This window comes from Danio aesculapii, chromosome 3, assembly GCF_903798145.1.
Source record: "Danio aesculapii chromosome 3, fDanAes4.1, whole genome shotgun sequence".
NCBI lineage: Eukaryota > Metazoa > Chordata > Actinopteri > Cypriniformes > Danionidae > Danio > Danio aesculapii.
Window position 1 is genome coordinate 18,578,300 of NC_079437.1, and position 72,089 is coordinate 18,650,388.

Below are 72,089 nucleotides of genomic sequence, written 5' to 3' on the forward strand. Positions count from 1 at the left end.
TCTCGTAAACACACTGTAGACATACTTGACCGTCCTTTTGTCAGTGAATTATTTCAGGACTATTTTTGTCCTTTCACTTTGTCATATCTGCCTTGCCTGCTTGGCAAATGAGCAATTTGACATTCCAGAGTTAAAACAGTGGTTAGGACTTTGAAGGAAAGAATTTGTCTTTGAATATTCAGAAAGCACATGATGAGTAACTGTCAGAAACACACACACTCACACACTAATCCTCTTACACTTAGTCTGAGCTGCAGGGCTCGGTTCGTCATGACTGTTGCTGGCAGACTCATACCTGCTGCTGTCAGAAGCTCATCATTCCACATCTTTGTGTGTGTGTGTCTGTGCATGTGCATGTATTTGTGTGTATGTGTAGTGTGTGCGTGTCTGTGTGGCTGCATGTATGTGTTTTTGTGTGTAGTGTGTGTCTCTATATGTTCATGTTTTTTGTTACAGCCTGATTCCAAAATTGAATAAATTAATTTATTTCCTAAAAATTTAACACACAATACCCCATAATGACAATGTGAAAAAAAGAGTTTTTGAAATTGTTGCGAAATTGTACAAAAAAAAAAACTACTGAAAAATAACAAGCACATAAATATTCACCTTTGCACAATACTTTTTTGATGCACCTTTGGCAGCAACAGCCTGAAGTCTTTTTGAATATGATGGCACAAGCTTGGCACACCGGTCTTTGGGAATTTTTGCCCATTACTCTTTGCAGTACCTCTCAAGCTCTATCAGGTTGGATGGGAAGCGCCGGTGTACAGCCATTTTCAGATCTCTCCAGAGATGTTCAATAGGATTTAGTTCTGGGCTCTGGTTGGGCCACTCAAGGATATTCACAGAGTTGTTGTGAAGCCACTTCATTGATATTTTGGCGGTGTGCTTTGGGTCATTGTCCTGCTGGAAGATGAACCGTCTCCCCAGTCTGAGGTCAAGAGCTCTCTGAAGCAGGTTTTCATTCAGGATGTCTCTGTACATTGCTGCATTAATCTTTCCCTCTATCCTGACTAGTCTTCCAGTTCCTGCTGCTGAAAACATCCCCACAGCATGATGCTTCCACCCACATGCTTCACTGCAGGGATGGTATTAGCCTGGTGATGTGAGGTGCATTGTTTTCTCCAAACGTAACGCCTGGTATTCACTCCAAAGAGTTCAATTTTAGTCTCATCAGACCAGAGAATTTTGTTTCTTATGGTCTGAGAGTCCTTCAGATGCCTTTTGGCAAATTCCAGACAGGAAGTGGCTTCCGTCTGGCCACTCTACCATACAGGCCTCATTGGTGGACTGCTGCACAGATGGTTGTCCTTCTGTAAGGTTCTCCTCTCTTCACAGAAGAACGCTGGAGCTCAGACAGAGTGACCATCGGGTTATTGATCACCTCCATGACTCAGGCTCTCCTGACTCAGGCTCTCCTGATCACTCAGCTTAAATGAGGCCCGCTCTAGGAAGAGTCTTGGTGGTTCCAAACATCTTGCACTTATGGATGATGGAGGCCACTGTGCTCATTGGAACTTTTAGAGCAGCAGAAATTTTTTTGTAACCTTCCCCAGTCTTGTGCCTCGAGACCATTCTGTCTCAGGGGTCTACAGACAATTCTTTTGTCTTCATGCTTGCTTTGTGCTTCAACATGCACTGTCAACTCCAGGACCTTATAACAGGTGTATACCCTTTCCAATCATGTCCAATCAACTGAATTTACCACAGATGAACTCCAATTAAGCTGCTGAAACATCTCAAGAACGATCAGTGGAAACAGAACGTAGCTGTGCTTAATTTAGAGCTTCATGGCAAAGGCTGTGAATACTTATGTACATGTGATTTTTCAGGTTTTTTTATTTTTAACGTATTTGCAACAATTTCAAAATTGTTTTTTCACCTTGTCATTATGGGGTATTGTGTGTAGAATTTTGAGGAAATAAATGAATTTCATCCATTTTGGAATCAGGCTGTAACAAAAAATATGGAAAAATAAAGTGCTGTCAATACTTTCCAGATGCACTGTGTGTGTGTGTGTGTGTGTGTGTGTGTGTGTGTGTGTGTGTGTGCGTGCGTGTGTGTTTGTGTGCGTGTGCGTGTGTGCGTGTGTGTGCGTGTGCGCATGCATGAAGTTTGTGTGTCTGTGCATGTGCACATGTGTCTGTTTGAGTGCATGACTTGTGTTAGTGTATGATCCTGTGGTTGTGCTTGTCTCTCTCTGTGTGTGTGTGTGCGTGTGTGCGTGTGTGCGTGTGTGTGTGTGTGCGTGTGTGTGTGTGTCAGTATGAGTCAGTATGTGAACGTGCTTGTGTGCAGTACCCAATAAAAAAGAACATACAATTTAACATCCAATACGATTTGAACTCAAACAGGATTAATTGGAGCACGTCCTTCAACTGTGCTTCGATGAGCAGTGTGTATGTGAACACCAGTTCAAATATATTTCCCTGTTTGTTCAGATGGATGGACTTCTTCAGAAACCACAGCAACAGCATTCCCCTCATGCTCGGCTCTGTTGTGATGTCACAAAGGGCTGTACACAGTTGCCTTGGCAATGACTGCATATTTCTGATATGAAGCCCTGGTGGGTTTTTTTCCTCTTTCGTGTATCTAACTGGCTCTCCGAGAATTTGCATACAGAAATAACCACTGTTTGCTGCATCCAGAACGTTGTAATGCTGCACAAAGCCGGATTTCTTGAGTTGCTTCTCTTTGAGGTTGGATTATGGTTTTATTCCAAATTGGAAGAGACGTATAAAGCACACAGTACTCCCCATTCTCCTGGCATCTACACTTTAAATGCGAGTGAAAAGACTTTGAAGCTAAATTATAATTGTTAACGTGCACTTTTATAAAGCCCACTAGGAACAGTTGTTTGTTTTTGATTACATTTAGTAGACTCAAAGCAAATCTACGCAGAGAGGCGTTGAGAGAGTTTAAAAGCAGTTCAAATGCATTTTAAAGCCTCATTCACTCAGGCTTCAGTTTTTTTTTCTGTGTACAATAGTTGACAATTGGATCATGAAAGCTGATCAAAATTAGACCAGAATTGTTGTTGTTTAATAGCTTTGATTAAAGGTTTGGATCAACTTCAGATGTTGACTACTGTATATCAAAACACAGTAGAACCAGAAAAAGAGGATCAATGCTGAAAACAATTATGTGGCGTAATAGTTTTTGTTGAAACCATGACTAATTTTGATCAGGGATCCGTTCTTCATACCTCGCTTAAATGATCTAAGATAAATTGACAGATCCTGGATCTTTTAATCTTGATAACTGATCTCTGGCTAATTTGGTTCTTCAAACAAGTTCGCGAATCAGATTAAAATATCTTTATGAATTGATTTGAGATCCCTGCTTGTGTAGTGAAGGACAAATCTATTGATCCTCAAAACCATGATTAGCAATCCAACAATTGGCTGACGGCACAGCAGCGTAATGACATTCATTCATTCATTCATTCATTTTCTTTTCGGCTTAGTCCCTTTATTAATCCGGGCTTGCCACAGCAGAATGAACTGCCAACTTATCCAGCACATGTTTTATGCAGCGGATGCCCTTCCAGCCGTAACCCATCTCTGTGAAACATCCATACACACTCATTCACACACATACACTACGGACAATTTAGCCTTCCCAATTCACCTGTACCGCATGTCTTTGGACTGTGGGGGAAACCGGAGCACCCGGAGGAAACCCACGTGAAGGCAGGGAGAACATGCAAACTCCACACAGAAACGCCAACTGACCCAGCCGAGGCTCGAACCAGCGACCTTCTTGGTGTGAGGCGACAGCGCTACCTACTGCGCCACTGTGTCGCCTAGCGTAATGACATCTGATTAATATTCAATTATCCATGAGAGCAAAATTACATAAAATTCATAGTAAAGAGTAGAGCTCTGCGATTTGGGGAAAATATCCTATTGCGATTTTTATTTATTTTTTCTTCGAACATCGTGAACTTTCTGTCACTACAGTTTAAAAGAGTAGTTCACGCAACAGAATTATAAATATATCAAAAATGACTTGAAGATGAGTTTGGAATGACTTGAGGATGAGTAAACAATGACTCGACACTCCCTGTCTGTAATCTAGAAGATTAGTAAATCTCTCAGTTCTCCCGTAAACTATTGAAATTGTTGCTCATATACCCCTTCTGTCCTTTAGACAGCATTTGCGTTGGTGTTTCACTATAGTGTGAATGAAGTCTTTGTAAAGTCAGAGCATGACTGATGGTGCTGTCACACATGTAAAGGAGCGAACAGCAGAAGTCACAGATGTCTTTGTGGCACTAACGCTGATGCTAATCGCGGCTAAAGCTGGCCAAAGATTCTCAGAACTCCAGAATTCCAGAGATTTAGTGCCACACGAATGAGCGTGTTTCAGATCCGTAATCTCCAGAGATGAGAATTTTTTTTTTTTGTAATACTAAACATCAAAGCTGTCCAAACATTAAATCCCAAATCATTGTTTTATTATTATTCCTTTGCATCAGCTTTACACACTTAGGTCTGCTGAGTCATAACACAATGATAAAAATAAAAGCAAACTTGAAGTTAATAAATAGAACTCCTCTGTATAATGTATTCACACAACTGTACAGTCCCGTAGGCCTCAGTATGAGCCTCAGTGTCCCGTATGTTCAGAGAATCTGTTTTATACCGATGTGCAATGGTCTACTACATGATGGTGCAGCTCTTGGCTCTGTCCTCCCTGAGGGTGGGTGTGGCTTCGAGGGGCGTGGCTTGTGAGTTGACTGGCAACAGTGGCTGATTGGATATGCGTTTGAGAGTGCGGCGCGAGGTGCTCCTCTTCAGGCTCGGGGCAGGTTCACGTCTGACTGACACAAGTGTGGTGATGTGAAAGACGTCCCGTACGCTGTTTACGCACATTCGGGATGAACACTCCACATATGCATCTGCGCCCAACTCACGTGCTCGGAGACTCCCCTGGTGGACAGAAAGGCAGATATTCAGTTGTAATACACTGTTGAAGTCAGAATTATTAGCCCCCTGTACATTTTTGTACTCAATTTCGGTTTAATGAAATGAAGATTTTTTTTCAACACATTTCTAAACATTATATTGTTACTATTTTCTAATAACTGATTTATTTTATCTTTACCATGATGACAGTAATATTTTACTAGATATTTTTCATGATACTAGCATTCAGCTTAAAGTGCAATTTAAAGGCTTAACTATGTTAATTAGGCAGGTTAAGGTAATTTGGCAAGTCATTGTATAACAGTGGTTTATTCTGTTGCCAATAAAAATATATTGCTTAAGGGGGATAATAATATTGACCTTAAAATGTTTCTTTTTTTAAATTCAAAACTGCTTTTATTCTAGACTAAACAATAATTTATATTAAAAAATTATAATAATTTCAAGATAAAACAAATAAGACTTTCTCTAGAAGATAAAAATATTCCAGAAAATACTGTGAAAATTATCTTGCTCTGTTTAACATAATTTGGGAAATATTAAAAAAAGAAAAAGAAATCACAAGAGAGCAAAAAATTGTGACTTTACTGATATTATTATAATTGGGGCTGCACTATGGAATCATTTTTGTGCCAATAAGAATGAACGTAACTTTATAAAACTGAACGTAACTTTCCAAGAAACGATCAAAAATATGCCACTGCAAAAGAAGAAAAACACAATGAAAACAAAAAAATGAACTCAGTCGCACAAATTTAACATGCTCTTCAAATATGCTTCATTATTTGTTAATGATTTTCAAAGAATCGTTTTCGCGAATCATGGATTTTGAATGCGTTGCCACAGTTTTCGCTTACGCTTCGTAAATTTTCGTTTGCTGTTTTGGCACAAACTTCTCGTGGGGGCAGGCTTAACAGCGATCTACACTGATTGGCTAATGAGCTTTTGATGGACAGTTGCTCTCTGACCTGGAAGCGCAGACGGTGACGTCAGTGGCGCGCATATCGGAAAGTTGTTGCGGTGTGCAATACGTCGTGCTTTATGTTAAGTATTAATGTTAGTATTTTACCTACGGTCGTCTCTTAGTTTCTAAAGATGACCTCCCGGGAGAGACACGGAGTGGTGCCATCATCTTCCACCTCAGCTTGTCCCTCAGGGCAGCTTGAAGTAAGTTCGTGTTGCTAAAGTAACGTTTATCAATAACAACAATAAAAGTTTTATTCATGTACAGTGTGCAACAGTTCTGGCTTTTTTTTAACAATTTTATTGTTTAAATGTTGTGTTTAGAAACGTTATACATTTTTGGTTTATTGTGTAAAAATGTGTAATGTATATCAAGATACAGTGTATAACAGTTAGATGTCAATATAAATAGATATTGCCTAATTGCCTTCTTTTCTTTTAATGCTACTTTAATGCCTTGATGTAGAATATAAAGACCAGTTTGATACCTGCACTACAATGACACGTCCTTACATATTATAAGTACAACTGTATAAAACAGCAATCTAACTAAAAATAAAACAATTAAACTACATGACATAACATCAGTGCACTGCAAACTTGTGAATAACAACAATAACCCGCAAAATAACTGTTGCACACTGTACATGAATAAAACTTTTATTGTTGTTATTGATAAACGTTACTTTAGCAACACCAACTTACTTCAAGCTGCCCTGAGGGACAAGCTGAGGTGGAAGATGATGGCACCACTCCGTGTCTCTCCCGGGAGGTCATCTTTAGAAACTAAGAGACGATTGTAGGTAAAATACTAACATTAATACTTAACATAAAGCATGACGTTTTTTTTTTTTTTTTTATTGCAATAATAACAATGCATTACAACAAATACAGATACAGAACAAAGAAATATGGTACAATCAATAGAAATATTACTTTTTGGGACAAGAGAAATATAAGAATTTTATAACAAATATAATATAGGTAAAGCACAGAAAGACAACAAGAAAGAAAATGAAACAAACAAAAAAAAAGGGAAAAATACTTGAGGGCACATGACATAAAACAAATTATTGCAGAAAATTAAATAAAGCACAAGTTTTATAAGTTTTGATAGCTTTCTTGTTGTGAGAGTGTGTGATAGTTTTTAAATAAAGTATCAGTTCTCGTTTAAAAAATAAAAAAATTGGCTTACATTGAGTATATTTGCATTTGTGTATAAAAAACTTTCCAATAAATAAAGAGCTTTATGCAAAAAGATGAATTATGAAAGTGTTTACCTTTTATTATAAAACCCCACAACAACATGTTTATAGGTTAAATAAAAATCACCACAAACGTTTTGGACAATTAGAGAATTAACATCAGACCAAAACGATTTAACAAAGGGACACTCCCAAAACAAGTGAGCAACAGATTCAGAAGAAGTCTCACAGAAAGAGCAAGAGATGTCTATCATTTTTGAACTTTTGTTAAAATTGTTTAACTGGGTAAAACCTGTGAATGATTCTAAAAGAAATTTCTTTAATTTTATTTGTTAAAAAATAATTTTGGGGGAGTGACCAGACATACGACCATTTAATATCATCAAAGAGGTTGTTCCAATAAGAAATAGAAGAAGGATTTGAGATGACCAGGTCTAAAAATAAAGATCTGATTTTATGATTGGATTTTTTAGTGGAGAAACAGATAGATCCAACAACAGTAGAAACAGGACTAAGGGAACAAGCGGAAATCAATGAATTATTATTATTATTATTATTATTATTATTTCTAAAAAGCATACAGATTTCAGAGGAAATGGCCTTACAAACGATATTAAATTCTTTTTTACATAAAGCACGACGTATTGCACACCGCAACAACTTTCCGATATGCGCGCCACTGACGTCACCGTCTGTGCTTCCAGGTCAGAGAGCAACTGTCCATCAAAAGCTCATTAGCCAATCAGTGTAGATCACTGTTAAGCCTGCCCCAACGAGAAGTTTGTGCCAAAACAGCAAACGAAAATTTACGAAGCGTAAGCGAAAACTGTGGCAACGCATTCAAAATCCATGATTCGCGAAAACGATTCTTTAAAAATCATTAACAAAGAATGAAGCATATTTGAAGAGCATGTTAAATTTGTGCGACTGAGTTCATTTTTTTGTTTTCATTGTGTTTTTCTTCTTTTGCAGTGGCATATTTTTGATCGTTTCTTGGAAAGTTACGTTCAGTTTTATAAAGTTACGTTCATTCTTATTGGCACAAAAATGATTCCATACTGCACGATACTGGGAAAAAAGGCAGTATTGTTGTTCAGTGTTGTGATCATTTTTTCTTACGACATAGCTAACTTGAGTAACGGTATTTTTTCAGCCATTTAAAAAAATATTTATGTTATAATCATACTAAAATAAACAGGTAATAGATGTTTTTCTGAGCAAATTATATTAAAAAACTATATCAAGGTGCAAGCCTTTAGACGAGGGCTGTCCAAACTCAGTCCTGGAGGGCTGGTGCGCTGTGTAGTTTAGCTCCAACTTCCTCAGTACACTTGCCTGGAAGTTTTAGTATACCCAGAACGGGCTTGATTAGCTGGTTCAGGTGTGGTTAATTGGGATTGGAACTAAAATATGCAGGATACCGGCCCTCCAGGATTGAGTTTGGGTACCACTGGTTTCGATTTAAAAACACCACAAATGACTGAAAACCTTGGGGGAACTTCTGATTCTTATTGGCTGTTGTTATTGTCTTCTCTTGTCTGCCAGTATTAGGTATTTATTTTTAGCTCTAGGTTCACCTGTTAGCACCTACTGGAGAGGTGGAGATGAAGTAAATGCCTCATCTGATTGCTCAGATTTGCATAAACAACCTATGCATATAGCACTCAAATGCTTGGCACATAAAACTAATTACGTTTCAAGAGTTCACACTTATATATTGCTTGAAGCTATTAGCAGGTTTGGCATGCTGTCCTGGTAGAGAACTCAGAGCTTAGAGATAACTGAGCCCAGGGCTCCCGCCAGGTCTTTTAGCATGTAAGGGGGTCCAAAATCAGGTATCTTGAGAGCTCCCCTTAGAAAAAATGAAAAAGGAGGAGATGGGGTGGAAGGGGGGATTCTTCCAAAACGAAGATACAGCAGTAGGGTGAAAGCAGTCCATTTATTGTAGGCTTGGATAAATCTGATTGGATTATTACTGTTTACAGATGAGAGACTAGACGTGATCAATCATATTACGTGCTCCTCTCGAAATTAGTTTAAAAACTTCACTTATTGCACTTCCCTGCGATATGGATATTGCATACTATTATCAGGATAATGATAATTTTTCGATAAATTGTGCAGTCCTAGTTCAGCATCTTAATTTCTAGAATTTTAAAAAATATTTTTATTTTATAACATATTTATAACATTTATGTGTATTTCTAAAGCTATACTTTGTATATCATCTTTTCATCAGATTACAAAAAAATTGTTAATGCTTATGCAAGGTCTTTCTAATGCAGCATCTTTAAGCGGGACAGTAAATTTGACCTTTTTTTTTCCCTGTTTTTTTTTTCTTTTGAAAGTCATGAAAACACTATAGTGGAGTTTTTCTTTTGTTATTTGAGGAAATTGTAATGCAAAAATAGATTTGTAGTGTATATATAAAGTGTTACATAATTTAGCTTTATATAAAGCTTTTTTTTATAAACAGAATCAGTTTTACTGCAAAGTGAGATTCACACACACAAGGAATTTGTTTAGGCTACAGAAGCTTCCAGTATACATAAAGTGACAAGTGACCAACACAAAATAAATATGAAAAAAAATTAAATAAAAATGATAAACATTAAACAGATGCGGTTAGTCAAGAAACCTGGATGTTGAGTTGTATGTACAGATTGTTATAAATATACAGGTTATAAGGTGCTGTGTACAAGTGCGAATGTAGAAGGTATTGCATTGTATATTGATATAAGGTGCTGTGTACAAGTGCGTATGAGAAAGTATTGCACATATTTATTGCACAGTAGGGGAATATTTAACTGTTCATAAGGTAGACAGCCTGAGGAAAGAAACGTCCTGTGTCTGGCTGTTTTTGTGCTTGGTGCTCTGAAGCGCCAACCAGACGGTAACAGTTCGAACAGGAAGTGTGCTGGGTGTGAGGCGTCCAGAGTGATTTTGCGAGCCCTTTTACTCACTCTGGAATCTTAGGTGGTTATTTCTTAGTTGTTCAGTAATTTGTTAACATTAAAAGTAACAGTAGTACACTAATAAAGTTCAGTTGTTGTTTTTAACTACCATTTACATACCTTCTATAATAATTGTTGTTGTTATGCAAATAAAGAAACACAGATAGACAGAGGGAGAAAAACATGCAGAGGGAATATTAATGGGTCAAAAAACAAACAAACAATACAACACATTAGTTTAAGTACCAATTCCCACTAACTAGTGGCTTATTATATCTTCTATTATTAAGATATTGGCTCTTTGTTATTACTTATAAATTGCATATTCTGAATGATCTTATTATACATCCATATTTCTTTAACCCAACCAATAACTATTAATAAGTAGCAAATAAAGAGTTTATTTAGGTAAAACTCATAGTTAATGCTTTATTAATAGCTTTAATTGTACCCTAAAATAAAGTCTGACTGCTATGTCTTACTGTTTACATTAGTTAATGCAATGTTGTCTTATTGCCAAGTGTTACCTATTGTGCTTTATTATTCTTTTGAACAGTCTGAAAGCAGTATACAAAAATACAGTTTAAGTAACAGTATAATGACAACCGTTCCAGCTTGTCAATATTGTGATAATAATACTGAATGTCATGATAAAAGCTTCAGAAATGATCACAAAATCTAAAAATTGATACTGTCAAATGCTTAGTCACTGTACTGTCAGAATTATTCAGGAGCATTTGCTGTCTCATTCCCCCATCAAAAACACAATTCTCTTGTCACTGTTTTCTCGCTTGCGCTCTACAAAAGAAAACCCTTTTTGGTGTTTGTATGAATTAGCCTACAGCAAAAAAAAGACGAACCAAATGTCAAAGCAGAAAATAAACACGCTCTATCGTTCCCTTGGCTGTTTTTCTTCACCTCCCTTTAGACTGCAAAAGTGCCAGAAATGTCTTACATTATCAAATAACTGGCAAACTGAATGGGATCAGTGTATAAACAACACATTTTATCAAAATAATCATTCTGGGTTAAAGTTGCATTTTTCTTTTAACAGTCGCTGTGATCAGATCATGTATAAATAATGCTGAATAATATTCCAGAATCACATTCAAGCTCTTATTATCAAATGAAGATCTACCACTGTGATCCAAATGCCATGACAGCATTGGTTTTCTAGTGTTTAAAAGATATTTTTATATAAATTATTTATGTTGAAGGGGCTGAAAGAATTATGTTTACATACCAACCGGTTGTAATGAAACTTGTAATGAAACTGATGAAAAAAAGACTTTCCTAGGGCTGAGTGATTTGGCGTAAAATCAAAATCTCGATACATTTAACATTTTAACTTGATTACGATTAATAAACGAAATTTCTTTGCCCTCATAGTTCACTGACAGGCTTTATATAATAAATATGCTCACATTTTACAAGTGAGAGATTTTTAAATGAAGGGTGGATTACTTGATTTTAAAATAATTGAAAGAAACGCACACTATCTACTATTTATGATTATTTATTGAACATTAACGTTGAACAACTGAAATTAACACACATATTGCCTAAAATGAACTTTTAATGAATAAATAACTTTTATATAACTTGCACTTGGAAACAAAATCAATTATTTTCAATGTTTTACATATTAAAAGAAAATAAACAGTATCTCTTCTAAATCGAATAACTCTTGTATATCCTGTAAATAATATTTTAAACAGTGCATTTCTTGCATCTTCTGTAAACAAGTATTTTAATGTAAATAATAACTTTAATGTAATGGAAAATATGCCGTTTCAAGGCATCTCTGGTGCAGCTTCTAATCATCGTCAATGTAGTGCAAAGTAAGGCTCAAGAATGGGTCCATCATCTCACTTGACCAGAGATCAGATGTGGCTGCAAAGTGGCCGCAGAAGTATAAATCAGCCCACCACAGTGCGGTCAACAAACTCCACACGGTAGGGAAAGTAATTAATAACATTGACCAGGAAAAATTCTATCGATTATAAGTTCTGAATGTCAATTTATATTACTTTTCGATTAATCTCCCAGCCCTAGACTTTTCCCATCTTCCGAGGTTGTCCTAGGTTTATATGAAGGGCTTGGAATGCTTCCTTACCTGCTGTTTTCTTACTGCAGTCTTTTTTTTTGGTTTGCTTTTGCTGTGTTTATTTTGGTCAGGCACATATTTGCATACACATATTAACTTAAATGTCATCCTCAGCGCTTGTCCGGATGTTTGTTTCAGTACTCTATGCATTGTTCATGCTATTTGTTTGTTTTAATGACAGCAGTAAAAAACTGAACAATTATTTGAACTGTACAAGCTAAAAATTTACTTTTATTTTTATATCTTTTTTTATCCACAAAGTGTGCAGCTTTTATCACTGCAATGTATCTTGGGCTTAATTACTTACTAAATAAAGTATACTTTTATACTTGACCTTTACTTAAGAATACTTTTTCCTAAGGATGTATTTACTGACTTACCAAGATCAGTCTTGTACAGTCAGGGGGAGTATTGCTGCTCTGACAGCCAAGTTGGGTCAAAGTTAGGGATGTTCGATCAGGATTTTTGCAGCTGATATTGAGTACCGATTCCTTGTCATGGTGATCGGCTGATACTGAGCACCGATTCTAATGCTTTAAGCTTTATAATGCATTGAGCACATTTTCCCTCTAAGTATGAATCTTAAGAGAAGATCTTGCCTTACCTAAGAGAATAAATCAAGGATGCTGCATGTAATACTTTAAACATGTCTCTTATAACCAGGTGTGATCGTGTCATGGCCAGAAGCAGCTTTACAGAAAAATAGTTCATCCATTTTACTCTGGCTTAGTCCCTTATTTATCATGGGTTGCCACAGCGGAATGAACCGCCATAGTAAATAATATAACACTAATTTAAAAATTGTTATGAAAAATTACAATGCAATTTGGAAACACTGCAAATGATGAAAGAAGAATTCAACAGGACTCAATCAGGAACAAGATTGCAGCGTATGTTTGATGCATAAGAATTAAAATGCACACCTATAAATCCAAAACTTCTTTACTAAAGGGAAATAGTTATATAAACTACTGTTTATAGCAATGAGTGTATTACAAGAATTTATATTATAAATATTCATGTTAAAAAATAACTTAAGTTTAATTTATCTAATAATTCCAGCCAGCTTTTAGCAACTTTCCAATATTGTCAAAACAGAACTTTCAGTTGTTCTTTGTGTAAAAAGGCCTAAATACATGCAGGACCATTCAAATATTTTGCTGGTCTCCAACTAATGAAAGCAGATCACTCAGAGAAAGAGGGATTTGCACTCGCTATATCTTTATTCGTTTAACTGAAGAAATATAATGCTTAGAACATGACTGTGCCTCTCGCGATTTGTTGTCTTGCTTGGAGTATTTTAACTCATTTTGGGGGATCACAGGGCCGGTATAAATTAGTGGGAGACTCACGGAGTTTCCGAGACAGGTCAGGTTGGATGAGACGCTAGATAGGGGTCAACGCGTCACAGCATCTCAAGACACTGGAGATACAATGGCTGCACTTGCAACAAAGAACGCATCGCTCGCGCAGGTCGCGCCAATAAACTAAACAGAGGTCCCATTGCATCTGTATATATTTTAGCTGCTGTGACCGAGCGCATTAGGCTCCCACACATCATTTACCTTTGTTTTGGCTGCTGTAGCTATGCATAATATACGGAAGTGCACCTGCGTCTTCGGTCCTGTCAGATGTGGCGCGCAGTCTCATTCCCATACAGCTGAGAGTGGCTGTGTAGAACTCCACTGTGCGCGATTCAGAGCAGGAATATGTAAACGCGGGATAAATATAATTATATAGGTTTAAATGGCTTTTTTATATTTTTATGTTAGCTGGTATGGCATTAAACAAGCAGCCATGTTCACCTTTCTTTTGTTTTCACACTTTTTGTTCATATTTTAATGGCGCATTCATCAGGTAGAGAACAAAAATATCACCTGAAACTCTCATCGAATATTTTCCCCATCAAAAGGTCAGTAAAAATACATCCACGTCTATTTGTCTTCTGCATCTAATGCTTAAAAAAAATAAAAGTAGCAGGACACAGAATTGCGCAGTGTATTCTTCTCATTACAGAGTAAAATTATAGAGAAACTGTGTATTTGCTAATGAAATGTTGCTACAGAGGGTTGACCTGCTCAGAGCATTAATGTAACAGAAGAAACATTTTCTACTGCTCTCTCTTTCTCTCTCTGCAGTTCAGTTTCTGTGTATAATTATAGAGCTTTCTTTTAGTGTCTGTGTGCACTTAAGTTTCAGATACAATTTAAGAGCGGTTGATGTGATGTTTCAAGCTGTGATATTGCAGTGTGCAATGCTATAATTCATCTAAACATATTTTGAACACCATTTTCTTGTACTGCCACAGGAAAGTAAATATATTTACAATAGTATTTATTTTTGCTAATGTGACATATACCTAAAGTTGATGCACAACTTACAACAATGGCTGTTTGACTTAATGCTTGACTGTGTGTTCTTGAAATTCTGTTCTTGTAATTCAGTTTGGACTCTAGAAAAAGCACATTTCGATGAACCAAGATAACAAACTCTGAAATTATACAGATAAAAATGATAACTTGCTGTTATGACAATGGCAACAGGTATGTTTACCTTAGAGAAGAACTGCTTAGATGTTTTTGTTTGTTTAATAATTAAGTTTCGTTTAGATAATACATTGCATTTTTGATTTCCCAGAAGATTTGACATGTTGCATAAGACCATTCTGTAATACTTTTGCATATTTTTATATATATTGTTTATTAGGGACCGAGCACCAACGGTACGTAGGCAATATTGCAATTGCTTCGTTTATTAGTGTTCTTCTCTAGAATGAATCAAATTTTTGAGGGTGTAAACATGCTCAAAAACTCAATAAACTTTGCACACACACCAGAAGTGGCAAATACTTACCCACTTCTGAAACCTATATCAAGCGTTGAGTCAAAATACCTCAACAGCACAACCTATGCACGTTTGACGGAGTGGCCCCCGAGCTACGTTTCATGCACTCGTATGAAAATTTGCACACACTTCAAACATGCCAATACCTACAAAAAAATCTCTTGGAGCAAAATCCGAAACCGAACAGGAAGGCAGATATTTTTAATTATTATTATTTTTAAATGCTTGCTGCTCACTGCCATAATATGCACAAGCTGGAAAAATACATTTTTGTAAGTTTCAATTTGTGGACAACAACAAAGAAGAATAAAAAGAGAGAAGCATGCAGCATCTGAACAGCATGGTGAGTAAATCAACATGTCATTTTATTTTCTGGGTTAGCTATCACTTTAAATGGCTAGTTTTTGTCTATATTATTAAACTTGTGCAGTAGCTTTTGGGTAAACACTAATATGTTACTGTGTGTACACTGGTTTGGGTGGTTTATGAGGATACAAATTTGTATAATAACATGTATGACCTATTAAAATGTTGAGGCGGTTTATGAGGACATGTTTTGACCTAAAAATCATATCTAACTGGTTCTTTTCACATTTAAAAATTGCAAAGTTTGTGGTAGGGTAAGGTGATATTGTAATTGGTTTTTACAGTATAAAATACATTATACATACCTTTGGAGAGTCCTCATAAACCACCAAAACCAACAGGCATGTGAGTGTGTGTGTGTGTGTGTGTGTGTGTGTATATATTCACTCACCTGTTCATGAGTGACAGGTATGAGTCTCTGTTTGGACAGTTCCCTTAAGGTGCTGACATCTGTTCTCATATCCAGCTTACAGCCGACCAGCACCAGCTTTGCATTGGGGCAATACTCCTGAGCCTCCACCTGCCACTGAAAGAGCCAGACAAACAATCTGTAAGTCACTATAGACATAACTATCTTTTCACCCTCTCACCTGCCTGTCAACTCAAGCCCATCTACTGATCTACAGCTTCACGATGATAGTGTTCGGGGTTCAACAAGGGTATATAAAGATGATCAATACCGAAATTATTGGATCCAGGACCACATAAGTGTTTAATTATTTTCTTTGAGATTTATACATCACCTAAAACCTAATTAAACATTTTTTTTGGAAATCTGGAGTCTGAAAGTTTAAACAAAATCCAAATATTGAGAAAATCACCTTTAAAGTTATCTATATGAAGTGCTCAGCAATCGATATTATTATTATTATTATTATTATTATTATTATTATTGTTTTTTTAAATATATAATTTACAATAGGAAATTTACTAAATATAATAACAGAATATGATCTTTACTTAATATTCCTTTGAGTTTTGGCATAAAATATTTTTTTACCCATACAATGTATTTTTGGCTTTTGCCAAAAATATGCCTATTCTGTAAGTATGTAAAACGTAATACTGGTTTAATGCTACAGGGTCACATATAGACTTTAACACTACAGATTTCTATTTCAAATTCTGCAAAAAGCATTTTCACCTAAATATTAAGCAGCACAAGTGTTTTCAAAACTGATCATTATTAATGCAGGATCATTGATGACACTATAACTTTGTGCACTATAACATTGATAACACTATAAATTATGCCGAAAATCCAGCTTTCACATCATATGAATTATTATTATTAAGTTTATATTAAGTTTTCTATAATAAAATAACTCGAATAATAATCAAATAAAATAATAAAAAAGGCAAGGCAAGTTTATTTATATAGCACATTTCATACACAATAGTTATTCAACATGCTTTACATAAACAGAAATAAAAGAAGAAAAAAAAGAAAACAACAAAGAATATGATTATTAAAAACAGATGAAATTACAGATTGAAATGTGTTAAAACAGGTTTTAAATGAGTGAAAAAGAGCACAGTGCTTATTTGGTAAAAGCACAGCTAAAAAAATAAAAAGCTATCATTATTATTAAAAATACTAAAAGAAATCAATTAAACATAATACATTAATTAATCAGTATTAAATCAAATATCTGACCATAAATATTGTTCAAGAAATCTGTTCAAGAATCTTTTTCTTTCTGTCTGTCCATCCTTATCGCCTTCTTTCTCCAACTGACAACCAAGCATTAAATCCGCATCTGTCTATCTGTCAGTTCCTCCACCTACCCTCCTCCTATCCAGCCTCTACCGTCCATCTAATAATACTCTGTAGATCTCAATATTTAATATTTTATTATTATTATCATTAATATTTTATTTCGTTTTCCAGCCAATGCTTGCAGTAGTTGTTTATGCTGTAATACAGTGAGGAACACCGCTCCGGCTGCTTCCTGTAATTTATGTGCACATAATGGCTGCATAATGTAGTTGTGCGCGCATCTGAGAGAGAATTAGGAAAGCAATTTGAATGGCTATTGTCTGATTACTTACAAACACTCGCACTGATGCACATCCAAATCCAATCAGACAATATTTACACCCGTTTTTCCCACTCACTATACAGGACATGCAGTTAAAGGGATAGTTCTACAAAAAACAAGAAGTTAAGTGGTTCCAAAACTTTTAGAGTTTCTTTATTTGTGTTGATCACAAAAGAAGATATTTTGAAGAATGTTGGAAATGGGTGGAATTTACATCTATAATCCTATCACAATGTTGTGATCAGTCATGTCTGGTCCCTGAACTATAGACCTTTTTCTTCATTGCTGCATGAAGGGCACCAATGAAACCAGCGTCTTCTGGTCGGATGCTTAGAACTTCCCTTTACAGCGTTTCTCAACTGATCATTTGCAATCCGAAAGTGTGTGTCAGTGCCGTTTTGAGTGGCGTATGGAGTGTTTTTGTGATGCACAAATTTATTTTGAAAGATGTGTGCTAATGCTGTTATGCTTTTGTCAGATGTGGTTTAAGCGCGAGAGAAAAACATTCTCCTAATTCAACGTCTGCCATCAGATAAGATGCTTGAACATAGCATCATTGCTCCCGACCTGTTAGCTGTTATACTGTACTCAGTGGGCTTTTCAATGCGCAAACACATCACACACAATACATCACTGCATTATAGAGCAAACTATATCACTGGCATGAAACTTAACAGGTATGTAGGTCATGCGATTTCCAAAAATGACCAATAAAAAGTACGTTACTGATACTCTGCTTGCTGATTTGCATGTTGATTCTAATCGGGAGTGGTTTATGTTTGCTTTAGTTAGTTTATATTATGTATTTCCCACCGTATGTGTTTTTCTGTCATTTTAAAACGCCACTTTATTTTCGCTTTGTGCCACTCTTTCAATGTGTTGGTGGGACAGGATGTATGTGTTTCAAACATTTTGGTTAATTACACTAGTTTGGGTTGGTTATATATTTGAAAGACAGAGAACATGATCACTTTTGCGATGATGATGCTCCATTTAAATGGCAGAAGATGCCATCTGACGGTAAGAGTAAATGCCGCGCAACAGTTGTTTTTTATTCCCATTTGATCACAGTTTTAAATAACCAGTCCAGGAGGTGGCGCTGATCAACAGCAGTATTAGTTCAATGACATTAAAAGCAAGTAAAATAGATTAAACCTATCCTTTCAAAGCTGTCCAAATGTAACCGTTTATATGCATCAAGCATATCCTCCTTATACAAATGCACAAAGCGTAATGGGTAATTTTGCATTCTATGAAAAAGGTCTATACCAGGGATGTCGCTAGACCCCATTTACCGGGGCACATGCCCCAGTAAAAATCACCAGTGCTCCAATAAATGCTTTGAGATACAATTTACTTTGTAAAAGGAACTCAGTACAATTCACTCAGATCTTTAGGATCAAATAAACTAGAAATTCCAAGAATTCAGTCAAAGCAGGGTGAATCAGCTTACAGCTACTACGCCCCTCACTGCTGGAATCAGCTTCCAGAAATGATCAGATGTGCTCCAACATTAGGCACATTCAAATCAAGACTGAAAACACATCCGTTTAGCTGTGCCTTTACTGAATGAGCACTGTGCTTTTTCATTCTTTTTATCTTTTTATCTGTTTTTATGCTTATTTATTTTTATTTTTTTTTACCATTTTTATTATTTGTGTTTATTTTTTATTCCTGTTTGTGTAAAGCACTTTGAATTGCCACTGTGTATGAAATGTGCTATATAAATAAACTTGCCTTGCCTTGCCTTTTATGCAGCTGTATTTATTAAGAGTGGTAATCCCAGAATAAAGACGTTATTCTCTCTGTGCAAATGAACCAACGCTGATGAAAGCAATGTTGTTTAATTAAAAAGCAAACTGAGCATGTGCGCAGAAAACAACAACATACTTGCGCACCTTACTCCGCTCCCAGTGTAAGTCCCGGTTGTGAAAACGCACGCCGAAAAAATAGCTGCGGCGCTCATGCGTGGTGAAACCAGCATAACAGCTTTTATGCAGAGGTGTCGGCACGCGTGAGTGTTGCAAGTCGACAAAACAAAGTTTAAATAATATGATGGTGATCTTATTTAGACTAAGCATGGCTCCTGATAGATTTTTTTGTATGAAGCAAAAAGGATGATGAGTCAGGGAGGTAAGACTTTATAAACCTTATTTTCGGCCATGAGTCGGGTTTAAGACGACACATAACAGATAATTCTATAAAACATCTTTTTTTGTATTCTGTTGAATTGTCTATAGAATTTCATTCTAAGAAAATTAATAATCATGCAAAAGATTTCTTAAATTGTTTTAGAATCACTCCAGTTGTCTTTAGATTTTCCAGTTACATTTAGCATCAATTTATATTATTTATTTAGAATAATAGTTGTATAATAACAATAATAATGTTATTTATTTATAATTTTTTTTGGCTTTATATATATATATATATATATATATATATATATATATATATATATATATATATATATATATATATATATATATATATATATATATATATATATATATATACACACACACACACACACACACACACACACACACACACACACACACACACACACACACACAAATGAAGTCAGAAGTATTAGCCCCTTGAATTATAAGCCCTCTTTTATTTATAACACATTTCTAAACATAATAGTTTTAATAACTCATTTCTAATAACGGATTTATTTTATGTTTGCCATGATGTCAGTAAATATTTTACTATATATTTTTTAAGGCACTTCTATACAGCTTAAAGTGACATTTAAAGGCTATTATTTATTTATTTATTTTGGAGAGGGGGGCCTGTGCCCCAGTAGAACTTTATGTCTAGCAACGCCCCTGGTTTATACAGTCACATCGGTGTGATCAGCTGCTAAATTCAAATCTGCTTTTCCATAATGACTCGCACTGACCTGCTGAAACGATGGCCGAAAAATAGGTTTTTCAAACATATAATGTTTACTTTAGGTATCAGACATTTAAATACACATAAGTACTAGCAATTTATAACATTTATTTATTTGCAAAACACACGCTGATGCCAAATAGAGGTGGCCCAGCTAAACTACCACTTAGTTGCATGTGTTTCAGGAAAAGTTGATGAATTAACATGTTGTAAATCCAGCAGCCCTAATGTCTACTAATGTAACATAATGGTCCTCATCACCTCTCATTGATTGAGTAGCATCATTATCAAGCTGTTTAGATGATAATCTACATGTTTTACATGTTCAAAATTCATATTTGAAAATCAAATATCAGATATTTCACAAAATAATTTGGATTTTTGTCAATATTCATGCAATTCAAGTTTAGTTGCATAGCACTTTTCATAATAATTCCAATATTTGCGAATATTGGATATATACATATCCAATATTCCAAAAGTTATTATTAAAAGGGAAGAAAAAAATGATAAATGCTTGTGTGTCATGTAATAAAACTTACGAGTTGCCATGGAAACTTTATTGCGTTGTGTTCTAAAAAATGTTCACATAAAAACACACGCAGGGGCGTCAGTGGGAGTATTTAAAACTTGTGTGTGACAGAAAAAAAACACTGAAAGAGAATGGCTACCCATTTCCAACATTCTTCCAAGTATCTTCTTTTGTGTTTAACAGATAAAAGAAACTAAAACAGGTTTGGATGGTGAGTAAATGACGACAGAATTTTAAGCATTGGGTGAGCTATCACTTTAACAAACACAGCTTCAGATTTCTTTTACACCAGTGTTTTCAGGAACATTCCTGCTAATGCAAACCATCCATAGCCAGTTACACAGACAGTTCGCCTGTGTGTGAGCATGCATCGTGCATTTGTGTGTGCGAGGGTGCAAAGGTTCAGCTATCTCAGCTATGTCACCATTTCACAGCTTCTGAATGTGTGCAGCCATCCATCAAACAGTGCTGTGATCTTTAACCTTAAATGCCACCGTTAACTGACCAATCAGAGGTCATTGCCTGCCTCTCAACATTCCACAGCAGCCGTTAGCCCCGCCCCTTTTGTGGAAAGGGTAAATGATGAAATGCGGAGCCAATCCTGGATTCATTTTTGGATAATTATGTCAGGTTAAATCACTCTCTAATAATAATAATAATAATTATAATAATAAATCGATGTTAAAAATGTAGCAGTACTTAGAATTAACACTCACCAAGCATTAATTTTGATGTTGACGACTATATAAAAAAGTTACTTGTCAGTTGGTGTGACTTGTTTTGGTGTAAACTTGTTAGTTGGTGTTACTTGTTGTGGTGTAAACTTGTCAGTTGGTGTTACTTGTTTTGGTGTAAAGTGTTACTTGTTTTTTTTTTTTTTTTACTAATAACAAATATGAAGTCAGAAGCAAACATGTGTTTGAAAATGCGATAATTTTCTAAAGTAAGTAATAACAATAGTTGAAAATTATTTAACAACTAAACAGAAGCAAATTAGTAGTTTTTCTGTATTTCTGGGAAATAATTACACTTTTTTTGAGCCAAGAAAAAGCTATGATAAAAGTATTAGTACATATTTAAACTATATGTTGTTGCAATTATTGTTATTATTATTATTATTATTATTATTAATAATAAAAGTAATAATAATAGGCGATGCGGTGGCGCAGTAGGTAGTGCAGTCACCTCACAGCAAGAAGGTCTCTGGTTTGAGCCTCGGCTGGGTCCGTTGGCGTTTCTGTGTGGAGTTTGCATGTTCTCCCTGCGTTAGTGTGGGTTTCCTCCGAGTGCTCCGGTTTCCCCCACAGTCCAAAGACAAGTGGTACAGGTGAATTGGGTAGTCTAAATTGTCCATAGTGTATGAGTGTCTATGGATGTTTCACAGAGATGGGTTGCAGCTGGAAGGGCTTCCGCTGTGTAAAACATATGCTGGATAAGTTGGTGGTTCTGATTTGAGTTTGATTTTTATTTTGAGTATCTGCCGATACCGAAACCCTATCCGATATTTCTATAATATATAAAAAATAATAAAAAAGAGCGAAGAAACAGATCCTAGATGTTTCTTATTTAATACACATTATTTTAACATTCAACAACTCTGTTAAGAAACAGAGCACTTCTGTGAGTTAGCTTGAACAATTAATTAATAAATAACATCAATTCTTCACTTTTGGACTTTAGTGCAACAGTAAATATATTTAAAAAAAATTAATGTAAAAGCAAATAGCACCTCAACTTAAAATACCCAGCAGACAATCCCAAGTTTACATATCTCACAGTTTTCTATGGCAATGTTGGCATCATCGATTTTAAAATACCTCCAGACCGCAGTCATACTCACGCTTTCCGGTTCTAGTTGCTTCCGTGTTCTACTTTGTCGGAATTTAACCAGTAGTGTCTCTGTAACAAAGTGATGTCATGCCGCATGTGTTGCTGTTTCCATGTGAAGTCAATAAAGAGGTCAAACTCTGTCATATTTATACATATATATTCGAGTCCTGATCTGGAGGTAATGTCTATTTCTGAGTCTGAAACTGTTTGGTTGGGCCCAATTTCCGATCATATAATCGGATCTGGACATCGCTAATAATAATAATAATAATTATACAATAAATGAAATATATTAAATTCTTTACAGTTCAGTAACAATATAGTGACATTTAATTTTTTTAATTGTATGTTTTTATTAACTTATAATATAGTAAAATATAAATACACGTTATTATTCTTTTAAATAAATGTGTTTTCGTTTCCAAATCATTAGGCAGCCATTTATTTATTGATTAATTGAATAAAATAATGCACATACAATTGTTATGGCTATTAATTTCAGTTATTACTTTTTTTATTACATTTTTAATCTCAAGTCACTAGCCAAAGTCTTTTTAAAACCTTTGAATGTTTTGATAGTGGTCTCTGGTGCTCACAAAGAATCATTTATTTGATTTAAATTAAAATACAAAGAGAATTCACACACTGTAAAACCCAAGAAGTTAAGGTAACTCAAACCACTTGAGGATACTGATTGCAGCAAACCATTTAAAAAACTAATCCTAATAAGTACTGTGAACTTAATCCATTTAAGTTGAAGTAATGAGGTATTTATTACCTTCAACATGAGTTTAAAATTCTTTTCAAATGAGTAGAATTAACTTTCAGTCAATTTTGAGTTAACTACACTCATTTCATTTGATAAAGTTGACCGTTGGGTTTTACAGTGTATCAAATGTTATTAGAATTAGTTATTAAATGTTATTAGTCTCCTGGCTCTGCCACCACTCCCTCCTCCCTTCACCTTTGAACCCTGATACACATGTAAACACACACACACTCACACATCTGCATTGGTCACTTTGTGTAATATTGAACTGATAGCTACCTCATACTGCACTGTCAAACCAACAGTCAACTTTATCAAATAAAATGAGTGTAGTTATCTCAACTGAACGTTAATTAAATACCTCATTACTTCAACTTAAATGGAGTAAGTTCACGGTACTCATATAGATTAGTTTAACTCAAACGATTTGTAGCAATCGGTTTCTTCGAACGGTTCGAGTTGCCTTAACTTATTGGGTTTTACAGTACTCAATTGGTTTGAGTTCTCTTTGTTTATTGAGTTTTATTGCGCTTAAATAGCTTCTTTTTCTCAAATGGATTAAGTTCACAGCACGCATTAAGATTAGTTTTTGAACTTAAATTGTTTGTTGCAATCCGTTTCCTCTAATGGTTTGAGTTACCTTAACGTTTTGGGTTTTACAGTGTACCTCCCTGTATATTAATAAGGCCCTGCCACTTTATCACTACATCATATTTACAAGCTTTTTGCACTATAAACTGTTTGCATCTGCACAACTCTGGTTTGCACTCCTTGCCATGTGCCCTTATTTGTAATTGTATTGTATACAATTTTTATTTATTTATTTTTTGCTTATATTTTTTAGATTATAAGTGTAATTGTATTTATTGTAATTTTATTTTTAAAATTCGACTTTTATATTAATATTATCTGTTATGCACCTACTGTAGGGTCTGAGAGTAATGCAAGTTCAATTCTCTGTATGTCCTGTACATGTGGTTGAATTGACAATACAGCTGACTTTGATTTTGAATTTGGCTAAATTTAAAAAGATCTATACTGTATTTTAATTTACTGTAAATTACTCCTGCCATCTCAAATCTAAATATTCAGCATCGATACTCTTTCAGAATTCATTTTAATATGCTGAATTGGTCATTAACAAACATTCATTCATTTATCATTCATTAGTGTGCTGTATTTTTATTTATTTATTTATTTTTTGCAGAAACCAGTGACACATTTTGTAAAATGATTATAAATATCTTGATAACTGTCACCTTTGATCCATTTAACAGATCCATGTTGAATATAGCTGTGCGTTTCTTCTGTAAAATACTGAGATATAAATATGTGACATTCATTAATAACTCCCACTGTTCTTCCTACATCATCTCAATATCTTTTTCTCAGCAGGCATAAAAAAAAAGTGAAAAACACGTTCAAAGCCCTCAGCGCTATAAGCTCACACACCCTCATGGCCACATAATTGTTGGCATCCGTGTTTAGGTGAAGCTTGTGTTTTTGTTTAAATCCACAATGCCGTCATCCTCCCACTGCAAAACACCCACAAACAAAAACTTCTCTTAGTCAACAATTACATTATGTTTTCACTGTGAGACACGGGATTCACTGCCGCTTGGGATCAGTAAGGTTTTAGATTTTAAAAGAAGCCTATTTTGGTCACCAATGCTGCATTTATTAGTTCAAAAAAGTCAGCAACTGCACAATTGTGAAGTATTATTACAGTTCCAATGAATTGTTTTCTTATTGAATGAACAGTAGCTTCAAATTCTATTTCATTCATTCATTTTCTTTTAGGCTTAGTCCCTTTATTAATCTGGGGTCGCCACAGTGGAATGCACCTCCAACTTATCCAGCGTATGTTTTACGCAGCGGATGCCCTTCTAGCTGCAACCCATCACTGGGAAACACCCATACACACTCGTTAACACACATACTGTACACCACAGACAATTTAGCTTACCCAATTAATCTATATCTGTAGGGGAAACCGGAGCATCCGGAGGAAACCCATGCAAACACGGGGAGAACAGGCAAACTCCACACAGAAACACCAACTGACCCAGCCGGGGCTCGAACCAGTGACTTTCTTGCTGTGAGGGATTGTGCTACTCATTGCGCCACCGTGCTGCCCCAAATTGTATTTGTTCTTGTGATTTATTTTTTAGAATCATTACTTCAGTCTTGTTGCTCAAGGAACATTTGCAGTCCCTTAAGAGTCCAATGGATAAATGAGATAAAAAAGATATAATATTTTTGTGTATTTTCAATACTTAATAATAAGTCTAAGTAAAAAAAATAATGCTAAAAGCTTTGAGAAATGCAGTCACAAAATTTCAAGCCACAATTATACAGCGATTGGTATAAACGGATACACCCTCTCTTTAAGTCTCTCTTTTAAATCAATATCTTCTCATTTTCTACATGAAGCTATACAATATTATATTCATGCATATACATTAAATTAGTCAGTACTGAAGCCAAAACTGGGGCTAATCTAAAAAAATAACTTATGGTAACAGTCCAAAAATTGGTACACCAAAATTTAAGAGGGGAAAAATATTAAATAAATAAAAAAAAGAAAAAATCAAGTGTATAAAAAAAGAAGAAATTTGTTGACATTTTGTAGTTTGTAATTTTTGTTTTCCAATATTTTGCATAAATTGAAATAAATTTCTATAGATGTTTGGTGACTAAAATATTATTTTAATAAATATATCTGTTTAATAAATCTGTTTTGTTCAAATGCACGGTGGCTCAGTGGTTAGCACTGTCACCTCACAGCATGAAGGTCACTGATTCGAGCCCCAACTGAGCCGCTTGGCATTTCTGTGTGGAGTTTGCATGTTCTCCGCGTGTTAGCTTGGGTTTCCTCCAGGTGCTCCGTTTTTCCCCACAGTCTAAAGACATGCAGTATAGTGAATTAAATAAGCTAAATTTGCTGTAGTGTATGTGTGTGAATGCAATAGTGTATGGGTGTTTCCCAGTTCTGGGTTGCAGCTGCGTAAAACTTCCGCTGTGTAAAACATATGCTGGATAAGTTGGCGGTTCATTCTGCTGTGTCGACCCCTGATAGGGACTAAGCCGAAGGAAAATGAATGAATGAATTTTGTTCAAATGCACCAAAATATACTACCATTATATTATATTACCTTATATTATTTATTGAGAAATGCATAAAAATATTAATTTTCAAAAGTCTACCCATTTATGCTGAGCACTGTATATAAATAAATAATAAAAAAAGCTAAATCCTGGAGGGAATAATGATTTATCATTATTACTAGTGTTAAACGCTGTTGAGCTTCTTTACTTCTTTATTATTATATATATATATATATATATATATATATATATATATATATATATATATATATATATATATAATATATATGTGTATGTATGTGTGTGTATATATATATATATATATATATATATATATATATATATATATATAATATATATGTGTATGTATGTGTGTGTATATATATATATATATATATATATATATATATATATATATATATATATATATATATATATTATTTTTATTTTATAAAAATAAAAATAAAAATAATAATAATTTTATATATATATATATATTTGTATATGTATGTATATATATATGTATGTATGTATGTATGTATATATATATATATATATATATATATATATATATATGTATATATATATATATATATAAAATTATTATTATTATTTATTTTATTTTTTTTTAATAAACCATTAACCACTGAATCAAAAAGTTACGAATTGCTGTGAGATTGTGTTATAATCATTATAAATGACTGTGTATCAATAAACTTGTAAGAATGACTTCGGAAGTAACATGTGACAAGTATTATGAAGACATTATTGAATCACAAGAATAAATGACATTTTAAACTACACTCAATAACAAAAGTTATTTTCATTTGTAATACTATTTTACCCTTTTCACTGTATTTTCGATCAAATTAATACAGCCTTGGTGAGCATAATAGACTTCTTTTAAAACACTTTAAAAATCTTACTTGCACACATCATGTGCATGTGTGTTTGTTTAGAACTGCAAAAAATGCACTTCAGCAGGTACATACTGATATTTTTCTTTATCACTTTCAGGATATGAGAAGATAAGAGAGAAAAGAGGATCTTCTGACCTTCTTAGTGATGCTGTCCAGCGTCTCTGGTCTGCTGATATCAAAACAGATGAGCACAGCATCGCAGTCTGGATACGCCAGCGGCCGCACGTTATCATAATATGAGGAGCCTGCAGAACACAAGCACAGTGAAGCTCACTATCAAAGTGCTTCATTATGACAAAGCTAATGACGCTCACCAATGCTTGGACATGTACAAATTGTGCATTCTTAAAGCAGGACAGATGATTTAAAAGACTCCAGCGGTGAGTGCGCGAGTTTTCAGTTTCAGTCAATTCTGTCTCTTTGATTGTGATCAGTCATCATTTATATTAACGATCAATTAATGTATTAATCATTAATCTTAATCAAGCAAAATGTGTTCAGTGTCACTCTATCATCAGCATGCAAATAACACTCAAAACGAGAGCATCTTCAACCAAAGGAAAATGTTTTAACTAGTGCTGTCAAACAATTAATTGTGATTAATCACATCTAAGATTACATTACATTAGCTCCTCCTGTGAAATTAATTATTTATTTAATATTCCCCAAGGGCTGTTTAAAAGAGAAATAAAATTGACATTTTTAAACATAATAATTTTTGTAAATAATAAATAAATAAGTTTTAATATTTTGTTTGCCATGATGAGAGAACATAATTATTTCGAAAGATACACTGTAAATCTCAATGAGTTAAGGTAACTAACTCAAACCATTTGAGGAAACCGTTAGCAACAAACCATTTAAGTTCAAAAACAGATCCTAATGAGTACTGTGAACTTAATCCATTTGAGAAAAAGAAGCAATTTGAGCACAGTAAAACCCAATAAATGAAGAGAACTCAAACCAACTGAGTACTGTAAAACCCAATAAGTTAAGGCAACTCAAACTAGAGATCTACATGGGACTGAATTTTTAGTCCCGCTCCCGCCAGGTTTTATTCTGCACTCAACCGCTCCCGCCGTATATTCAACATTTCTTCATCCGCTGCCCGACCCGCCCTGTTTTCTACTCGACCCGACCGTTGCTGCTAAATTTAGATCTGGTTTAATCTCACATTAAAATTGGGTAGTACCAAAAGAGAGAGACAACAGATAATATTGTAGGTTGTGCAAGGATTGTAGGCTAAATGTCAGTTTTGTTTGCCCCCTTTGAGCTGAGACTTGAGTACCGTGTGACGTGCACTCTCTCATTCACACACACACACACACGCACACACACACAGACACACACACACACACACACACACACTCAGCACCACGGCGGATGTGCGCGCTTTTTCAGTCACACACACAGGGCTTAATTTCTGCAGATACACATCGGATGCGGATCTGGCACCTCTGAAATCTAATCCGGCACCTCATTTTACCGATCCCCCTCCTCAACCGCCCTCCTCCCCCATCCGCTATTCACTTTCACTTGCTTCCGCGTCTCCCCAACCCTCTCCACTTTCGTGTGCGACACCTCTACATCCTCGGGTAACATGCCGGATCCGTTACCCCGATCTGTTCCAGGACCTCACACTTCACAAATTAAGCACTGCACACACACACAAACACACTATAGACCGCCCGCTCCTATTCAAATTACTCTAGAGTTACCGACCGATATATCGTGCTTTATTCTGAAATTTATTTCCGTACCACAAGAAATCTGGTCGGAATGCAGACCTCTAACTCAAATGTTGAGGAAATCGATTGCTGCAAACCATTTGTGTTTAAAAAAACTAATCTATTTGAGTACTGTGAACTTTGTCCATTTAAGTGGAGTAATGAGGTTTTTAATTAACTCATTACCTTCAACGCTGAGTTTAATACTCTTTTCAAATGAGTAGAATTAACTTATAGTCAATTTTGAGTTAACTACGCATTTCAGTTGACCGTTGGGTTTTACAGTATTCAGCTTAAAGTGCAAATACATTTAATTTTATTATTATTAAAATAAGACATTCTCCAAAAGGAAAATTATGAAAAATAAATTAATACAATTGTTTAGATGTGTTTAAGAAAGTAATGGGAAAACATAACATATCTTGCTTAAAGTTGCCGACGATTAGCGATCGACGATTGGCTCGACGATTGGCTCCTGTACTAGAAGGCGGGGCTTCATTCGCCATTATTATTATTATTATTATTATTATTATTATTATTATTATTATTATTATTATTATTATTATTATTATTATAACCTTTATTTTACCAGGTAAGACACAGTGAGATTAAAAATCATTTTTACAAGAGCATACTGGCCAAGATTAGGCAGTATACATGTCACATGGGTCTAACAGACAACAAACAAAAAACAATTAACAGTTAACATGAATCACACTGACAAACTATTCAAAACATCTACAAACCTGTGTTTCAACTTTTAAATCTTTTATAGTCTAAAAAGCATTTAGTGAAATCAATTCTTTGAACTGCAACTGTGTTAGCAGATTATTCCCTGCAAAAGGTGCTGCGTACTTAAAAGCCTTTTTTCCCATCTCAGTCCGCACTTTAGGAACAGACAGTAAGTAAATATCCTGTGAACGAAGACCATAGTTAAGAACAGGCTTTTTACAAATGTAATTGTGTAGATATGATGGGAGTAAACCCAGTATAGATTTGTAAACAAGGATATGCCAATGCTTGAGCCTACAAATGGACAAAGCAGACCAACCTACCCTAGTATACAGCACACAACTGTAAGTAAGGGATTTAAAATTAGTTCTAAATTTTAGTGCACCATGGTAAACGGTATTAAATGCATGAGACTTTAAGACGAAGCATGCATATAGATAACATCACCATAGTCCAATATCGACATAAATGTTGCATCAACCAGCTTCTTTTAGCATCAAAAGAAAGGCAGTTCTTAATTCAAGTGCCATGTTGACCATTACACTTTTACCTATTCAAAACTATACGAGTGACATGTCTTGTGGAGTCTATAGTCTTTGGTGTCAGACACTGAGAATGAGACTTGCTTGAGTGTCAAAGCCGAGTCCATTAGTATTCACAACCCTTCCAAATATGGTCAAAACCAGCTTTATCATCATTTACAGGGTCACGACCCCTCCCGCCCATCTCAGCAGGGTGTTTTTAACACCTCTAGTTTGAAACAAGTTAGGAAAGTGTGTGACTCCAGCTTTGTTTAGGTGGGAGTGTCAAGTGGTGAAAGACGGAAGGGTTTGCTTGAAGAGGGGAGTTTCAGTACATGTACTCGCTGATTTTCACAGAGGCAACACAAATACAGACACAGGGGAGACAGTGACTATGTTTACATGGACATCAGTAATCAAATTATTTGCCTTAATCTGAATAAGACAATAATATGATTAAGGTGTTTACATGAGTTGCTTTTTGAATGTTCCTTTCATGATCCCGTTTTACATGTTATAGCACAAAATTTGATTAAAATCAATGCCATGCTATCCACATTTTCTCCGGAAGTTCATGTAATATTGCATGTTTCATTCTTAATTTGTCGACATTAACTGCAGTTTGGCACTTTCTCTTTCATTCAGGAACATTTCATGCATGCCCCCCATGACAAACGAGATATTGATATAAGGAACTACTGAAATAGTGTAGTTTTAAATGGAATTTGGTGATGCTGCACACCGAATGGGAGAAAAAAAAAACTCTGCATTTCTCAGTAGATGCAGAGACTTGGTAGGTGCAGACAATAACGTCAGACAGGTTTGTGTGTATAGACTATCCTGTCACAAAATGCAGCAAAAAATCATATGCGGTGAAAATCCTACACGACGGTAATGGTTTTATTGAGGTGTTTACATGTTTACATTCGGAGAGCAGCATTTAAAGCGGATCTTTCAGTCCATAATATTATAATGATATTAATGTACTGTTAATTTAGTAACTAAATTATTTTAACTAAGATATGTCTTTAAAAGCTGAAAGAGTACTGCTGACGATACTAACTAACCTTGCCATCTGAATAAACAAAGAACACTGATCACGCACTTACCAAATCTGTAGAGACAGACCAATCAACACAAACTGGAACCGTGTCTTTTTTAAAATGAGACGAGCAGCTAATCAGGATTTCACCATTTCCAGATGCGAGAAGCTCTCGGGTAGAAAATGTTCTTTAGAAACATATTTTTGTCGCATGTTAGCAGACCACTGTAATCCACAAATGTGGGCCCACACATGAGCGGTACTCTAATCCCGGGAAAATGGAAACAAAACCTTCATTGTGGCACATTTATAAATGCAACACTTACGACCAATGTCTCCGAATAATTCTTCTTCTTCCACTTGTTTTAATTACACCTGGCAACACAACGTGCCGTCTCTCTGAACACTGTAACAGGTAAACACAGTCTTCAAAGCTTTATCATGCATATTAATCAAGTTGCAACTCATTCACAATAGAGCGCGCTGATTGGTTCGAACCAAGTCTTTCTCATGAATTAATAATGAAAACTCAAAGACGTCACATTCTACCGGCCAGTACAGACATCCAGGCTACATGCTGGATTTACACAAGGATCTAATCGCCGTGACGCAGCTTCAAAATTTCTTCTCAAACCGGAAGAACGAATTTGCTCAAAACAATGCAAAAACAACCAATTTTTACTTTTTTAGTGAAATATATGTGTCCTAATAGTGTTTTTAGCAGGGTGGGACACATATGACTGTCAACATCTCAAAAAATGTGTAGTGGTGTTTCGTGACCCTTTAAAATATTGTATCAATGCATTCAAGGAAATCTTTAAAAAGTAACTACAATTTCAATGAAAACAACTTACTATGATGCCAAAATAATACCAAATTTCAAAATTATGTTTGTATCATAATTCTGTTATTTTAATTAGTAATATTTGTTGCTTTATTTATTGTATTATTTTTAATCCTTTATTGTTTTGGTAATTGTGTTGTGTGTGTGATTTGTTTCAGTTTTAGTGATTTTTAGGAGTCTTGTGAATGGCTTTGTGTGAAACTGGCACAGTCTCCGTCTCTGCTAATGTGCTCTCTGTACGTCTGCATTCATGTCTCGCTCTCCTGTCCTTCCCCGCAGTGAGGACACTGATCCAGACGCAGACAGAGAGAGCGATGGAGCGCTGGAAGTGTGAGACTGACAATGAGCGTTTGAAGCGCTGATCAAGGCTATCAGACCTGTGTGTGTGCATGTGTGTCCCACAATCCTCTCTGGAAGCTCTGTCAACCACAGCTAGAGAACAATGGCCAAATGACATTGCTTAAATAAAAGTGCAAATAAGGGTATGTAGAAACTAATAAAAGTGTACAGAGAGAAAGAGAGAGAGAGAGAGGAGGGGGTGCTGGAAATGGAAGAAAGGCTGCTTCTGTTGTCATATTGCTTGTTTGTTATTTGTCCTCACACAGAGAGAACAGAGAGACATTTTTCCTCTTCTAACTCTCAGTTAAATCTTCTAAAACATCCTTGTTTGTTAAGCCATCATTTAAATGAGGACACAGCAGGGCCATGTATTGTGTTTTTTTTTTATTCAAACCCTAATCTTGAAAGATATTTACATATATTTATTTAGCAGATTCTTTTATTCAAAGCAGTTTACAAACGGGATAAAAAAACGGGTAAAATCATCAGGGAACCGCAATATTTAGAAAGTCCAAGTTAGTTTAGCAGTTTTTATTAAATCGAGTCCTTGTAACAGTATTTGTAGGAAAGTGTCTGGTGCATATGGAGATGAAAAAGAAACAAGCATGTTTCCTGAAGGTGGTTTGTCAAGCCCACTCACCTTTGAAGCACACTTAGGGGTGGTTCACACACAATGCACTTTTTCATTTGCAACATGTTACTTTTCTTTTGTTTTACAATATAAACACTTTATGGATGTGTGTGCCCATTATGCTAGTGTCTTGCGCCTTTAGAAGTGCTGCGAAGTAAGCATCGTGGTTTGTAAATGCCTTCTTTATAAGAACTTCAACTTTTACAAGCGCTGCTCATCGCTGTCAGTTCCAAAGCAGTGGAACAATCAGAAGAATTTGTTGAAAGTTTCTGTGTTGGGATTCAACCATGCTCTATGCTTAGCTTTTTGAATGAGCCCTTAGAATTGAATTGAAAAATGTTCCCTAGTAGAAACTGAAAAATAATAATAATTACAATGGTAATAATTAAATTGAGAAATGCTTGTTAGCATTATTATTAATTATATGTATGTTTTATATATTCGTAGTAATAATAATAATAATAATAAATATTTATAATAACAGAACTAATTATTAATATATTAGTAATAATAATAATTATTATTATTATTATTACTACTGATAACATTAATGATGATGATAATAATAATTATAATAATTAGTATTTATAATAACAATAATAATTATTCATATATTAGTAATAATAATTATACTTATCATTATTATTATTATTGTTGTTGTTATTATTATTACTACTAATAATGTTAATAATAACGATGGTAATAATAATAATAATAATAATAATAATAATAGTAATTATTTTTTTATTAATATAATATTTATTCATGTTATTATAAATAATAACTATTATTAGTATTACTATTACTATTATTGTTATTTTTAATATTAATAATAATAATAATAATAATAATAATAATAATAATTTGTCCAAAAAGCTAAGCTCAGTAACCCCAAACACGCGCACACACACGAACCGTGTTTACTGTACAGCTGCTCTACATCTCAATCTCTGTGTACACACACATTTCTCAACACCCCTACAGTCTTTTTCATTTGTTTTGCTGTTTAACAACTTGAAAACTCTCACAGTGACTCTCCACTGCCAACCCACAAACACTGAAGCCGGCCGTGTTCAGCAACATTCATCTCTCTTCGTCTTGTTTGCTGAGGGTGTGAAATGTCGCCACAGAATTCTCAGCCTGCTGTTTTCTTGCTTTTATTTTTGAGACCTTATTACTGTGATTATGTCTCTAGTGCTACACATCATCTGGATTTTGTTAAGGACAGTGTGTTCGCCTGAGACATTGACCTGAATGTTTGCCAGAAAACATTCTCTTTCTCCAGTCCCCAGATTCACCTCATGCCAGCTGTGCAGCTCTGTGTGTGTGTGTGTGTGTGTGTGTGTGTGTGTGTGTGCGGTGCGTGCGTGCGTGCGTGCGTGCGTGTGTGCGTGCGTGCGTGCGTGCGTGCGTGCGTGTGTGCGTGTGTGCGTGTACATGTATATGCTACACTGTGTGTATATTTGTGCACATGTCTGGGTGTGCATAAGTTAGTTTGTGTGTGCAGTGTAGTTGTATGTCAATCTGTGTGTATGTATTCTCATTTGTTTATCGGCGTTGTGTGTGTGTGTTTGTGTGTGTGCGTCTTTGTGTGTACTGTATGAAGCAGAACACTCTGGGATGTCATTAGAGATTGTTGATGATGTAGCCGTAAGCGTGAGTGTGTCAGCAGCACACATAAGCTCACACACACATCCACACACACCTCATTAAGAGCCTTCAGAGGCACCTGAATGTGTGTTTCTACTACTGAATGTGCATCTAAGGGTAAAAGCTAAAAAAGGATGAACTGGAAAAAGGACTTTAAAAGAATTCAGATTTTTTCATTTGAACATCTACAGTAGATATTGAACTACATTTAAAGAAAGGAACAGTTCATTATAAAACTATGATATTTTGAAGAATATTTAATCTGTTTTGTTCGTACAGTAGAAGGCAAGGCAAGTTTATTTATGCAGCACATTGGTAATACTCATTGGTAATATACATACACAATGGTAATTCAAAGTGCTTTACATAAACAAGAATTCAAGAGTTCACACTTAGCTGATGATTGATAATAAAGTGTGTTTGGCATGCTGTCCTAAGAGAGAGCCCTGAATCATGAGATCCTCGAGCCCGGGGCTTCCTCCTGTTTGCAGGGCGAGAGGGGAGTTTGAGCTCAGGTAGGTCTCGAGAACTCCCCTGCTTGTAAATATTGAATGCAAATTATGAATAACTATGGAGAGAAATATTGTTGATTAATCGCTCGTCTATGGTGTCGATCTGGTTTTGCTGATTTATGTTACATGTTTTTTGGCCCGTGGTAGGAAACTGGAGAGCCTGGGGAAAACCCACGCTAACCCAGGGAGAACATGTAAACTCTGCACAGAAATGTCAACCTGGCCAGTTAAAGACCTGATCCACTGACATTCTTGCTGTGAGGCAATAGGGCTAACCCCTGGGCCTCTGTGCCACCCTGTCAAGGAAAGGGGAGGAGTAGGGGTGGAAGGGGGGATTCTTCAAGACCAAGATGGCTAAGGTAAGATACTCTGGATATTTATAGTGATTTAGGAATCATCTGATTGGTGGATCATGCGTTAGCTAATGCGGGACCAGCTGCTATTAATCATAAGCACATGATCCTCTCGAAATTAGTTTATGAATAAACTTCACTAAAAGAAGCAAGAAAATAAAAATGATTAAAAGAATTTAAAATGATTAAAAACAGATAAAATCTGATTAAAATGTGTTAAAACATCTTATAAAAGAATGAAAAAGAAAAGAAAGACACAATAGTGCGATCTGTCGGACATAGCACAGTGCTCATTTAGTAAAGGCACAGCTAAACAGATGTGTTTTCAGTCTTGATTTTAATGTGCCTAATGTTGGAGTACATCTGATCATTTATGGAAGCTGATTCCAGCAGCAGTGGGCGTAGTAGCTGAAAGCGGATTCACCCTGCTTTGAATGAACTCTTAGAATTTCTAATTTAGTTGATCTTAATGATATAAATGATCTGTTAGGTTTGTATTCAGTGAGCACATCTGTAATGTATTGAGGTTCTAGGCCATTGAGTGATTTGTAGACAAGTTCTAATACTTTAAAATCTTTTCTGATTGTAACTGGAAGCCAGTGTAAAGACCTGAGGACAGGTGTGATGTGCTCTGATTTTCTGGTTCTGGATAAGCTGCAGCTGTCTGACTGTCTTTTTGGGAACGCCCGTGAGGAGGCCGTTACAGTAATCCACTCTGCTGCTGATAAAAGCATGAACAAGTTTCTCTAAGTCTTCACTGAAAGCATTGTTTTTGCAATGTTTTTTAGATGATCGTATGCTGATTTATTTTACTGCTTTGGCATAGCTACTGAAACTCACATCTGACTCCAGAATCACACCAAGATTCTTGACCTTATTTTTTGTTGTAGTTTTACAGCACAATTCTAATTATTAATGTACGGTGCACTTGTAAATTTTACAGTATTACTGGCAAATTTTTTTTGTATTATTGGCATTGTTGCAACCCAGGCACATTATGGATACGTACCCCTGTATACCTTTCTGGAGAGTGTGAAATACGTCCCAGGAGGTACGTTTTTTTGCAGTTTTTGTTTTTGCGAATTTTTTGCTCAAATTTCTCTCGCGAGTGCCATTCGCGCCTGCTGTTCTCGCGTAAATCCACCAGAAGCCACTGTCAACTGACTGATCAACTGACTGTTTTTACCATGTTTTCAGATCTTACCACGATCTCACCCTGTTATTTTTCCTTTATACTATTTATATACTTTTTATTTACTATTAATTTTTGCCTTTTGTTTTACCTGCTTTCTGGAAGCCCAGTCATCGCAGTTAACTCCTCTCTGTGTCTCAAGTTCACCAACTTACACTTCAGCCACTGGACAAACTGATAACAGTGCAAAAGCCGTTTACACGGAGTTAAGTGATCAGCTGGTAGAGCGAAAAGAAACAGAAGCTGTCGGCAGCATTATAGCCTCGTGGAATTCGTTTTGAAGACAACATGCACCCATACTTGGCTCAATTTGCGCTCTACAAAAATGTATACAGGGTACGTATTCACGGTGAGTCTGTGTTGCATATTTTTTATAGTATTACTGGCAAAATTTACAAGCGCACTGTAAATTAACAAACACAGCTGTGCTATAGTTTTACAACACAATTGGAATTGTTGATTTACAGTTGTAACACTTGTAAGTTTTACAGTATTACTGGCAACCAAAAATTTACAGCAACTTTTAACATTGTTGGTCCAAAACAGGATTATTACCAGCACTGAAGTCATAAAACCACATTTACTTTTGTTGCTTGAAAAAAATAAAAATCTATTTTATAATTCTAAATTATTTTAGTTATTATTGAGGAAATATTTTACTTTTTTTATTTGACTTTAATAATTGTAACTTAAAAATAAAAATTGATAAATAAATATAAAAGTTATTCAAAAATTTAAAAAAGCAGAAAAATAAAATGTATTTGGTTACTTTGAATAAAAATTTATAAAATATTTAGGGGGTAAAAGCAATCATACAAGATGACAATACCATTAATAATAGTAGAAGTTCATTCATTCATTTTCGTTCGGCTTAGTCTCTTATTTATCAGGGGGCCCACAGCGGAATGAACCGCCAACTATTCCAGCATATGTTTTTTGTAGCGGATGCCCTTTCAGCTGCAACTCAGTTCTGGGAAACACCGATACACACTCGTATTCACACACACACACACTCATACATACGGCCAATTATGTTTACCCAAATCACCTATAGCACATGTCTTTGGACTGTAGGGACATTAATTTCCCTTTATCCACTATTAAGAAATTCAACTATTTTCTTAGTACATTGTAACAAGCAAAAATGGCTGATATGCAACTGATCTTTGACAGATGATGTGATTATAGTGAAAGTCTAAAAGGCAAATATATTTCCTTGTGAATGTATTTTTAAGCATGTTATTTGTCTGGTTTCACAAACTGAAGGATGATTGAAAATAACTGAAAATAGAGAGGAAAATGTGCTGAAGACACAAAATAACAAACAAAATAAATCACACACGCAGTTAAATAAAGACAGTCTTTCATTATCATTCAGCTTTCTCGTTACTCATTTCCCATTAGTCATCAAATCTTTACTGTCTTCCATTACCAGACGCTCGGCCCAAATACACTCATCCAGCTACTTTCTTAATATATATATATTTTTTTTTGCAAATTCACTTTTCAGATTTGCTTCAAATCCCAAATAGCTCTTGATGTCATGACAAATTATAACTTATCCACAGTCGAGGCCAAAATTATGTATACCCCAGGGAAAAATTTCAAGCTAGACTGTATATGGTTAAGGGGCAGCACAGTGGTTCATTGGTCAGCACTGTAGCCTCACAGCAAGAAGGTCGCTGGTTCGAGTCCTGGCTGGGCTGGTTGGCATTTCTGTCTGGAGTTTGCATGTTCTCCACGTGTTCGCGAGGGTTTCCTTCAGGTGCTCCGGTTTCCCCCACAGTCCAAAGTCATGTGGTACAGGTAAATTGAGTAAGTTAAATTGGCCGCAGTGTGTAAAGTCACACTTCTCTTTTCTCTCCATAGACTTCCATTCATACACACACGAATGCGTCTGACCGGAAACGCAAGGTCGTGCAACAAGTTTCCGCTGCATTGGAAAGTTCAAGCTTGATGAACTCTGACCAGCAAAATCACATGACATGATTGCGTGAGACCAATCGAGGATCAAAACAGGACCTCTCTGGACAAAAATCTAAAATATGGACCAATTGCTCGCTTTTTTTTTATGTCTAATTATCTTGTTTAGTCCCGCCCCTTTTCGCAGAAAATTTCAGAATTATGCACGCACAAACTCAAGTGTGACTGTAGCATGAGAGTGTTTGGGTGTTTCCAAGTACTGGGTTGTGGCTGGAAGGGCATCCGCTGCATAAAAACAAATGCTAGAATATTTGGCGATTCATTCCGCTGTGGCGACCATGGGTAAATAAAGGACTGAGGAAAGCTGAAGGAAAATGAATGAATATTTATGGTTATGTAGATTTGTACCTCTTAAACTAATTTGTTTAATTTCCGTATGCATTCTTAAATAAGGACTAATGCATAAAATATTTATGCAGCATCAGTACCTTTGTGTTTTATTAGCTCTAAATGATGTGATTTTCTAAAAGTTATAAAAGTATTTATGAAGTTAAAGTAAATTCTTGTTATGTCACAGTTATCCTTGCAGTAAAATTTTTCATTTATTTTCTCTTTTTTTTTTAAATCCATATTTGATTAAGGCTGTAAAGGTTTTGAAGCTGGCTCATTCGTTACACTGCATGAGATGGAAGGTCAAGTCAAGACCATTGCATTGTGGGATACAGCACTTCATGCAGTGTGTGCTGTTTCATACTGCACATTTTTCCAAAGGTCTCTGGGTGCATCATGCATACAAAATTTCAGAACGTAGCACACAGTATGTATGTATTCTTTACTGCAATGTAAAACTAATATATTAGTGGTCATATCAACATTAGATTTTGTTTGGCATAAGTCACAAACTGTTGTGCATCCTTATTTTATTTATTTATTTTTTCTATTTAAATTTTAAAACTTCACCTTTATCTGTATGCAATTTATCTAGAGCTTATGTTTGAAATGGTACAAAGAAATTCTTCCAATGTAGTGTATATGTCTTTTAATCAACACTATCAGCCAAATGCATTCATTTAAAGTCAGTGTGAACCAAAAGTTGCTAAGACTTTACTTTAGTATGAAGGGGTTTTATTTTTGCGCATCTCCTCCTGCTCATTTTTCATTTTCTGTAAACTAATGGTTTGAGGGGTGGGGCTAAGCATATTTCGCCCAAGCTGTCAAACTGACATCATCAGAGAAGAATTGCCATTCCATGGAGGCAAATATATATATATATATATATATATATATATATATATATATATATATATATATATATATATATATATATATATATATATATATACATACATACATACACATTTGAAGTCAGACTTATTAGCCCCCCTGTTTATTTTTTCCCCAATTTATGTTTAACAGAGAGAAGATTTTTTTTTTCAACACTAGAAGTGTCACTTCCCATTAAAGTCCCACCCATTAATGACGATATCTCCCTCATTGACATAGGACATAGTCTTGTTTTTGAATCTGCCACTTTGCTATCACATAGGCATTTGTAGCTCCGCCCTCTTTTAAAAAGAGCACAATCTCATTTGAATTTAAAGGATCAAAGCCTAAAAGAGGCAGTTTCAAATAGTTATAAAACATTATTTTGAGCTGAAACTTCACAAACAGACTCTAGGGACATCAGAGACTTAATAATAGGTCCCCTTTATCGTGCAACATATTTCAGCTCTCTCAACCACCTTACATTGACCTACTGCAAGAGTTACATGCACATTCTAAACCTGATTTCCTTTAGAGTCAGGCAATAAAAAGCTTAAGTGTAAACCGATCATCACAGATAGATTCTTGCCTCTTGCGCTAATTTACACATTGACCTTCTTCCTGTCCATTTATTGAAGTTGTGTGACATGACACCAAAACATCCTTAATGTGGATTTCAGCACGTTCACACAAAGCAAATGATTTGTATTAAGGGACGAGGAAATATACCACAAACTTACTTCTTGACACCAAAATAACTGTAAAAATGTGTTCTTATCTCATAAAGCAGAAGTACAAAGTGCTTCAATTAAAATGCTTAATCTTATCATTATATATATATATTTATTTATATTTATATATACAGTTGAAGTCAGAATTATTTTTCTAAACTATTATTCAGAACTATTTTTTTCTTTTATTAAATATTTCCTAAATGATGTTTAACAGAGAAAAATAATCTGATAAGAAAGATATCTGATAATATTTTTTCTTCTGGAAAAAGTCTTATTTGTTTTATTTCAGCTAGAATAAAAGCAGTTTTTAATTTTTTATGAACCATTTTAAGGTCAAAATTATTAGCCCCTTCAAGCTATTTTTTCCGACTGTCTACAGAACAAACCATCATTATACAATAACTTGCCTAATTACCCTAACCTGCCTAGTTAACCCAATTAACCTAGTTAAGCCTTTAAATGTCACTTTAAGCTGTATAAAAGTGTCTTGAAAAATATATAGTCAAATATTATTTACTGTCATCATGGCAAAGATAAAATAAATCAGTTATTAGAGATGAGTTATTAAAACTATTATGTTTAGAAATGTGTTGAAAAATCTTCTCTCCATTAAACAGAAATTGGGGAAAAAAATAAACAGGGGGGCTAATAATTCTGACGTCAACTATATATAATTGAATTTGTTCTAATCTACAAGTTTGTGACGGGTGGTGCGGCACACAGGTGTCTCATTAACACTTAGTTCCCACAGCTCTTGGCTTCACACTACTTGTCACAACTTAATTGAAATTTTGAGTAAAACAATTTATCACATTAACTTCCTGATTAGGCATTAGTTAGCAATAGCATGTGTTAATGTAACCATCAAATAGATTATTTTTATATACTTTATGTATCAAGCTATACAGTATTAATGTTTTTTTCAGCTCATCCTAAGCAAAACCAGACTCTACTCTTCACTAATGCTGTTTACTAATACTAAATCCCAATATTAAACAAAATACACTCATTTATGTTTTTATTTATTTATTTATTTATTAGGATCCCCATTAACCACTACCAAGGTAGTGGCTATTCTTCCTGGGGTCCATGTCTCGCTGTTTTCAAACACGTAATAGGACTTAATTTCAACACTTATTTTCAGTATTGCATTTTTACATTCTCAATGCAGTCTGACACAAAGCATACTATAGGAATCTATTTCTACTCCGTTTAAGTTAACCTAAAAGCAATAAAGTTTTGAGTGCACATAACTTGTTTCTATTCAGTACAATGATTTTATTTTATTATTTTATTTTTTTTACATTTTGAGTTAAATTAACTCATTTTATTTAATTAATTTTACTGTTTGGTTTTACAGTGCAGCTATTTTCCAACTGCTGACTGAACGCATGATTGTTATTGGATGCCTTGTGAGGAAGCTCATTAAAACAAGGTATGGATTTCTCATATAGGACACGTTGACTAATTTAAAAAAATGGAGTAACACCTTTGTGACTTGGAACTGTTTAGTTGGCTTAACTTAATATTTATAAATTTGCAAAGTTGATTTAGTTAATAATTTTAAGGCAATGGGTTCACTGAGTTTTGTAAAGGTTTTGTAGGTTTTTGACTCATCTAAAGCATAAAAATGCACTTCCACTGCCAGTTTACCCAATTACATTTCGGCACCCCATGTTGCCTTGGCGGAAAACACAGCATATTTAATTTTAGTCATTAAGGCTGCATCAATGTATGTGGGCAAATATCCAAAAATCCACATGAGGTGCTTCTTAATTTGTAAACAATACAAATATTACCAACGTAAATATGATCTGAATAGCTTTTAGTATCACCAGGCACGCTCATTCCTGTTGGTGTCATCAATCTGGCAACCTGCATGTGCATCACGTCACAGGAAGAGGGGCCTGGTGAATAAAACCCTATACAATATTTTGAATTTGGACCAAAATACCCAGTTCAACCATTAAAAATAAATGCTACAAACTTTTAAGTAAAGCCAACTAATCACTTTTTGCAAGAGTTTGTCCATGTAGTAGTGTTTATCCATTGCATTGAGTGCTTCCGCTATCACTGAAAATGCCTACCAGGTGGAAATGGTAATGAGTCTTGATGTAGCACTTGTGATCAGTTCACAGTAAATCCATGTTAAGGTTGAAACGCAAAAAATATCTATATTTACACAAAACTGCTGTGTGCCTGGCTGCTGTCAAGAGAGATTACCGACAGCAGTTTTAAAGAGTGATAAAGTTCACAACAAGCTGAACTTCACTATCACTGAGTCCACACTAAAATGCAGACTCCCAGACTGCGGTATGAGAGCACTTACAGTAAAGTGAAGATTTACTCTCGACAGGGTTACAGTCTGGCATAACGCAACCCTGCAGACCAACAACAGCAGCAGGAAAACATTCCCATAGGAACTTAAAAATGGAGATGACAAGAAAAGAAATTCCCATAAAGGACTTTTATAGCAGGGTGGGGAAACATGCAGAGGCTCCGAGCGGGGGATTTATGGGACGCACTTGCAGAGAAAAACCCCTGAAGTGTGTGTCAGGACGAGTGTGTGTCAAATGTGCACTAAAATCCTCACCGACAGCACAGTCCAAACACACACATGCACAGCCATGAACTTATTGCTGCAGTTCTGGATAACTACTTTGTTCACTTGCTAGAATCCACACAAAGCCGTCCATATTACAGATCTCACTCGCAGATATCAAGAGCAATATAAGCAGATCATATCCTGCTCTGTATTCATAAAGTCTGTTTTGGTCCATTGTGTATTGTTAAATCAAAGAGATCTGCTGGCCGACTCGCTTTGTAGTTCAGACATCACTTATTTGAGAAAATGTTGCTGAAACACTCTTGTTAGTCGCTCCAGAGACCTCAAGAGGCGTATTCAGGCTCGCTTGTAGAAAAACATGAGAGGTCATTCAGGCCGTGTGAGCGGACAGCAGTCAGCAAGCATAGAAATGAACCATGTCAGTGCATAGATGAGGCTGGCATAAGATTACAAGTCGGCCATGTATAATATATGAAGATGCGCAACACTATAGCCTTTGTGTAGACAAGCCACATGCTACATTCCTCTAATCAGTGACTCTGCTAAATATGGAGATAAAGACGTTAATATGATGGCAGTGTCAATGGTGTTGTCTGAGATCTAATAGGTGAGATTTTGGTTATTTTAATGTGCTGGACAAAGGCTTCCTTATTGCTTGTATATTTTTAGATCAACTTTTAGGGCTCTTTTAAAGATCTAGGCGCAAAGTCCAAAGCACATGGCACAAAAGCATTAAGGGCGTGTCCAAATCCACTTTTACTATTTTAAAGACGGAAAGAATGCAGTTTGCGCCCTCGCACATGGTCTAACAGGGTTGTGCTTATTCTCTTAATGAGTTATGGGTGTGTTTTGAGAATAATGTGCGTTAAACCAATCAGATTCTCATTTCCCATAGAGTCAGCTGCGTCACGCCATGGTGCATTTGCTATTTACATGTCAAACTTTTTAGGTGAAAAAACTGAACGCTTCACTAGCGAGAAAACAAACCATCTGCAGCACGAGGATAAAGAACGAGTCTTCTCTTTACTTTATCTTTTTACTTCACTGCTTTACATTTGTGGATAAGGAAACTGTGTTGTACGCACTCGACTGATGACATCCATTAGTCCAATGTTTCCCAACCCTGTTCCTGGAGGCACACCAACAGAACATATTTTGGATGTCTCCCCTATCTCACCCATTCACTTCAGGTTTTGGAGTCTCTTCTAATGTTCTGGTGAGTTGATTCAGGTGTGTTTGATTAGGGAGAGCTTGAAAATGTGTACTGTTGGTGTGCCTTCAGGAACAGGGTTGGGAAACACTGCATTAGTCTACATATTTAATTTAGTTTATTAAGCACAAAGATTTGTTTCAAAAATATTTCTAAATTCAGTTCTAATTTCCAGCAAAGGAATAAATGAACAATAATAACAAAATGTGGTCAAAAATCAAACATTTTATCCAAACACACATCTTATTCTTATGCATCATATAGTGACTCATACGTCTCCTAAACCCAACAGCTGGACAAATCTAAACTTGTTTTTAATAAAACAAATGTAAATATGCATATAATAAACAATAATAATAATAATAACATTTTACAAATGCAAATTGTCATGAAATAACTGAAAAAGACCCCCGACATGAAGAAGCCATGGAGGCAGTGTTTTTTGTAACATTTGAATCCTTTTTATATGTAAAGATATTTGTGTGTTGCTGTGTGTATTAAGCAATGTGTATGTGTTTTGCACCTGCATAGGCGCATAACTAACACACTCTGCACTGGACTTTAGACCAGCTTTTAGTTGGTCAATGGTGCAGTCTATTTCAGTTCTTCAAAATGGCAACGCGCCAACAATGCTCCTTAACACACATCCTTTTTAGACCAGAACACCCATGAGTCCACAAAGTGGCGCAAATGAATTTGCTATTTAAACAACGTGGCACAAAACATGAAAATTAGGGTTGCGCTGGTCTGAAAATAGCAACAAATAATGCCATACACATCTTGTGTCTTCTTGAGTCTAATTGGTGATAGGGCCCTTAATGTTGAATGAACTGTTGACTCTGAACAGGTTTTTGGGGTCCCCTGACACATTTGCATTGCGGTCTCTGCTTTTTGCATGCCCATGTGTTGTCAAACTGATGAACATGTTTGCATTTTTTTTTTTTTTGCATGTGTTTTTAAGAGGACCTATGTGTTTTAAGAGGACCTAGCAAAAAGTGATTAGTTGGCTTTACTTAAAAGTTTTATAAGAGGACCTATTATGCAAAAATCATGTTTATAAGGGGTTTAAACACAGTTTTGTGGCAACAGTATTTAAATATAACCAGCTTATAATAGTAAAAATAATACATTTTGTTTTTATAATCGCACTTCATAAAAACAAAAACACTTTGACTGCCATTCTCCCTTTCTAAATGTCATCAGAGAAAGTCCCGCCCATTAATGGCGATCTCTCTCTCTCTCTCATAAGCATAGGATGTAGTCAAGCGACAACATCCTGCTCTCCCTCGTGAATCTAATACGTAAGTAGCTGAAACTGCAATTCATCAACAGGCCTTTGGGTACTGACACCAGGAACTCCAGATGTTCACTGACTGCTATGCTAAATTAGCCATGTTTACATGTTTACAGCCTGCTACAAAAGATGGTTTTGGTGCATATAGCTAATATTACCCTTCATGACAACTGTGAGGAGGTAACTTTTAGGACTCATCAGTTTCATTTATACTGAGTTATATTAAATCTGTATAATTAAGAACGTGGCCACTTGAGTGACAGCTAGGTCTCGCTGGTCGCCGTCACATCACCTCAGCTGATTAGCCGCTGAGTTCGGCATATCGTATTTTTTCTTTTGTTTAATGTTGCTTTACATAGTCTATTCCATTTTTGGATTATTTCCTACAATTATCAAATAATATGGCATGCTGTGTGCACTTAATTGTGCTCATAAACCGTTCAAACTGCCTCCATTTCCAAAAGTGAAATTATAATTCTTGAAAATTCTAGAACAGTCATCTGAAGCTTTGTCATACAGTGTTTTGCCTTTCATAAAAAGCCTTGCATTCACTAACACAGACTATATTTGAAGAATTTTAAGTAATTTGCGTTTTCTTTCTGTAGCAAAACGTCATAAGAACAATGCTTAGTGGCTCAGTGTATTACAACAGTGTTTTTAAAAGACCAAAGAGAATTTATTATTATAGTATACAACCAAGCACAAGTGTTCAGAACACAAACAAGTTGCAGGTAATGAAGTATTAAAAGTTTCTCCCCAACCCAAAAAAACCCATCTAAGCAAAATGCTAGCAGGCATCTCCGCTCATGCTCCACCTCTTTGTCCATGTATGGTTACTCGCGGTCGGTGCGATGACACTCGAACAAAATGGCGATGGTTGGCCACGCCCACTTGTAGCTTCCTTTGCGCTCTTCAGAAACCTACGTCCATATTTTTTACTGTCTATGAACGTAGTCTCGTTTTTAAATCTGCCACTATGCTGACACAAAGGCATTTTTAGCTTCGCCCTCTTTTAAAAAGAGCACAATCTCATTTGAATGTGAAGGATCAAAGCCTAAAAGAGGCAGTTTCAGTTATAAAACTGAATGTAGGCATTTAAAAAACATTATTTGTGGGTTATTTTGAGCTAAAACTTCGCATACAGAGTCTAAGGACATCAGAGTCGTAATAATAGGTCCCCTTTACCCCCAAAGCATCCTTACTGTGGATTTAAGTATGTTCACACATAGCAAATGCTTTGCAGTAAGGGATGAGGAAAAATAACACAAGCTAAAACAAAAAATGTCTTCTCATTTAAAAAAGCAGAAGTACAAAGTGCTTCAATCAAAATGCTGAATCCTAAAAGCATAACATATTAGAGCCATAAGTTACCCATTGATGTTGCAGTACTGTTCTTCAGTTTCTAATGCTTTATTTAACAAAACAAATACAGTACTCAGTCAAGTTTGCAAATTATTCATTTGATGTCACAACTGGGAAATAAACTTGGGAAAATAAAAGTCTAAAACACGCTTGCAGTGCCAGGCTTTTGGTTTGCATGTGGACCAGCACAACCGGGTTATTTCCGTAAGCTGATATTTGTCAATTGGCAGCATATTGGTGCGCATGTTAATGTGCTTATTGTGAAATGTCAGTTTATGAATATTGTTTACTTGTTAACCCATTGTATGGTACAAGCTGTGGAAAACAAATCAAGATAATCTAGATAGAAATCTATTTAATATGGGAAAAAATGCACAATTTCCCATTCTTAACATATAATCAAACTGCAGAAACATGATGTGATAGCATGGTTGTATTGATGCCATACCTGATGTGTCCCACATGTTCAGCTCGATGCGGTGTTTGTCGATCTCGAAGCTCGCCGTGTAGTTCTCAAACACCGTGGGCACATAATTCTACAATGAAAAGTTGAATGTTAAATCATGACAGAACAACTATTTAACTTTCTTTTTAACTATTTAACTTCTTTAAACAACTTTTTATGCCATCTATTAGGGATGTATAAATAATAAACCAGTAAATTAATGTTCATGTTTAATCAATGTATCAACTTTGTGCAGCCTACTCTTGACGTTTACTGGCATGTCGGGCATGTATATTTGTGTTCTGTTGTGCACTGCTTACAACTTAGTCACCTATTTGTTTATTTCTTTCTTTTTAAAATTATAACAGTTGCTTAAACTTTGCAAACTTAAAATGAATCATTGATATATGTAGAATTGAGAAAGACAAAAGTGGCCATTAAATGAACTGCAGTCTGCTAACATACTATAGACTGAACATTGTCACATCACACATTTTTCAGCATTGTCTTAAACATTGTATAAGTATTTGTTTCCTGTGTCTAAGAGGTTCTCTGAGCACACAAATATCACATGCTTTTAATTTGACCCCAAGGCATGGGCACATCAATACTGCAGTATCTCACCCTCAATCTACAGAGAAACAGCATTTTATAAGGCTAGAGACAGGTGAAATTGACTCACAACTAAACCTTTTACCTTTCCTGAGCACCAGTCTAAAACTTGAAAATTGAAATGCTAAGATATGCGTCTTGAGATCACTGAGAGTATAGAAAATTGCTCTTAAATCTTACTCAAAAAGATCGCTTTTTCATGCAACCATAAAATTAAGGAAATATTTATGGACAGTCAAAGTGAAAAATAAACATTTCTGTTTAAATAGTTAAACATATGTAAAAAGTTGAAGTTGGTCTGTAAAGACTGTGGGGAAAGGATGAATATTTGAGTTTATTTGAATCGCATAACTGTTAAAATAAATGATTCTATCAATAAAAATAGTCAAAATATTTCTGTAAATAATTAATTATTTTAAACATTTTAATTCATTTGTCATCATATTAGCTTTTGCTGTATATGTGATTTGACTTTAAGTATTAATTTAAAATGTAACATTAAAAACAGGTCACATGGCCATTAAAAAAGTAATCAATATTGATTACAGTTATCGAATTTAAACAGGAACATCAATATTGCCCACCTCATGGCAAAAACCTTGTTTTCCACACACAATCAACACTCTGTTTCACACGGAAATTCAAATACAAAGCCAATTTAAGACATAATATCTATATTTGAGCAACTATCTTAAACTAGCCTACATAACTTTCATAGTTAATACGTCTAGTGAAGCGTTTCAAACCAATTAAATTCTTTGCTCCTGTTATAGTTTGAGCCAAAAAAGATATCGATAAATATAAAAATATATAGATAGACATAAATATGCTCCCTTTATGTTGCACAAGGCTTAATTTCTCAATTTAAAAAAACATAACATACAAATGAATTAAAAAATGTAACCATATGAAAATATACAAAAAGACCAGTACTAAAATGTTGAGAAAAACATCCTGCTTATTGTACAAGACTCTGTTTTTGGAATTAGCACTTTTTATATTTTATAATATTTTTAAAATAACTTTTAATGTAAAAATAGTCAATAAGTAAATTTTTTATTGAACTCTGACACCGTTTGAGATAAAATATTCAAATCAACTCTGAAATTGTCAAAATATTATTCTCTATGATGCACAAGCTTAGTTTTCTACAGTTATGTCTTTGTTGATTTTATATACAGTAATGAAACCATATTTTCAGTATATTGAATACACTTAAATGCATAGAGAATAATATTTAGAAATTTTTAGAGTTGATTTGAATCTTTTATCTCAAAAGGCGTCAGTTTATTGCATTTAAGTGTTTACAGTGTATCCGATATGCTGAAAATATGGATTCATTACTGTATATAAAATCAACAAAGACATAACTATACCAAACAAAGCTTGTGTGTCACATAGAATAATATTTAGACAATTTTAGAGTCAATTTGAATCTTTTATCTTAAATGGTGTCAGAGTTTAATTGACTTTTACTATTTTTACATTTTGGGACTGGTCTTATTGTATAATTTCTTATGATTTAATTTTTTAAATCATTTGTATGGTTATTTTTTTATATGAGAAATTAAGCCTTGTGCAACAAAGTGCGCATGTCTATCTGACAGATTTTTTTTGCGCAAACTAAAACAGGAGCATAGAATTTAATTGATTTGAAACCAAATGTCTAAAGAACATCAAATGTCAAACTAACTTTACCGCGGTCTAAAACCCGTCGTTTTTTTCACGTCTTAATTTGCACCCTGGTACTAACAGCTCGAGCCATGAGCGCCTCAGTACCAAAACCCCTGACTCCTGCTTTTCTTATAACCACGCTGCGCTCAAGTATGACCAGTCCCTTAATAAACACGCACGCGACATTGTGCAGTTTATTTATTTACCTCTTAAAAATTGCAACTTTCAATGCAACATACTGTTCACTAAACAGCCATAGCTGCCTACTTTAACATACTCTGACAGACACCGCAATAATCACTCTACTCATCCAACTTCTTTTCTTTTCTTCTAGTAATGCCATTTAACGCCAGTTATTAATCTGAGTTCACCTCAGGGTAGTTGTCCTTGGCGAACACATGCAGCAGCGCCGTCTTTCCACACTGAGTGTCCCCGACCACCACGACCTTACAGCGGCTGTACTGTCCGTCCATCATCATCAGCATCACAGGCTTCACCAGCACCATCCGCCGCTCGACACCAATGCTTTATACCGCCGAATGAATGATTCACAGCAGAGACGGTGGCTCTGTGTCTGTGCTGTGACTGTGAGTGGACGGGTTTGTGCCAGGGAGAGAATCAGTCCACCCTCCCCTGCCCGCCTGTCAGTCTCCGGTTCCCCCGGCGACACCACGCGCTCGGTCTCACCGCCTCTGCCGCGTCATGAGCCGGGCGGGCGGGCGTGTTGTGCAGCCGCCGCCTCTTGACTCGGCAGCTTTGATTTCTAATGTCACGACGTGGTTCTCTCTCGCCCTCCTACTGTGGTTTGGCCACGGTGTAAATTAAACGACCCCTCGGGCTCGTGTGTGGAAATTGATTTAACGACGTGATTTAACGCATCACTGAATCGTCTATTCAGGGTTTCCCAAGGTCATGAAAAATTATAGAGAAAGAAAGAAAAAAGTAAATATAAAGCACTAGGTTGGAACATTTGTGAAATCGAGGCAAGGTTATGCTGGTGAATAGGGTAAATTAACTAAGCTATTACCATACTAGTTTTAAATATGAAATGAAATGTCTTTAAATATGGAAATGAGACATTACTTCATGTATTAATCTATATTTCTAGCACACAAAAATGTTGTATGTCTTTTTAGCATTCTTTAATTCTGAAAAAAGAAACTACAAACAGCCAGACAAATATTTGTATAACATGTTGTATGCAATCATATATATCTGTAAAAATCTACAGATTATATTTAGAATATGAGTGAATCTGTGTGTGCGTACTGCTGAAGTGAGATATCTTAGTGCAGGTGCAATTATTTTTAAATATGCTACATTTAAATCTACTGTCAAGATGATCAAGTGCGACAAAAGAAACACAGAAGTGCATTTTGTGTGTTTTCTTTACATTACACTGACAAATAAAATGCTTTATTACCAGCCAAAAAGCCAGAACATTTCTAAGTTAACAGGTGCAGTTTAGAAGGCTTTAATATTCTGTGTTGCAGACATCGAGAAAGTTCAGGTGAGGTTATCTTATAGAGAAAATAGTCTTTATTAAATTAGAAAAGTTTGCAAGCACCTAGATCTCTTAAAGTGGAAATATCTTAAAGAATAGCTTGAGTCATCTGAAATTCAAGAGTCACTTTGCCTTTTCAGCAACCTTTTTGATTTGTTCATATTTATCTTTTTAACTATAAAACTCAAGAAAACAAATAGACAAAGTATGTTGAATTGCTATGGCTTATATTTTGCTGTCCATTTTTTTCCAAGTTATGTTTGGACATTTCAGTGGAATTTGAAAAAAACCTACATTGTAAAAACTTAAAAGATCAATTAGTTTTTAGTTAATTGTAAATTATTAAACTAGTTAATCACGATCTAACTTAATTTTATAAGTTAAACAAATTGTTTCTAGTCAGGTTAGTAATATATACAGTTGAAGTCAGAATTATTTGCCCCTCATTGAATTTCTTTTTTCTTTTTTAAATATTTCCCAAATGATGTTTAACAGAGCAAGGAAATTGCACAGTATTTTTTCTTGTGGAGAAAGTCTTATTTGTTTTATTTCGGCTAGAATAAAAGCCGTTTCGAATTTTTAAAAAAAAACCATGTTAAGGTCAAAATTATTAGCCCCTTTAAGCTATTTTTTTTCTCGATAGTCTACAGAACAAACCATCGTTATACAATAACTTGCCTAATTACCCTAACCTGCCTAGTTAATCTAATTAACCTAGTTAAGCCTTTAAATGTCACTTTAAGCTGTATAGAAGTGTCTTAAAAATATCTAGTAAAATATGATTTACTGTCATAATGACAGATAAAATAAATCAGTTATTAGAAATGGGTTATTAAAACTATTATGATTAGGAATGTGTTGACAAAATAAAAAATCTCTCCTATAAACAGAAATTGGGGGGGGAAATAAAAGGGGGGGGGGTAATAATAATTCTGACTTCAACTGTAAGTTCAAATGACTCATAAGATTAATTTTATTCAGCTTTAAAAAATTAAGGTAATCAGTATTTTTTACATTGTACAAATTTCTATCATAACAGAACAGACCCATGAGAGTGAACATTCAAGTTTATGGTCACAAATGTTTTTGGCATTCATTGTAGAAGTAATGCTGCCATCTTCCTTTTGTGGTCGGTATTGCACATTCTTCACTCTTGGAATCCTGTTAGGATTCATCACATGATCTGTTCATATTTTTTTCTTCTTTTTGTGGATGTGCTCATTTTGTGCATCAAAGCAGCTGCTTGCAGAGAGGGACATCTATGCATTTAGTTAGTATTTAGTTTAATGAGTTTTTAATTGTCATCGTAAGTTCTTTATATGGGCTTATATGTCACGTTTGGAGATGTGGAATAGTTCACCCTAAAACTTGAAACCATTGTCATCTATATTGGAAAATCAAATACTATAGCCTTTTTTCACAATATCACTATTTCAAAAAGGAAAAACTCACAAAACTGGTTTGTGAGAAGTGAAGGGCCAGTAATTGACAGATCTTAGGTGAACATTTTTGGTTGAACAATCACTTTAACCGGGTTTAAAATGTGGTATTAAAGTGGTTGTTCACCCCAAAATAAAAATTTACTCACTTTTTGCTTATCCTCAAGTGGTTTTTAAATCTTAATGAGTTTCTTTCTTCTGTTGAACACAAAAGAGAAAATTTTAAAGAAAGCTGAAAACCTGTAACCATTTACAACCGTATAGGAAAAGCAAGTACTATAGAAGTCAATTGTAATAGATGTCCAGCTTTCTTCAAAATATCTTATTTTGAGTTCAGCTGAAGAAAGAAACTCAAACTGGTACAAATAAAGGGTGAGTAAATGATGACACAATTTTTATTTTGGGAGAACTAGACCTCTCCAAATACTACAGCCTTTTTCATAATATCATTATTTAGTTTCAAAAAAAGAAAGAAACTCAAAATAAGGGCCAGTACTTGATGGCAGATCTTTGGTGACATTTTTTGGCAAAATGTCACTTTAACCTTGTTTAAATTGTGGTATAAAGTAATAGTTTACCCCCAAATTATACAAATGTACTCACTTTTTACTTATGTACCCTCAACTGGTTTCAAATCTTTGTTTCTTTCTTCTGTTGAACTGGAAAAAAAAATTAAAGAAAGCTGAAAACCTGTAAAACATTTATAAGCATAGGACAAAACAAACACTATGGAAGTCAATTGTAATAGAGTAAATGATGACAGAATTTCTTTCATTTTGGGGTGAACTAGACCTCTCCAAATAATTTTCTTAATATAATTTCTTTGGTTTCAAAACAGAAAGACACTCAACCTGGTTTGTGAGAAGTAAACAGCAAGTAATTTATGAGAGATCTTTGGTGATTTTTTTTGGGGGTAAGCTGTCACTTTAACCTTGTTTAAAATGTGGTATTAAAGTGATAGCTCACCCGAAAATCTAATTACTTCACTTTTTGCTTATCCTCAAGTGGTTTCAAATCTTTGAGTTTCTTTCTTCTGTTGAAGACAAAAGAAGAAATTTCGAAGAAAGCTGAAAACTTGTAAACATTTACATCCGAATAGAAAAAACAAAAACCATGGAAGTCAATAGTTACAGATTTCCAGCTTTCTTCAATATATAATTGCAATTAGCATTTCATAACGCTCTTGAGATGAACTGAATTCATGCACTTATTTTTACATACAGCTCTAAATTAGGAGAAGGAATTCGTTTTTCAGACCCTAAACCCAATCATTACCATCACCACCATCCAGAGCTGAATTTCAGCGGGCGCCACACCCGTTTAGCGCCGCCCGGCTCTCACCGACAGGTGGAGACAAATACCGCAACCACACCACCAACACGCCAGTAAATTGTCCGCGCGTTAGCCAAGCATTTCTGCTGTTTTAAATAGCACCGTGTTGTCATCGAAAAACCACACAATTATACAATGAATGTTGTTGTCGCAAGTAGTTTTAGAAACTAGAAGAAACGATCCTCAACTAACCACGGGAGGTTACACATTCCTTCTGTTCATGAATGTTTACATTCCCACAGTGAGGTTTATGATCTTCACAACTATGTACTGCGTTTTATTCATATTTTCTTTCAGCGTTATTCTTTGTGGAGTCTTTTTTGTTGTTTGTGTGGAGGTATGATTGAATGATTGTAGGAAAACACAACTGTACAACAAAGATAGCTTCACTGTAAAACCCAACAGTCAACTTCATCAAGTCAAATGTGTAGTTTTTTTTTACTTTCAGTTTAAAATTGACAAAGTTAATTGTACTCATTTGAAAAGAGTCTTGAACTCAGTGTTGAAGGTAATGAGTTAATTAAATACTTCATTACTTCAACTTAAATGGAGTAAGTTCACAGTACTCATATAGATTAGTTTTTGAGCTCAAATGGTTTGTTGCTGTCGGTTTCCTCAAATGGTTTGAGTTGCCTTAACTTATTGGGTAACTCAGTTAGTTTAAGTTCTCTTCATTTATTGGGTTTTGCTGTGCTGAAATTGCTTCATTTACTCAAATGGATTAAGTTCACAGAACTCATTAGGATTAGTTTTTTAACTTAAATGGTTTGTTGCAATCAGTTTCCTCAAATGGTTTGAGTTACCTTAACTTATTGGGTTTCAGTGTTATTTTTTAGATGAAAAGAAGACAGAAACAAAAATAACAATAAAAAATAATGCAGAGGAAAGATTTGAGACTTTTTAGAAACTTAAAAATGCTAATCTGCTTAAACATGCTCTCATCTAGATTACTGTAATACTTTATTGTTTGGCCGCACAATTCAGGAAAAGCATGCAACTGCTTTGTGAGATTGCATGGAGGTTAGCTTGTTAAGATTTTATGAATGACTGTAGGTCTACTGATCAGGTAATTATGTTCATTTGATCAAGTACTGCATGAGTGTGCTGTGGATCTGGTTATGTAAAGCATTTTATGCCTAAATATATTCCTGTTGCACACACAGAAGCCTGTGGTTGGGCTGTTGCACTTTCAGAAACAGCAGCCGAAAACACAGTGGTTTTGTTGTTGTTGTTTTCATTGGTGCACCAATTTTGAGATTTGGGGCTTTTTAGCGCTCCACTATTCTATTGTTAAGAAAATGGGGCAACGCAGTGAGTAGCGATGTCGCCTCACAGCAAAAAGGTCGCTGGTTCGAGCCTCGGCTGGGACAGTTGGCTGTTTCTATGTGGAGTTACATGTCCCTGTGTTCGTGTGGGTTTTTTCCGGGTGCTCCGGTTTCCCCCACAAGTCCAAAGACATGCATAAAGGTGAATTGGGTAAGCTAAATTGTCCGTAGTGTATGTGTGTGAATAAGTGTGTTGGGCATCTGCTGCATAAAACATATGCTGCATACGTTGGGGGTTCATTCCGCTGTGGCGACTAAAGGAACTAAGCCGAAAAGAAAATGAATGAATGTTAAGAAAACATCCAAATTGCACTTTTAAGTGTTTCTACTGTCACGCTTTAGTGATTTGTTTCTTGTCGATTTCACTTACAATACATATTTTAAACGATGTTAAAATTTTGTTTTATTTCTGCACTGAGCCATAAATCTTCACTTTAGCATCACTTACATACACCATCCGGCACAGTTTTATTCACGTCTATATTCTGAAGGTTTTTATAGAGGTATTTGTTCTTACATAATAAGCCTGATACATTTTCTTAAAAAATTAAATTGAGAAAATGTTTATTATTGGTATTTTTTTCTGTTTATTCATGACATAATTTGATTGAACAAAAATGTTAAAAATGTCAGAGTTTTGATCCTGACTTCATCATGTGTTCAGATTTCGATGCTAGAAATGTATGCAAATGAGCACTTTTTTTAAAAATGCCCCATTTGCATATTTTAACAGCATTTTAGAGAACTTGTAATGCCAAAAAAGTATAATAGTTTATACTTAATGATTGTACCCAATTCACCTGCACTGTCTTTCCTTAAAAAAAGGATTTTAGTGTTGATGGCTTCATAAAGAACCTTTAATATTCATCAGATGTTTATTTTTTTTATTCTCTATTTCCACCTGGGGCTACTTATCCCGAGGTCCCCAGAGATTCAATTCAATTCATCTTTATTTCTATAGCACTTTTACAATGTAGATTGTGTCAAAGCAGCTTCACATAGAAGATTATAGTAAATTGAAACGGTGTCATGCCAGTTTTCAGAGTTGAATTTCAGTTTAGATTAGTTCAGTGTGGTTTAATTTTCACTGCTGAAAGTCCAAACACTGAAGAGCAAATTATGATTATGCAGCACCATTGATGCGATCCAAGGCCTGTGAAGAAATGATGCTAAGGTATCCATAATCCTGGACCAGGTTGTATCCTGAGCTGATGCTGTGGTGGTCATGGAGGAGTGGACTGCATGAGACTGATTCCTAAAAGACCACAGTGACGTGGCCCAGCCTGTACACCTGCCGATACAGATTTGTAATTAAAATAAGCATATATATATATATATATTTGATATATTTTTAACACATAATAATTTTTACAGTGGACATTTTTTTGTAGATTATAAAACTATACTGTAAAAATGGTTCTTTGAAGCACTTGACACTTAAAGATTCTTTGAGGAGCCAAAAAAGGTTCTTCTATATGTGAAAACCCTTTTTTGGTTCTTTCTGGTGCCTTTATTTTTAGGAGGAGAAAGAGAGAGAGAGCAGTCAGTGAGCCTTTTATTAACAATAATGCCACTTGCTTTTTGATGTGAATGCAAATCTGGCACAAGTCTGAGCAAGTTTCAGCAAGTATCCCAGTTAATTTACAAGTGTGTGTTCATGTTCCTTGCATCTACAGATCTCAAGGGATGAAGGAAAGCTCATTTTTATCCAGCGCTCCAGCCTCATTCTCTCTGTCTTGCATTGTGTGTGTGTGTGTGTGTGTGTGTGTGTGTGTGTGTGTGTGTGTGTGTGTGTGTGCGTGCGTGTGTGTGTGTGTGTGTGTGTGTCTGTGTCTGTATGTCTGTGTGTGTGTGTGTGTGTGTGTGTGTGTGTGTGTGTGTGTGTGTCTGTATATATCAGGCCCAGAAAGCTTCCAATGCCTTGCTGTACTCGCAGCGTTAACCCACTTTTACAGCTCATCCAGACTGCAGAGAGACCTTACGGTCAGTGTGTCTCTTTCCATCTCTCTCCAGTTCCAATCTTCTCCATATAAATCTACAAATGCCCTTGTAAACTTTATTACCCCTTATATGTCAGTGAGCAATGAGGTCAAGGCTGATGTTGTACTTACCAGAAGGTTAAACCCAGAGGAAACTGTTATTGCTCAGAGCTTGCTCTTTTAGGGCTCGGGAGATTTAAAGGAGTCCTCAGACGATTACGGGTTTAAGTAGGAAATTTGACTCAGATGTGTCTCGTAAAGGGGTGATACGGTGGCGCAGTGGGAAGCACAGTCGCCTCACAGCAAGACGGTCACTGGTTCGAGTCCCGACTGGGTCAGTTGACATTTCTGTGTGGAGTTTGCATGTTCTCCCTCTGTTGCCATGGGTTTCCTCCGGGTGGTCCAGTTTCCCCCACAGTCCAAAGACATGCGCTATAGGTGGATTGAATAAACTAAACTGACCCTAGTGTATGTGTGTGAATGAGAGTATATGAGTGTTTCCCAGTGATGGGTTGCTTTATTAATCAGGGGTTGACACAGTGGAATGAACCACCAACTTATCCAGCACATGTTTTATGCCCTTCCAGCTGCAACCCATCACTGGGAAACATCCATACACTCTCATTCACACACATACACTTTGGCCAATTTAATTTATTCAATTCCCCTATAGCACATGTCTTTGGACTGTGGGAGAAACTGAAGCACCTGGAGGAAACCCACACCAACATGGGGAGAGCATGTAAACTCCACACAGAAATGCCAACTGACCCAGCAGAAGCTCGAACCAGCGACCTTCTTGCTGTGAGGTGACAGTGCTAACCACTGAACCTGCCGCCCATTATATAAATTGTTTTTAAGAATTATAACATTTTTACCATAATGAAACTCCTTTTACTATAATGGTATCCTTTTACTAGACGTCTATTTATTTCTCTTTTTACCTGCTCAAGGCAATTGTTTCATATCATTTGGCACTGAGGGTTGGTCTGCCAGCAGGACTTTGCCCGACTCTTTAGCCATTAGAGGATTTATATCACCATTGGCAGATACACTCAGACTGGCATACAAACACCAGACATTATTTGCGAAAAGATTTAAATCCAGAGCTCAAGCAACTAAGCCACACTGGCTGCTTTCCAAGCGCACTGCAAGCGCACTGCCGTTTATTTAGTAGATTTCTAAAGCATTTTCATTCATTCATTCATTTACCTTCAGCTTAGGCCCTTTATTTACCAAGGGTCGCCACAGCGGAATGAACCGCCAACTTATCCAGCATATGTTTTACACAGCAGATTCCCTTCCAGCTGCAACCCATCACTGGGAAATGTCTATACACTATCACATTCACACACATACACTACGGCCAATTTAGTTTATTCAATTCACCCATAGCGCATGTCTTTGGACTATGGGGGAGCACTTGGAGGAAACCCACGTGAACATGGGGAGAACATGCAAACTCCACTCAGGATTGCCAACTGGCCTGGCTTAGACTCGAACCAGCGACCTTCTTGCTGTGAGGTGACACTGCTAACCACTTTCCACCAGTATTTCGTAGAAGCTGACAAAAGGAAACAGAATTCTGCATATTTAATCATTTTTATTGTCGTGATCTTGCATGGCTTCTAAAAACGTTTAGCCACATGACCTACAGTTCACTTCCTGTTTCTCTCAAGCACTTCCTTTGCACTTGTTGATGAGTCAGAGAGCAGTTTCAGTGACCTTTGCTGCAGTGGGTGGCTGTGTGTGTGTGGGGTGTGGTGTGTGATTTACTGTGCCAAAGGCATGCCTACTTTGGCCCGAGTTGTCACTTGCACGGTTACTTTATGTCAGAACACTTACAAACACATGAGCAAAATGCACCGCCTTCAAATGTTAACAATGCTTTGTGAATTTACTGTGATTTCCAGATCGCTCTTGGATAATAGAAGGAATAAATAGACATTTCCTCTTGGCCTTCTGGTTGCACACAAACACGCTGGTAAGCACGGCTCCACAGGCACGCGGCGGACATACACACATGCACGCCGATGCACACATCCGTTCATGCTAACAAAACAACACATAAAGCAGTCGACGCTGAAGCCACTGTAAACTGTGGTTTACGCACATCACTGGTTCACACACACTTGTTTTGATTTCCTAGTGCAGTGTTTTTTTGAAGAGTGTGTTATTTCTGTACTTTGTTTTTATTCATGTTAGCTTTATTGTTGCAAAAACCAAGTGAACAGTACAGAATGTTACATTATATAATATTTCAGAATGTTTTGTCTCACATTTAATAAACAGATATACACTCACCGGCCACTTTATTAGGTACGCCTGTACAACTGCATTAATGCAAATTTCTAATCAGCCAATCACATGGCAGCAACTCAATGCATTCATGTAGGCATGGTCAAGACAATCTGCTGCAGTTCAAACCAAGCATCAGAATGAGGAAGAAAGGTGATTTAAGTGACTTTTTCATGCACAACCATCTCTAGGGTTTACAGGGAATGGTCAGAAAAAGAGAAAACATCCAGTGAGCGGCAGTTCTGTGGGCGCAAATGCCTTGTTGATGCCAAAGGAGAATGGCCAGACTGGTTCAAGCTGATAGAAAGGCAACAGTAACTCAAATAACCACTTGTTACAACCGAGGTCTGCAGAAGAGCATCTCTGAATGCACAACATGTCCAACCTTGAGGCGGATGGGCTACAGCAGCAGAAGACCACACCGGGTGCCACTTCTGTCAGCTAAGAACAGGAAACTAAGGCTACAATTTACACAGGTTCACCAAAATTGGACAATAGAAGATTATGAAAACACTGCCTGGTCTGAGTCTCGATTTCTGCTGCGACATTCGGATGGTAGGGTCAGAATTTGGCCTAAGCAACATGAAAGCATGGATCCATCCTGCCTATCAATGGTTCAGGCTGGTGGTAGTGGTGTAATGGTGTGGGGATACTTCCTTGGCACTCTTTGGTCCCATTAGTACCAATTGAGCAACGTTTCAAAGCCAAAGCATACTTTAGGATTGTTGCTGACCATGTCCATCCCTTTATGACCGCAGTGTATATCTTCTGATGGCTACTTCCAGCAGGATAATGCTCCCTGTCATAAAGCGTGAATCATCTCAGACTGGTTTCTAGAACATGACAATGAGTTCACTGTACTCAAATGGCCTCCACAGTCACCAGTTCTTAATCCAATAGAGCACATTTGGGATGTGGTGAAACGGGAGATTCGTATCATGAATGTGCAGCCGACAAATCTGCAGCAACTGCGTGATGCTATCATGTCAATATAGACCAAAATCTCTGGGGAATATTACCAGTAACTTGTTGAATATGCCACAAATGATTAAGGCAGTTCTAAAGGCAAAAGGGGGTACAACCCGATACTGTAAGGTGTACCTAATAAAGTGGCCGGTGTGTTTTTATTATTATTTATGACATAAAATAAAAAGTGAAATATTTCAAATACATTTTAATTCACCAGTGTGTGTGTAAAACTCTACACTGGGTTTCAAATTATAGTCATCTTTCTATAAAATTTCACTTAATCTATCTGTTTACAAATTTTCTGAAAGTGGACCACACTTTGTTGCCGTTCCTCTGATTGCATTGTGCATTCATTTTTCTAGAGCAAGACTATCTCTTTTGTCCACTTTCAAATAACAGGTTTTTTGGTATTTTTCCATGCCGAAGCTTTTTACACTACATTTTACATTTAGTCATTTAGCAAACTCTTTTGTCCAAAGCGACTTACAATTGAGGAGGCATTCAGCGATTCAACAAGAAGAGGCAATACATACGAGAAGTGCTATTTGTTCAGAGTAACTTATTTGTGCTCAGAGAATTTAGTGCTAGAGCAGGAGTTTTTTTTTATAGAGAGAGAGGGAGGAAGAAAGCACTTCTACAGGTGGTTTTGGTATTATTCACCAGGGTTTAGGTGTTCTCTGAGTAGATAAATTTTTAGTTGTCGTTTGAGAGGTACCAGTGTATCCACAATCCGACTGGCAATGGGAAGATCATTCCACCAGCATGGAACAATGAATGAAAAGGTTTTGGAAAGTGACTTATAGCCTCTCTGCGATGGCACCACAAGGCGGTGCTCACACCCTGACCGGAGGCTCCAGGAGGGGGTTTAGACCTTTAGGAGCAGGTGGAAGTAAGAAGATGCAGTGCCAGTGGCTGTCCTGCAAACAAGCATCAGAGATTTGAACTTGTTTCTAGCTTCAACCGGTAATGCAGAGAGACAAAGAGACGTGTTACATGTGACTCATTGTAGACCAGACGAACGCATTTAGCTTGTACAGAGATGAAACCTACAAGTTTGCATTTACTGACTAAAATACTTTTAGGAATTAGTTTTTTTTTTTTTATAAAAATGTATTTCCATCATAATCTCACCGCAGTTCATAACCTTTTTATTTAGCGGTATGATTAGTATGATTTGCCCAGCCCCTAATGTAGGGCTGCACAATAAATTGTTTCAGCATCGATATCGCAGTGTGTGTGTCCACACACAAGTAACATCACAGCATATGCAATGATGACTTGGGATTATAGATGACCAGAAACCACAGGTCAAAACACAGGAGATTTGTGGAGACACTGCAGAATTGAACCATAATAGAGGGAAAGTTTATCATCTGCGTGTGTTTTTAAGGCCTGTGACAATGTGAGCATTTTGAGAGAGTTTAATGCATTTTAGTAGCTATTAGGATTAATTGAGTCATTTTTGTTGACATCTTTGCAATGTTGTTTTACATTTGATTATTCAATTTCTGAACCTGAATACTGTTAGACTCTCCACAGAAAACTATGAAGCATGGTTTATTTCACATTAACATTTGCTTCATTACTCTGTTATCTTGTGACTCTAGTTAGTTTGTTATATGTTATACATTACATAAAAAATGTTTATTTTGCACTTCCCTACATAATCATCCCAGTCAAACTAACGTAATGAGTTTCCAAATAGAGCTGTTCAAGTCATCTGGTGAATATCTATATTGCAATATATAATCGCAGAGGAAAAAGTAATGCAATGTCAAATTTTTCCAATATGGTTCAGGCCTACCCTAATGGTGGCTGCATTTTTGGGGCATGTCTTCATTTAAGAATCATACGTTTTCATATGAATTATGTATTATGAATTTGAACAAATTAGTCACTTCTTTGCTAATTTGAAAAATTTATTACATTTCCTTGTGAGATCAGGCTGGTATTTTCACAGCAAAACGCAAGAATCAAGGCAAGTAATGTCCTAAGTTTTGAGAAAAGTAGTGGTTTTAGGCTTTAAACAAGTTTTTTTTTTTTTTTTTTTTTTTTTTTATATCCCTGCAAAATCTGCAAAATCCCTGCAAAAAACATGTCACTTAGATGGCTTCTGGGCAGTTCTTGGTTAATGAAAATTATAAAGAAGTAAAATTATATCTGCTGTCAGTCTGAACATCTGATGAAAAATAGATGAAAAATAATAGATGAAAATAGAAGAACAACAAAACGTCATTGGGATTAACTGGAAATTAAAAAAAAGGAGGTGGTGGAAGATGAAGTGAATCTGAACCAAATCATGGCAAGGGGAGTAAGGGTCAACAATTTTGTATTTAATGTAGGCACATACTTCATCTTATGTTTCACATTTATTGGCTGGTCATTAAACATATGCTTTTTATTGTACATCAGGCACACTGTAACACGGTCATCCTAAATTTCTGACACTGTCAGATATTGTTCACAGGCTCAAAAGTGAGCATCTGTGTTTAACCACTTTTAGGAGACACGACCAAAGAAACTGCTATTGTTTCATGTGTTTTTTCCCTAGTAATGCCTGAAATTGTACAGTATACTGGTAAAAATAATAATCTATAGGGTAGGGTTGACATGGAAATTAGGCCAAATGGTTTTCTCAAAAATTATAATTTGCCCCATAATATACTTACCCAGTAGCCTTTCAATATAGTTAATACTTTTTTCTTGTGAAGAACATTGAATAAGATTTTTTTTTTTTGCTCAAATCATGAAATCATTTGACAATTCTGTCAAAACTTTGAGTCAGAAAAATGTACAGGCAAACCCAAATTAATTAATTTTGTGGCTCTTGACATACATTGAGATCTTGTGAAAGTGAAATAATCAGTCTGTACAAGAAGCTGGGCATTACGTAAAATATTTCCTTCAATCCAGTCTCTGCAAACAGTCCTGAGAACATTCAAATGTGTTTTTAATTTTCTATGTTTTTATTTATTTTGACTCTTAAAGTGTCAGTTGACTTGTGTTTCATGAATCCCCAAGTATCACTGTTTCAGCTAAAAATGTTTTTTAATATTCCACTGAAGAAGAAAAAAGTAATCTTGGATGGCCATATTCAGGTGAACTGCCTCTTTAAATGGTTTTGGGAAACAGTCTTAAGTCTAGTTATATTAGTTGTAATGTTGTTATGTATTGTCTTAAGATATCTTAAGATATGATCATACAGTTCTAATGGAGCAGAGCTTGCACAATGATCAACGCTTTGAGCTTCACTCTTTTCCAGTATGTGTGCAGCTTACAGTCAGCAGTCAATAAATAAACCAACTAACTGGACATGTTTTGCCTGAAACATGAATCACTTGTGGAAAAAACTTAAGCAGCTTTGTGCATATATGGCAGAAATACACCAGTGCATAGTCAGCATTCTTGTTTGTGATTTTGCTGATTTGTTTTATTGAGAGGTCTTCACAGCAAAATATGTGTATATTGCACATTTAATAGAAAAGAATATGGGTTAAAGCCCACGTGAACCAGACGTTGCTGAGACTTTATTTTAGTATGTTGATTTACTTTCAACTGAAACTGAATATTAAGTAGGGGGTGTGGTTTTCTTTTTGCACATCATTACCTGATGTAAGAAGGGCGTGGTCAAGTAGATAAGTATCATGACTGTCAACAGAGAGGGACCTCCACTACAAATGCAGATGCAAATCATTAGACTTTGATTAAAGATTACCAAAGCAAATTGTTTTTGTTTTGGTGGAATAACTTTAACAGGTTAATTGTTCACCTAAAGATAACAATGTGAGCAAAATAAGATAACTGGTCACAAACAATATTCACTGCAGATTCTATTTGACTCCTTTATGGAAAAAACAGCTATTGCGATTTTTAAAGATAATACACATCCCCTTCAGCTTTTGAAATGCTGCCATCAAGACACAGGTTTAGAATTCCTAAAGCCCGAAGAAATGTTTATAAAAAGTCATTGATCCCAATTGCAGATGTTGTTTTAAATCGGATCACTGTTTAAAGTGAATGGAGTGGTTGTCAAGAATGATCTGCAGTAATATGTATAGGGCTAATTTGGTTTTTACATTTTTAACTTGTGTGGTTGTCTTGATGAGTGTTGTTATTGTGTGTTTGTTGTATGTATGCAATTGTTGTCTTAAATCCAGCGTTAAAGACAAATTTTCTTTCTGTGCTAAGCAGAACGGACAGTAAAGCTTAAACTAAACTAAATAAACTGTAAATCTTTGATTGAACACCCTTTACACACTTTAAAATCATAAGTTCACTCAAAACTTAAATTTCCAAACTTGTTTGAGTTTCTTTAATCTGTTCATCACAAAGGAAGATAATACTGAAGAATGCTGGGAACAAAGCAGACATTGACATCCATATGTTTTGTTCCTATGGATGTCAATGGGTGCTTTTGCCCAACATTCTTCAGAATATATTGTTTTGTGTTCAGAAATTGTGAGGAACATTTTTGGTTGAATTACCTTTTTATATTATTTTAAATTAACATAATATACATATATTTAATAAAAGAGCCAGTGCATTTTAACGTATGATTACATTTCAACTGTATGCATTCCTAAAGAAATGGATTAATCTGTGAAAGTGTATTCAACACTGCCAGAATTCCTCTCAATCTCTTGTCTGAATTTCAGCTGAGTAGTAAAAGCAGCTTCACTGCATTTACTAAATTGAAGTCAGCAAGCACAGCTGCCTGTCAGCGCGCAAACTCCCTTCACTGCACTCTTCAATCCACCGCTCGACTCCATTTCTCCGGGCTTTGCAGCTCGCCACGCCTCGCCTCGTTTTTTCTCAATAGTTGTCAGAGCCTCGGGTCACTCACTAGTCGTCGTGAGGCATCTTCCACTCCCTTTCTTTCTCTCTCTCTGTCTCCCTGTCCTCCACCTCCTCAGGTCTCCAGCATCCCAGTTTTGCAAAGGCTGAGAAAACCGTGGACCGCGCAGCCGCTCGTGTATTCTGAGGTTGTTTGAGCATCCGCATCTGAGTGAGGCAGGAAAACAAACGCAAGTCTTTTCTCTTCAAAAGTTCTCTGCTCAAACTCCGACCATGTCCGGCGAAGACGCACCTGCCCAGCAGCAAAACGCCGAGGAGCAGAAGCAGCAGCAGCAGGAGACTAAGACGCCCGCAGAGTCCCCAAAAACCGAGAGCAAACCGGACCCACCGCCCACCAGCGCGTCCACCGAGGCCGCCGCCACTGCTGCTGCTGCCGCCGCCGACACCCCAGCGCCCGCCGCCGAGAAAGCCCCAGAGGAGGACACGTTCACCTACCGGGCGCTGGTGCTCACCGGCTACGGCGGGTACGATAAGGTGAAGCTCCAGGTGAAGAAGGGGAAACCGACTCTCAAGAGCGGCGAGGTGATGGTGCGCGTGAAAATGTGCGGGCTGAACTTCGCCGATCTGATGGCGAGACAGGGACTGTACGACCGGCTGCCGTCCCCGCCGGTAACCCCGGGAATGGAGTGCTCGGGCGTCATTGAGGCTGTCGGTGAAGAAGTGACTGACAGAAAAGTGAGTAAACTCTTAGTTATTTATTTATCCTGTGCATGCATGCATTTTTTTTAATTGCTCATCAATTAAAATGTGTTCTGAAAATATTTATTCATTGATTTATAATCTCCTCGAGAATGAGTAAATGAACTCCCAGTCAAACTCCTGTCACACTGTCTCTCTCCACCGGAGACAAAAGAGAAGCGGGAGGGGCGCCGGTAGCCTCATTTCAGGAGCACCGGAGCTCTTGTCGCGCTGACCCGTGCAATGGGCCGGAACGTTAAACGTTCACGGGAGAGCGAGTTTTGCTTGTGTGCGCGGCGAGTTGAAAGTAACACAGCCTCGTGATACTTTATGCACAGAGCCAAGAGAGAACGCTGAAACTAATCTGCGTCGCGTCCAACGCAAGCAGCGTCGTTTATTGTAAAGAAAGCGTTTAGTTTCATCACCCCAGTTGTATCTGGAACCACCGCCCCTCTTTTCTCTCAGACATTGACGGGCTTTGAAAAGTCGCACCTGAGACGCGCAGCATCAGCATGCGTTATATTAGTCGACAAAACGTTTAAAAAAGTAACAAAATAATGCTTTTATTTTGAATAAACCACTTTCTCTGATTGATCCCCGGTGTCTCGCGGGCGCGTGGAAGACTGTCCCCGCGCGCAGGAAAAAGGGCGAGGCGCGCGAGGGGGGAAAATGCTAATCGCACGCGCCCTTTGTCATCAGCCTCGCGCTTTTGTGACACTCTGACATCATTCATCATCCGTGCCATCTTTTTTTCTTCCTTCTGGTCTCTTTAAACAATAATTAAACTTTTTCTTCCCGCTTGTATAAACGTCAACGCCTATTTCTGTAGGCATCGCGCCAGCGAAATACAATTTCTTAGTATTACCATATTTGATTTGGTTGGCCGGCGAATGAATAGTGTAAATAAACCCAGTTCTCCGGTTACTTTTCATTCAGCCCCGTCGGTTCATAGAAGTCTTTAGTATGACGTGGACTAATCGACTTTCTATGTGCTCCATATGAACAAATCGATGAGTCATGCCTGGTGGTTGCTGAGCCGGTCTCCATGGCAACGTATCATGGCAACGCCACATCTCAAGCGTTGAAAAGATTTGACATTTTGTTTGAAGGAGAATAAACACTTTTAACGAGAAGCAGTCGAGGTAAGATGTTCACCAAATTGTGTGAAATGCTGAGGAAAACATAAAGCCTGCATTACTATGTGAGAGAAAAGAAGAGTAAGCGAGCACTAGGCGTTGGCTGGTGGGTGATGCGGAGGAGGTAGATAATGGTTCAGCCCTTCCTCAGCCTTGTCTGTCACCGATATTGAATTTAAAAGGTCATCGTCCACCGTATTGCTCTCTCTCTATCTCACTTGCTCTCTATATTACCTTGTCAGCAAGCAAACAATTGCTTCTTCTCACATTCGGAGAGCTGACATTGTTTAAGCATGTGAGGTGAGGAATCTGCTGATTGTGGTGTCCGGAAAAATGACTCTTTCTTATGGAGAAGACCGAGCGACTGTCTGTGCATTACACACCATTAATGGACTCTTGAGTCAGTGTGCGAATTATACGTTTGGGTAATATGCATGCCACACTCAACCAAATTCATAATATTTAAATCATTTACATCTAATTTATTAGTCAAACTTATTTCCAGTGTTTTAGGCAGAAACGTAATGGGGCTATTTCAACAAAAGATGATCAAAGACGACCTGCTTTTGATATAAAATGGTGCATTTTGCAAAAAAAAAGTTAAGTAAAATAAATGGATGATCGTAAAATATCTCACTATATGTGGACACGTGTGTCTATTATAATGCACACTATATTTGACTTCACTTTTAGGCTTTATAAATACAAACCTTAAAGAAAAAGTGTCTTGATGTGATCAGTGTCAGTCTTTTTGATCATCAATCTCCCTCCCCTCACACATATTTACTTTTGACATCCTTCAGGGGGGGTTTAGGCATTAATTTGGGCGGTCAACCCTTGAGCTAGTGTGAGAATTACACATTTGGGTAATTTGCACTTAACCAAACTCATAATATTTGAATTAATTTTAAATATTCATAATATTTAAATAATTTACATCTAAATTGTTAATCAAACTTATTACCAGTGTTTTAGGCAGAAGTGTAATGGGGCTATTTTCAACAAAAGATTATTTAAGATGACAAGAGATGCTCCGATCAGTCCGCTGGAGATCAATATCGGCCGATAATCACTTTTTATGGCTCAATCAGTACTCGCTAATCTGGCTGATCACATGAACCAATGGCAAGTGTTCGTTTACAGGTTTACAAACAGAGGAAGATGCAACCTCTTATGTATCAAGTATGCACTCTAAACCTTTTCTTCATTGAGGCACATTGAATTATTCTTTTATCATTTGCCATGTTTCTAAATTGCATTGTTAGTCATTTTTCTTGCCAATTTTTTAATCCGTTTTATCTAGAATTTTCTGTAAAGCTGCTTCTTACCATGACATACTTACGATATGTGTTTAAGGAATTATAATCAGCATTATTTATTGTGTTAGGAAAGAAGAGATCTCCACTAAGTATACCTAGAGGGAAAATGTGCTTATGCAATGCTAAAGTTATCTAAAGCTTGAAGCATCAGAACTGGTACTTTGTATCGGCCGATAGCCATGACGAGGAATCGGTACTCAGTATAAGCTCTAAAAATCCTGATCGGACATCCTTAAAGATGATCTGTTTTTGATATAAAATGGTGAATTTTGCAAGGAAACAAATACATAAAGTTTGCATCCCTTCACCAATAAATGGAGGATCATAAAACATCACACTTATGTTACTATTAAAATACACACTATATTTGACCTCAATTTTAGGCTATATAAATACAAACCTAAAACAAAAAGTGTGTTGATGAATTCAGTGTCAGTCTATTAGCTCATCAAGCCCCCTCCCCCCACACACATCTACTTTTGACATCCTTCAGGAGGGGGTCAATCCTTGAGCTAGTGTGCGAATTATACATTTGCGTATTATGCACTTAACCAAATTCGTAATATTTAAATTTATGTAAATATTCATAATATTCGAATCATTTACATCTAATTTATTAATTAACTTATTTTCAGTGTTTTTAGGCAGAAGCGTAATGGGGCTATTTCAACAAAAGATGATCAAAGACGACCTGCTTTTGATAAAAAAATTGTTAATTTCGCAATGTACGTATAGTTTTAGAGTCTACATCCCTTCACTAATAAGTGGGTGATCATAAAATATCTCACTTGCTATTTGTGGATATACGGCAGCATATATAAGTCCACCCCTCATAAATCTCTCTTTTAAATTCATATTTTTAATAGGAAGCTATACAATATAATATTTGTGCATATACATTAGATTAGTCAGTGCTGAAGCCAAATCTGGAGCTTATCTAACAAAATAACTTACAGTAACGATCCAAAAACTAATACACCCAAATTTATATGTTACAGAAAAATATTAAATACAATTTTAAAAAAGAGCAAAAATCAAGAGAAGCAAAAAATAGAAAAATTTAGTTTAAATTTTGTAGTTTGTAATTTGGTTTTGCAATATTTAGCTTGAATTTAATTGTATTATCTTTCAATTTCTAAATATGTTTGGTGACTAAAGTATTATTTTAATAAATATATCTGTTTAATAAATCAGTTTGGTTAAAATGCACCAAAATACATTGCTTATATTCACTGAGAAATGGATACAAATATTAATTTTCAAAATGTTGTGTACTCAGTTATGCTGAGCACTGCATGTGTCTGTTAAAATACACTATATTTGACTTCACATTTAGCCTATATAAATACAAACCTAAAAGAAAGTGTCTTGATGAATTCCGTGTCAGTCTGTTAGATCATTAATCCCCCAACACACACACACACACACACACACACACACACACACACACACACACACACACACACACACACACATATTTACTTTTGACATCTTTCAAGAGGGGGTTAAGCATTAATTAGGGGGAGGGTCAACCATCCTGTAATTTGCACCCTGCTCTTGAGCGCCATATAGGTGGATGCTAAAAGCTGTGACGTCTTCTCACACGACCTGACAGATGTTATTCCTAAACTGCTCTCCTGTGCCCACTCTCCACCTATATTAGCATTTTTGGTTATGAATTATTCATATAACTCGTTGCTTACACACACACACACACACACACACACACACAATATTTATCAGAGTTCTTCTGCGAGAATCAGATGCATCTGTTCACAATTATCTTCCTCTGGACCACATTGTCAGCCTGGAATTTCCTCTCTCGCTCTCTCTCTCTCTCTCTCTCTCCCCCTGTGTGTGTGTGTGTGTGTGATTTGACAGGTCGATGATAAACAGCGATGCAGTTGAATATCAGTAAGTGAACTGAAGGGACACAGGCTGTTTTAGCTGAATCCGATAGTGTAACATTTGTGATCGAGAGAGAGTTTTTAACCATGGGATTTTTGACACTGAAACCTGACGTCTTTTCGGGTGCTCAAATTTAAAAGCAGCTTTAACTGCGCCGTAAAAGAAGAGTTATGGTTTTATGACTTGTAGGCTGGGATTTGTTCAGTTAGTGGCACTATATGTATGATCAACATGATAGAGCTGTGTCTGTTGAAAAATAATAATAAAAAAAATGACTGTGCCAAAATATCACAGTAGAACATGCAGGATGCAGGATAGGGAGAGATGGGTTACAGAAGTGGAAAGGCAACTGGTGCTATGATGGAAAATGACCTAATTTTGCATTTGTGGGGTTTAAATAATGTGAATGAGGAGAAATGCCTCTCTAGACCATGTGTAATGGAGAAATAATAATAGATAATAAATAGACTTGACATCTTGGGTCAGTGGTTCCCAAGTCCTGCCTTCTGCACGTTTTGTATGGCCATGTCCACATGTTTTTTTTCTTGAATAAATTAGTGTGACTTTGGTGAACGTGAGTCTTTCGAAGACACATTTTTGGTCATGTGACCAATTCGGAGGACATTGTACAGCAGTTGATTTGGATGCCTTCTATTTGGATAGCATTGTTAAAGATTAATTTCCCTCAAAGGACAGGGATGTTTACTCAAAGCTGTTGTTTTGGCACATCTCCCAGTCTATGTTCCTTGCTCTTATTTGCAAGGTTATACTCCTGTGTTACTCTCAGGAGCAACTCCACCACACTGTTGTTTCATTTAAAGAAACTATGTGCTTTTCCTTGACATAGTGCTGCGGCAGATTAAAGAACTGGAAAGTAATTAATTGGCAAGCGTAAATGACCCAAGTCGTATGGTGCTGCAAAGAGGGGCGGGATTAAACAAGATGATTAGACATTTAAAAAGCAAGCGATTGGTCCATATTTTAAATTTCTGTCCAGAGAGGACATGTTTTGATTCTCGATTGGTCTCACACTGATTAGTCAGGTGATGTGATTTCGCAGGGCAGAGTTCACCAAGCTTGAACTTTTGCACTGCAGCAAAATGTGAAACCTATCGCACGAGCTTGCGTTTCCGGTCTGTCGCATTCACGTGCGTATGAATGGAAGTCTATGGGGAGAAAAGTCCAGTGTGACCGCAGCTAAATCCTCTTGCGTCTTAACGCATGCACAGTTTTTTCATTTCAGTGTG

At 36.1% G+C, this 72,089-nt stretch overlaps 2 protein-coding genes across 2 annotated transcripts in view; one reads left to right on the plus strand and one right to left on the minus strand.

The window, feature by feature from the left end:
* Window positions 1-4,445: 4,445 nt before the first annotated feature.
* rnd2 (Rho family GTPase 2) lies at window positions 4,446-50,851 on the minus strand. Its single transcript, XM_056453310.1, has 5 exons — window positions 50,473-50,851; window positions 47,819-47,906; window positions 27,611-27,720; window positions 15,765-15,899; window positions 4,446-4,937 (listed from the first exon to the last, which is right to left on the minus strand). Exons 1-5 carry the CDS (start codon window positions 50,605-50,607, stop codon window positions 4,668-4,670), a joined length of 738 nt encoding a protein of 245 aa, XP_056309285.1. The 5' UTR covers window positions 50,608-50,851; the 3' UTR covers window positions 4,446-4,667.
* A 14,880-nt stretch (window positions 50,852-65,731) lies between these two features.
* Window positions 65,732-72,089, plus strand: part of vat1 (vesicle amine transport 1) — a 58,453-nt gene continuing 52,095 nt past the window's right edge. The window contains exon 1 of the mRNA XM_056453311.1: window positions 65,732-66,476. Within this exon, the coding sequence (XP_056309286.1) occupies window positions 66,015-66,476 (462 nt within the window). The 5' untranslated portion in view covers window positions 65,732-66,014. The remainder of the gene's footprint in view (window positions 66,477-72,089) is intronic.

Excerpts from the sequence above, each read along its gene's own strand:
- rnd2 (XM_056453310.1), bottom strand. The coding sequence starts at position 50,607 with ATGGTGCTGGTGAAGCCTGTGATGCTGATGATGATGGACGGACAGTAC. Across the intron at positions 27,721-47,818 it reads GAACATGTGGGACACATCAG|GCTCCTCATATTATGATAAC; the intron begins GTATGGCATCAA and ends TGTGTTCTGCAG. Across the intron at positions 15,900-27,610 it reads TGGACAGCATCACTAAGAAG|TGGCAGGTGGAGGCTCAGGA; the intron begins GTCAGAAGATCC and ends TGGCTCTTTCAG.